Source organism: Arachis hypogaea, chromosome 8 (assembly GCF_003086295.3).
Source record: "Arachis hypogaea cultivar Tifrunner chromosome 8, arahy.Tifrunner.gnm2.J5K5, whole genome shotgun sequence".
In the NCBI taxonomy this organism is placed as follows: domain Eukaryota; kingdom Viridiplantae; phylum Streptophyta; class Magnoliopsida; order Fabales; family Fabaceae; genus Arachis; species Arachis hypogaea.
Window position 1 is genome coordinate 14,656,071 of NC_092043.1, and position 72,089 is coordinate 14,728,159.

The 72,089-nt window shown below is 33.6% G+C and overlaps 5 protein-coding genes across 7 annotated transcripts; 2 read left to right on the forward strand and 3 right to left on the reverse strand.

Moving 5' to 3' along the window:
* The first annotated feature begins 5,960 nt into the window (after positions 1-5,960).
* LOC112705039 (protein NETWORKED 2A) lies at positions 5,961-9,931 on the forward strand. Its single transcript, XM_025755897.3, has 3 exons — positions 5,961-6,395; positions 6,701-8,487; positions 8,638-9,931. Exons 1-3 carry the CDS (start codon positions 6,302-6,304, stop codon positions 9,739-9,741), a joined length of 2,985 nt encoding a protein of 994 aa, XP_025611682.1. The 5' UTR covers positions 5,961-6,301; the 3' UTR covers positions 9,742-9,931.
* Positions 9,932-15,992: 6,061 nt separating this feature from the next.
* Positions 15,993-19,634, reverse strand: LOC112705040 (uncharacterized). Of its 2 annotated transcripts, none has more exons than XM_029288350.2 (6): positions 19,393-19,634; positions 19,107-19,305; positions 18,922-19,008; positions 18,256-18,636; positions 17,683-17,839; positions 15,993-17,088 (listed from the first exon to the last, which is right to left on the reverse strand). In XM_029288350.2, exons 1-6 carry the CDS (start codon positions 19,464-19,466, stop codon positions 16,682-16,684), a joined length of 1,305 nt encoding a protein of 434 aa, XP_029144183.1. In that variant the 5' UTR covers positions 19,467-19,634; the 3' UTR covers positions 15,993-16,681. The 2 variants fall into 2 exon arrangements, with proteins under 2 accessions (XP_029144183.1, XP_029144182.1); XM_029288349.2 differs by having other exon boundaries at positions 17,677-17,839.
* Positions 19,635-25,354: 5,720 nt separating this feature from the next.
* On the forward strand, positions 25,355-26,128 carry LOC114924344 (uncharacterized). The gene has a single exon (XM_029288708.2). The coding sequence runs from the start codon at positions 25,355-25,357 to the stop codon at positions 26,126-26,128; it is 774 nt and encodes a 257-aa protein (XP_029144541.2).
* A 9,395-nt stretch (positions 26,129-35,523) lies between these two features.
* LOC112706249 (uncharacterized) lies at positions 35,524-40,973 on the reverse strand. Its single transcript, XM_025757448.3, has 6 exons — positions 40,527-40,973; positions 40,218-40,410; positions 39,807-39,893; positions 39,111-39,497; positions 37,573-37,735; positions 35,524-36,560 (listed from the first exon to the last, which is right to left on the reverse strand). The coding sequence occupies exons 1-6, from the start codon at positions 40,586-40,588 to the stop codon at positions 35,737-35,739; spliced, it is 1,716 nt and encodes a 571-aa protein (XP_025613233.1). The 5' UTR covers positions 40,589-40,973; the 3' UTR covers positions 35,524-35,736.
* A 9,417-nt stretch (positions 40,974-50,390) lies between these two features.
* On the reverse strand, positions 50,391-58,118 carry LOC112706250 (NADPH--cytochrome P450 reductase). Of its 2 annotated transcripts, XM_025757449.2 has the most exons (19): positions 57,947-58,118; positions 57,375-57,788; positions 56,127-56,186; positions 55,869-55,945; positions 55,702-55,759; positions 55,500-55,586; positions 55,381-55,417; positions 54,668-54,737; positions 54,357-54,554; positions 54,166-54,258; positions 53,852-54,077; positions 53,636-53,719; positions 53,390-53,541; positions 53,205-53,301; positions 52,912-53,061; positions 52,063-52,140; positions 51,862-51,984; positions 51,668-51,781; positions 50,391-50,903 (listed from the first exon to the last, which is right to left on the reverse strand). In XM_025757449.2, exons 2-19 carry the CDS (start codon positions 57,666-57,668, stop codon positions 50,823-50,825), a joined length of 2,079 nt encoding a protein of 692 aa, XP_025613234.1. In that variant the 5' UTR covers positions 57,669-57,788; positions 57,947-58,118; the 3' UTR covers positions 50,391-50,822. The 2 variants fall into 2 exon arrangements, with proteins under 2 accessions (XP_025613234.1, XP_072056841.1); XM_072200740.1 differs by lacking the exon at positions 57,947-58,118 and having other exon boundaries at positions 57,375-57,934.
* Between the last annotated feature and the right edge of the window lie 13,971 nt (positions 58,119-72,089).

Consider the following 72,089-nt stretch of genomic DNA (forward strand, 5'->3'; position numbering starts at 1 on the left):
CCTGAGAAACATCGTGGACAGCTATCTGTGTGCAAAATGGCCCTCCTAAAATGAAATACAGCAGTAGGAAGGGTCTCCCGAAGACATATCTAGGCAAAAAATTTGTGCTTTTCTGGAACATGTTGATGTCAATGTCAAAGCCAATTACCCCTATCCTCCCAAATAAACTTCTTCTTACTGAGCCACAAATAACCACTACGAGTATCATAAATCTTTGAAGCCGCACCAATCCAACACCAACCGACCTCTGAACCAGCTTGAACATCCGGGTTGTAAAAGTTAAAGTTGCTAAGCAGAGACTGATTCAGAAAAAAATATATATTCTCAAGGTTTCACTGTCCAGATGACCAAAGGTCCAAGATCCTGAGATCCGAATCAGAAATGTGAACATAATTCATATCATGACACAGTCGCCCCTCTCTTCTCTATTTAGAAAACCAAAAGTTCTGTTCCAAATCCACAATGCACCAAATAAAACCTTCCTTCAGGATATCCCAAGCTCGACATATACTCTTTCAAACATAAGATCCCTTTCCCCGAGACCGACTGAAACAATAATCCTTAGAAGAATGGTATTCTCCGTTAACAGTTGAACCCATAGCTTGTCAGGATGGTGAAAAAGTTGCGAAATTAGCTTTCCAAGAAGAGCAATATTAGCACAAAAAGGATCTCAAATTCTCAAACCCCCAAACTTTTTAGGGGTGACCAACACCTTCTAGTTAACTAGATTCAGGCCTCTACCGTTAACTAGAAATGATAGTTTTTAAATTTTATTAGTTAACTAATTATGGATAGACATATAGTATATATAATTACTATATTTATTATAATTAATTTTTAGTAAACTATTATTTCTCTATCTAGGAAAGTTGAAAATACTGACATATTTACCCATAGAAGATAAAAATTATTATTTGTACCCATGAAAGATTGGTTTTTGCAAGCAAAATTACCCAACTCTTCATCTATAGCTCTCTTCTTGTGTCACAACTCACCCAAATATAAAACTTTTTATCCTAATTTGTTTTCCAACCATTCACTCGGAAGAAGAAGAAAAATCGAAAGAGGAGAGGGAAGGAAGAGGCAAAGGCACAGAAAGCCACTGCCGCCACTATCGCATCGTAGGTTGACGAGGAATTGAGGCAGAGGTGCTGAACCCGAAGAGGGAGAGAGAGAGAGAGAGAGAGAGAGAGAGAGAGAGAGAGAGAGAGGGAGGGAGTTGAAGATTGCGAGGAGATGGCAATGACAGAGGTGCTCCCGCAGTGGTTTTCGTTATAGCTGAAGGAGGCCGCCATCGAGCAGCTCTCTGTTACTGCTGCTGCAACCACCTTCTCCATGCTCTGCCATGACTCGGTGGGCTGAAGATTGTGAGGAGATGGCAACGACAGAGATCTCTTATAGTGGTTTTCGTCGCGACTGAAGGAGGCCGCCGCCGAGCTACTCCCCTCCCTACGTCGCTGCTGCTGCAACTACCTTCTCCATACTCTTCCATGACTCTTCCTTTGTTATGAAAGAGAACAAGATGGGTCATCGGGTCTAGCAATAACAGCGTCTCTCAAGGAGACAACCTTCTCCAGCGATAGCAGTGGTGAAGCATGGACTTTGCTGCCTCTACTTCTCTCTGTATCTCGCTCGTCTCTTTGTCCCTAAATTTGATGAATGTTTTCATTTTTTTTGTTTTCAAAAAAATATGAGGTGTTGGTAGTGGCGATAGTGACTATGAAAAAGAAGGTAGTGGAGGTGAATGCAGGGTGAGCACTACTGTAGTGGTGGGATTATAGTGTAATTTGAAAATTTTATTTAATTATTTAGTGTTTGGATAATTTTGCTTGCAAAAGCCAATCTTTCATGGGTACAAATGTAAATTTTTATCTTCTATAGGTAGATATGCCAGCGTTTTCAACTTTCATGGGTAGAAATAGTAGTTTACTCATTAAATTTTTATGGATATCTTTGTTTGATGTGAAATTTGACTACATTTTGTAGGATTTACGGATGTTGACGTGTAACCACTTACTGCTGCCAGATCCGTACAATCATATTATGGAGGGACATATATGGGAGACTGGTTTTTATCACTTTTTCAAATTGGAGTAATTCAGCGTTAGGGAGCATTAGTTAACACACTAATCGAAAGATGGCACCTTGATGCCCATATATTTCACCTTCAAGTTGGTGAGTATGTCATCACATTGGAAGATGTGGCTATAATTCTTGGTCTTCCAATTAATGGTCTTCCAGTGACATGAGTGACCGTAAGTAGTTTCGATACCTTAGAGGCTGAATGCTTGGATCAGTTTGGGGTGGCACCTAGGAAGGTCGATTCCAGAGGAAGTTTCATAAAGTTGACATAGCTACGGAATTTGAAAGACCGTTTAATCTTGAATGATGAAATTGGGATTCAGAGGTACGTAAAGTGCTACATCGTGTTATTGTTCGGGACGATCCTGTTTAGAGACAAGTCTGGAGCAGTTGTGCATTGAAAATTTTTGTCTTTGCTGTGCGACTTTACCAGTATTGGTGAATTTAACTAGGGATCGGCATGCCTAGCGCACTTATACAGATCTCTTTGTAGGGCATCTCGTTTCGACTGCAAGGTGGTCGATGGTCCACTAACACTTTTACTGACTTGGTCCTGGATCCATCTACCGTTTCTTGCACCGATTCCTAGCAACCCCCAACTTTTTCTATTGCAAACAAGTAAAATGTTGTCTTTACAAGTGTAGTCACAGTGAGATTGTGTACACCCTTCAAGACTGAATCGATGCATTCCACTAGATTCATGGTCATATGACTCCATCGGTAACCACGATCTAATGCCAACGCATACTGTTCACATGGGATTCGGTTTAACTAGTTATTGTAAGCCTCACCCCTTTCTTGTAAATGCTGATAATGCATCTCTTATTCGTATACCGTCCTCGAATATCCTGCGATATAAAACAGGCAAGTACAAAGACTACATGTAAATGAGATTCAAAATCATGGTAACTCTAACAACAACAAACTTCAATATATTCATATGTAACTATGTTGACGATAAGTTTTTGCAAGTATGGTGCCTTGAACTTTCTCAAAAAGTGAACTCTATATGCCTGATGCAAAACATGTAAAAAGCTCTAGAAGGCGACCAAGCTCCGTTACTACGAGCAATAGTTGAACTGATGGAGTCATGTTGGTCAGAGATAAGTCCTACATCATCTCGAGTCACCACATATTATCGCAAGTTACTAAGAAAAAAGTGTCACACATCGGAAGCCTCTCCCTTCACGATCACAAATGCAATATGCACGATGTTGTGTTACCATCTTGTAAAACTGCAACCAATAGACAACCCTTATATTTTCTATACAAATGAGTCTCATCTACCTGGACAACTGATTTGCAATGTCTAAATGTTCTAATGTAAGGGGTAATAACTCCATAAGATTCGATGTAATACCCGGATATCAATAACCAAATCATCACCCTGATATGCAGGCATAGTTTTAAAATGGACAACAGTTGATGGCTCCTTATGACACATAGCTTCAAATCATATGGGCAAAGCTTCGCACGATGCTTTCCAACCTTCAAAAATTTTTTCACCGCTTTTTACTTTGCTAATCATGCTTTGCAATGACTGATAGTGTAATTAAACTTCAACTGTACTTTCGCAATAACTGATTTCACCTTTATAGAGGGGTCAGCCTCTACCAACGACTTTATTGCTTATGCAATTGTGTTGGAATCCAACTTCGAATGGTCCTGAAAAATGGTGGTTCTGGTATAAGTGTGAATACCATTATACCTTCTTATAACCCAACAGTACTTTCTGCGAATCATGCTAACTCTGATCAGCCAATGTACACTTGGCATAAAATGTCAACAGTTCAAACTCATACACTCGATAATCTACACCTCTGCAAATGGGATAATCTTTCATCGCCATAATGATAGCTTTCCTAGAACTGAATTTCATTTCCATAGCAAATTCACCATCCGCCACAACAGGAAGTTTCGCTACAACGACACTATGCGATAAATATTTAATAAATAAATATTAAATAAGTTAAATTAAAAGTGAAATCTATCTATAAATTATAAAACATAAGTAAATTATTATGAATTTATATTAAATTTATACACATCAAAAATAAATATTCACTAAATTAATATAAATATATACATATATATTCCTAATCAAGTAATTATCCCAATTTTAATCAAATAAATACAAAAATACATAAATAAATACTAATTAAATTTAACCAAATAAATAAATAAATAAGGTTATTATCTTAAATTTAACCAAATAAATACATAAACAAATACTAATTAATTATATATTCACACGTCACATAATTAATCAATCAATAATATAAAAAAAAAAACAAAATTCTAATCTCTCGTACAAATATCCAAATTATGTACCTGCATTCATATATTTAGAAAATTCTGGTGCATGCATCGCCTTCAAATTCAATGCGCACATGAAAATGGCTTCTCAAACGGATGTTGGTTTGCTAGTGCATTTGCCACTTCTGCCACATCTACCTCCATAGTGCTGTCAGCTTAATCTTCGTCTCCATCTAGACCAACGACCTCATAGTTGCTTTCAAACTCTTTCTCACTGTCACTATTGTAATATTTCTATTCAATATTTCGGTTGGCTTCAGATTGTTTGAACTCAATTTATAAGTCAATGAACGAATCCACCAAATACAAATATAGGATACCTGTATAAAATACATGACACTCTTCTTGACATTTGATGATCGATTTTCTCACAAATCACACCTTTTAATTTTTTAAGTGAGAGTGTGAATGGAATAATAATATCTAATGGATTTTCACATACAAATTTCACTCATTTGGATGTTTGTAACAAAATCTTACCATAATAATATACTTTTAGTACAACTCTATCATTCATTTTTTTTTCTCACATCAAAAAATTTTTGAAACACAGAAAAATACAACGAGAGGAGGAGAGTTCTTCAGAGCTGAAAAAGAAGAAGAAAGGGCTGAGGGAAGAAGAAGACGAGAGATCTGGCAACTAGGATACGAGTTGTAGATATATAGTTATACAAATCGGTTGGCCTGATTTTCATTTAGGCATTAAAATAATTTTTTTAAGGCAAATCAAACGATCCAATTTGTTCTATCATGAGATAAAAAAAATTAAAAAATACTGAAATTGAACGGTCTGATAATTTCATAGTGTCAAAATTTTTTCCTCACACAAGTCGAACCATCCGATTTGTGTACCAATTTTTGTTAACAAAAAAAATTGGATGGTCTAATTTTTTTTTACATAAATTTTAAAATGCAATCGCCACATCACAGTCTAACACATCTAGATTCCATAACGAGGCACAACACACATATAATCTTTATATCGAAAAAAATGAGTCTCAAATCGACCAACCGATTTCACGGTTAGAATTTTTTTAAAATTTGTAAAACTAGAATTCAATTAGTGGAGTAAAACTTTTAGTTGCTAAAACTCAAATTGAAAAGTCTGATTTTATATTTTATAATTTTTAATTTTTAAAAATATAAATCAAATGATTCGATTTGGATTTTTTTAAAAAAAATTAAATACAAATATGCGGATATAATTTCTGCGCATCACCATTAGTCAACAAAAAATCAGAAGCTCTAAATTCTTATTCTCATAGCAATAAATTCACACACTTTTATTTCACCATATTATGGGACAAAAAATATTAAAAATAATAAGTGAATAAAATATTCACATGTGAATAAAAATTAAAAATTATGTAACAAAAATACTAAAATATCTCTCATTTGATGATAATTAATTAATTCATACGTATATAACAATTAAATAATATAAGAAATATTTTGAGAGTATCAAACTTGCTCGGGACTATATTACTTCAAGCCACACAAAAATATTTTGATGAACCAAACATGGCAGGCATATATAAATACGAATACAAATACAAATACAATGAGACTAAGCCAAGCAGGAACACATCAACACCCCACCCCCACCCAAAAAAAATGCCATGTGGAGGAAGTGTTTCTAAAAGTTTTAGCTCTTCAAAGGATCTATTACATTATTACATTACAAACCTATCATTCATTGTAACCAAGTATTGTTTCCTCTGCAAAATTTCTCTCTCTTTTCCCAAAATTTCTTTTAATGATAGCTCCCCCCCCCCCCCCCTTCTTCCTTTTCTTGTTGGTTTTATGAATCTTCATCATCATCAAATCTAAGGTTGTTTTGTTTTTTATGATGAGATGACAATGCATTTCATAATTAATTGATACTAGAGAATAAAGGGAAAAAATGTTGCAAAGGGCAGCAACAAATGCATATACATGGTGGTGGGCCAGCCATGTCAGGACAAAACAATCCAAATGGCTGGAACAAAGCCTCCAAGGTAATTAGAATCTCAATCTTTTCTTCGCTTGATTTTTCCAAATTCTTAGATTTGTTTTGTTCGTCCAAAGATGGCAGACAACTAATAATCTAACATGATCCAATTCCTTCAATGTGTATTGTTTTTTCTTTGTTTGTAAACAAATTACATGATCTTTTGATAATGCAAGGAAAAAAGAAATTCTTATTCAATATGCATAAGAGAAAACAAATGTATGCATCACATTGACCTGAAAAACCATACAATTCTATAGACTATATAGCATTAACCCTTGCCAATGATATGCAAACAAAAAAATTGAACAGATGTGGAGGACAAGGCTGCAGAGGCTCTCCAAATCATTGATCATACCGGGGACTCGTTTGCGCAAAGGGCGGAAATGTACTACAAGAAGAAGCCAGAATTGATAAATTTTGTGGAAGAAACCTTAAAAGCATATAGATCATTGGCACAGAGATTTGATCATATTTCAAAGGAGCTCCAAACAGCGAATCGCCAACTTGCCACAGCGTTTCCAGAACAAGTCCAGTATAGAATGGATGATGATGATGAATTTGATGTGACTTTTCCTGCAAGCAATGCATCTTCACAGGAAACACACAATCAAACACAAAAATCAGACATTTCTAAGGCTGCAAGTGTGAGAAAGCAGAACTTGAGGAGCTATTCCATGTTGCTGTCTAGAAAGGGACCATCTAGGAAGATTGCTGGCTTTGAAAAATATGCCCCAACAATACCAATTTGTGGTTTCAGTAAGGCGGAGGCGCATGCTCAAGTTGACAAGCTTCAAAAGGAAATTTTAGCTCTTCAGACTGAGAAAGAGTTTGTGAGGAGTTTGTATGAAGGTTCCTATGATAAGTACTGGGAAATTGAAGACCGGATCGTAGGAATACAGAAAATAGTTGGTGACTTGCAAGATGAGTTTGGAATTTCTACTGTCATAGAAGATAATGATGCACGAACTTTGATGGCAACCACGGCTCTGGATTCATGCAAAGTGAAATTGACTAAATTGCAAGAAGAACAATTGCAATCTTCTGAAGAAGCTAATGCAGCATTCCAAAAGGTTAAGGAATCTCATGAAAGGATTGAAACACTTAAGGAAGAATTTCTTTCTAAACATTCAATTCAACTAGACCAAGGCACCGAAACAGATCTGAGTAGCATAGACATAGAGGAAGAGTTGGCTGCCTTGGAAGATGAGCCACACAAGGACGCAGAGCTTCTGAAAGAAAACATGGAAAATCTTGAAGAAGATTCAGATATGTCCCACACTATGACAGAAATCGTAGAGTTGATTGATAAGCTTGTTAATAAGGTTGTTTTCTTGGAAACTGCAGTCTCTTCTCAGAATGTTTCGGTAAAAAGGCTAATGTCAGAAGCAGAAAAACTTGAGACAAATATAAAAAGCTTGGAAGAGGACAAGGAAATGCTGTTAGATGATTCAGAAAAAACCAAGAAGCTGCTGAAGGAATTGGAGGAGGAAATGAAGAGAGTTAAGCTTCTTAACAGGAATGTCAGAATGCAAGAAAATAGTATCCAATCAAACTTCACTGAAGCTAGCAATAATCTTGAGAATCTTTCAGAAAAATTGAAGGATGTGAAGCCAGAGGAACACTATACACCTTACAAGAAGAGAAGTGGCGATAACTTAGCTATTATGAAAGATGTTGAGACAACAAAGGAAGAAAAGGAAGATTATGCCACAGATCTAAGCAATATGACAGGGGAAGTTAACAAAAAGGAAGATTATGCCACAGACCTAAGCGATTCAACATGTGAAGATAACAAGTCCAAGTCAGAAGAAAATACTGATCCTATTACTGAAAGCATTCCTGAAGTAATAGAGAAGGAAAAGGATGATTTGCCTCAGACAGTTGATAGTGTGGATATCAAGACGCCAGAATCGGTTGCTGGTGAGGAAGAAGATCAGCCTAACATGAGGCAGATGTTTGTCAGTGGACTGGATGACAGAGAAAAGATTCTGTTGGAGGAATACACATCAGTTCTAAAGGACTACAAGCTTGTCAAGGTCAAGCTCCATGAGATGGAGAAGAAAAATTCTGAGAGCATTAACGAGCTGGAACTTCAGGTAAGCAGTAATCAATCTAGAAGTTTCATGACAGTAACTCTTTTATGTTTAGATTTCAGTAACAAACTCTAAGCTTCAAAATGATGTAATATCAAAGTAATTAAACAAGAGATAACCTGAATGGTTGATTATGTGTATATGGTTCTGCAGTTAAATGAGTTCAAGAAGGTCATTTCCATGAAGGATGAAGAGATAAACATTTTACAGCAGAAGCTGAATAGTTCAGAAGCAAATCCTGCTGAAGAAGCGGTTCTAGAAAACGAGACTCAGGAAGCCAGCATGCAGGAACAAGATGAAATTCCATCTTCAGCTATGGAGGAAAGTGCTAGAAGCTCTTCTGCAGATCAACCTGAAATTCCATCTCAAGGAATGGAGGAGGAAAGTGCTAGAAGCTCTTTTGCAGATCAACCCCAAGATGCCGAAAACAAAGAAGATTTGTCAACTAGCATGTCTCCAACAACAGAATCCATATTACAACAGATTGTGACAGTAAACCATATTGAAGATCACCATAGTCCCCTTTCAGCCATGGAAAAGAAATTCCGTTCCTACATCGATGATTTAATGGAGGAGAACCTAGAGTTCTGGTTGAGATTCAGCACAGCAGTTCACCAGATTCAGAGGTTCCAAAATTGCATGCAAGATCTAAAACTTGAAGTAAGGAACATAAAGTTTAAGAAAAGGACTGAAGGGGACTTACCAAATTCCAATATCCAATCCGAAATAAAGCCAATATATAGACACCTAAGGGAGATAAGAACTGAATTGTCATTGTGGCTTGAACACAATGCAGTGCTGCAGGAGGAGTTGCAAACTAGGCATCCAACACTGATAAGCTTACAAGACGAAATCGCGAGAGCGGCCAACCCGGTTTCCACGACAGAAAGAGCACAACTTAGTGAGTACCAGGCTGCAAAGTTTCAAGGTGAGGTTCTCCACATGAAGCAAGAGAGCAACAGGATTTTGAGTGAGCTTCAAGGAGGACTCAGTTTTGTTAAGGGGCTGAAAGTTGAAGTGGAGAAGTCTCTAGAAGAAATGGGCCAAGAACTTGGGGTGAACAAGCCTGGCCAAGTTCCTGGACATGTTCACATGAAGCAGAATCAACCAAGTAGCCGTACTAGAATACCATTAAGGTCATTTTTGTTTGGAGTGAAGTTGAAGAAGCATGGCCAATCTTCCTCCTCCTCACGTGTAAATGCAGCAATGCAGAAACCAAATCTTGATCCATCAGCTACTCATGATGCCACATTGTAGAACAATTTTGATCTTTTTTTTTTCTAAGTGTTTGTTTGGCCAACTTTACTTTATGTACTCTGATTTTTTATTATGTTGAGGTTAGTTTTGCTTATGGATTTTAGAATTGTAGTGAAATGTACTTCCCATAAAATACATGTTAGCATGTGCATGTGTACCGTAGCATTCAATATGTATTTGTATTTTAACATGTGTTTTATATTGGTGGCTGATTTTGACGTACACTTAGCATGGTTGAATAAGTATAATATGTGCACGTGATCATGAACACTTAACTCAGTTAAATAGTAAGAAAGATGAAAATTTGGTAATCAGACTGAAAATCACATGAAAATATATGAGTAATAAAATGAATGTAAGATTGTAAGTACACAATACGAGAATTTAAATGCTCAAATAACTGTTCTCGTCAATAAAAAAATGCCCAATTAAGAGAAGTTTTTGAGACTCTGTTGATTGTTTGAGAAAATATTTTAAAGATAAAATTAAAAAGAAAATATGTACAATAGTGTTGGGCAATTTTAACTTGGACAGTATGGATATGGAAGGCTAGGCAATAGTGTTGGATTGGTATGTTTTAGATAGACAGCTTCAAAATTAGATCCGAAGTATTATGGGTGTATTTGGCAAACCCCTTTGAGAGGATAAAAGTGCGTTGAAGTTTTTTGAAAGCTGTTTTTTTATGTTTGGCAATTTTTTCCTCTAAACGCAAAAGTGATTTTGCAGCTTAAAAACGCGTTTTTTGAAAGCAAAAAATTGTTGCTTCTGCGTTCACTTCAACATGAGTTCACTTTGATGATCATTACTGATTTTTTCCAAAAGAATTTTCATATTTATTTCAAGTCATTCAAATATTTTAAATTTTTTTCAATTTTTAGTATTTTTTTATATTTTGGTTTTTTTATTAAATTTGATATTTTAATTCTATTATAATATGAATTATTGATCTTATTAAAAATAATAAAGTAAATAAAAACCTAATCATACATAACAATGGAATTATAAGTAATAAAATTTTACAGTCCAAAATAATACTAAATAAAAGAATATTGAGAGTACTAATAAAATTATAGAATATTTTTTTGTTTGACATTGTAAAATTTATTATTATAATTCTTATTCATTGTTTATTATTCTAATTTGTTATAATATGTATTATTATTCCTATTGAAAATGATAAATTAAATAAAAAATTAATTATAAATAATAATAAAAACATAATTAGTAAAAAATTAGAATCCGAAACAGTAAACAAAATAAGATTATCGAGAGTATTCATAAAAAGTACTAAAATATATTATTTTATATGTTATTTTTAATTTAATAAATAAATATTAATTTTTATTAAAAAATTATAACAAACTAAAATAAAATTTTATAAAAAATATTATATAAAAAATATACTAAAAGAAGTTTAAAAAAGGATTAAATATACTAAAAAATAATATTATAATTTAATATTATATTTTTTTAGTAATTAACTAATTATCTATCTAGAAGTGATTTTAACTAATATTATCCAAACGATTTCATTTTATCAAAATCAATTTTAGTATAAAATTGCCAAACATAAATCATGTTGGCACAAACTCACTTCTATCCAAAATCAATTTTACAAAATCACTTTCATTCAAACTCCAGTTTGGCCAACTCTAATCCAAACAAACACTATGTATGTGTAAAAATTTATTGTCCAAAAACTTGATTACTACAAATGCTTTATTTATTTATTTATTTATTTGTGGTTGGTGGCATGGTTGCATTCAAGTTGGAGACTTGTGTGAATACAATTTGTGTCTTCACATGCATATTAAACATTAGTTGCTTGTATAAAGACTCAGGTGTGCTTAAAATGTGTGCAACTTCACAATATAAGAGCATAGAGTTAGAGAGTCATGATGTGAATTATGACTCTTCACTCCAAAATGTAACTAATCAAGTTTTAGAACTACACTCTGTATTTTATGTTTTGTGTACCAGGTTTATTTGTTAAGTAGGTGTAGACTTGCGCAATGTGCAAAAAATTAATGCTATAAATTTTTTGTACAAATTTTTAGATAACTAAAATAATAATAGAAGAATTTTGAGTTTCATAGTTAGTTATAAAACAATTTATATAGCTCTTAAAATAAATATAATAAATTTATAGTATATTACACTGATAATAAGATAACAAAAACTCATTCAATCAATCTATATTTTATATATATTGAAGTATTTATTTAAGTAGTATTTTTAACTCTTAAAATAAAGAATTGTATCATAATAAATTCTGTAGTATAATAAGATCTAGTTCTATCAATTTATAGTATAAGTATTTGTTTAGGTATAATTTTTGATAAAGTATAAGAAAAAAGAGTCAATCTTTTTTCTATTTGATCTTTGATAAATCCAAATATTTTCACAACAATTCCTCTTAATAGTGTTGAATATTCATTAACTTCACAACTTATTATTTCATATTAAAAATTCAAAAATCTATAATGAAAATATAATATATAATTTATTTGATCTATAATGCAAAATATATAAGAATAAAGTAATTTTTTAATAAATTGAATTAATTAGTGATAAATAAATAATATGACAATTTTTTTCTTAGAAAATAATTTAATAATGGTATTAAATTCATTATTAATTAGGAAATAATGCTAGTAAATGTCATTAGATGAGAAAGGATAACAAAAAAAATTCAAAATTCTATAAAAATTACAAGTTGACAAAAGAGCTTATGTGCCAAATAGAATAAGGCTTAGGCTGGGTTTGGTAAAGCTTTTTTAGGAGGTGCTTGTGTTTTTAAAAAGCACAAGCACGTCATTTTGCGTTTGGTAAATTAAAAAGCTCAAGTGCTTGTGCTTGCGGCTTTTAAAAGTTAGGGGTGCTTTTGAAAGCACCTAGGAGGGAGCTTTTCAAAGCTGACTTATGCTTACCAAATTTTTTTCATTTTCCCGCACATATTTCCGGCTATTATATTGCCATTAAAATCTTCATATATTTCTAACTTCTCTTCCTAACCTTCATAAAATCTAACACAATCTTCATATATTTTTTATTTTTCAACCTAATCTTCACAAATTTCAACACAAATACATCTCTATCACATATTAGGTATGAACTTCTATCTATTTATATTATTTTTTTTGCGTTAATTTTGTATATTTTTTCAGTAGATCTATTATGTTTGTTTGTTTTTTTCTGTTCTTTGAAACGGAAAGAGGTTGATGAAAACCAATCATAAAATTTTTTTTGCATGAGCATTAGTCCAAATTATAATAACATGTATATACATATGTAAATATAGATATATAATCATAAGAGTAGTTTATTTGAGATATGTGTCCCATTTTTTATGATCTGTAGAGGTGAGCCAATATACATAGGTGGGTAATGGACGTACCCAGTACTAACATTGGATTACATACAAATTTTATTATTGACTAATGATAAATCTATTTATATTAGTACAGAGAATAAATCAAGTAAATATGTTAATTATTAGTCTCTAAAATTTGAGTTAGTATCAAAATAAAGTGTTAATTGATTCAATTAGAACTCCAAAATTTGATTCATGAATCATATTATCAGTTTATTGTTTCTTGTGATTTTTTTTCAAGTAATGTTAATTAATTATTCTATGATTCTTTTGTTTTTATAATATATCCGGTTCCTTTGTTATTATTAGCCTACTAGAATAGAATAATATTGTATGTTTATTAGTCTTATTAATTGATAATAATACTTTATAAAATTTATTATTGTGTACCACATAACAAGTATTTAGGTATACCTGACTTAAAATTTTATGATTTACTTTGTTTTCAATCTTTCAATTTTTGTATGAACTTATGGAATAATTTTTGTTATCATATGATAAGTTTGATGGATACAACAATGAATTTGATCACATCTGAAGAGAAAAATGATGGAAAAGAAATTGCACAATGGAACAAAAATTTAGTAGACATCTTTTGTGCTTTGTGTGTGAGAAGTATTGAAGCTGGTAGCAAACCGGGCACACATTTTGATACCAAAGGTTGGAAACAATTGATAGCTGAATTCACAAAAGCTACGGGAAAAGAATATAATAGAAAACAATTGAGAAACAAATGGGATCAGTTGAAAGTAGATTGGAAGAATTGGAAGCAATTGAAAGGGAACGAGACTGGACTTGGATGAGATTCTGCTAAAAAGACAATTGATGCAAGTGAAAAGTGGTGGGCTAAAAAATTAGCGGTTAGTTAAGCTTAGTTTAGTAAGCATAGTAGCATACATATTGATATATATAATTAGTACTAAGTATCAATATTTTATGTAGGTTATTCCAAAGGCTAAAAAATTTAGAAAAGAAGGGATTCATCCAGATTTTGAGGCAACATTGGATAGGATGTTTCAAAGAACAGCTGCAATAGGAGAAGATGCTTGGACTCCATCTTCCGGAATAGTTCCTTCTTCAATTGAGAAAGATACACAACTTGAAGATAGTGAAGATTCTGATACAGAGCCTGAGTCTAGTGTTATAAACATTAAAAAAAAAAGAGAAAATTTCACTAATGCTAATACTTACAAGAAAGCAAAAAAAGTTGGAGACCATTTGTTTCTCAATTGTTTTCTATTATATTCTTTTCCCGTAGCTTTTGTGAATTCAGCTATCAATTGTTTCCAACCTTTGGTATCAAAATGTGTGCCCGGTTTGCTACCAGCTTCAATACTTTTCACACACAAAGCACAAAAGATGTCTACTAAATTTTTGTTCCATTGTGCAATTTCTTTTCCATCATTTTTCTCTTCAGATGTGATCAAATTCATTGTTGTATCCATCAAACTTATCATATGATAACAAAAATTATTCCATAAGTTCATACAAAAATTGAAAGATTGAAAACAAAATAAATCATAAAATTTTAAGTCAGGTATACCTAAATACTTGTTATGTGGTACACAATAATAAATTTTATAAAGTATTATTATCAATTAATAAGACTAATAAACATACAATATTATTCTATTCTAGTAGGCTAATAATAACACAGGAACCGGATATATTATAAAAACAAAAGAATCATAGAATAATTAATTAACATTACTTGAAAAAAAAAATCACAAGAAACAATAAACTGATAATATGATTCATGAATCAAATTTTGGAGTTCTAATTGAATCAATTAACACTTTATTTTGATACTAACTCAAATTTTAGAGACTAATAATTAACATATTTACTTGATTTATTCTCTGTACTAATATAAATAGATTTATCATTAGTCAATAATAAAATTTGTATGTAATCCAATGTTAGTACTGAGTACGTCCATTACCCACCTATGTATATTGGCTCACCTTTACAGATCATAAAAAATGGGACACATATCTCAAATAAACTACTCTTATGATTATATATCTATATTTACATATGTATATACATGTTGTTATTATAATTTGGACTAATGCTCATGCAAAAAAAATTTTATGATTGGTTTTCATCAACCTCTTCCCGTTTCAAAGAACAGAAAAAAACAAACAAACATAATAGATCTACTGAAAAAATACAAAATTAACGCAAAAAAAATAATATAAATAGATAGAAGTTCATACCTAATATGTGATAGAGATGTATTTATGTTGAAATTTGTGAAGATTAGGTTGAAAAATAAAAAATATATGAAGATTGTGTTAGATTTTATGAAGGTTAGGAAGAGAAGTTAGAAATATATGAAGATTTTAATGGCAATATAATAGCGGGAAATATGTGCGGAAAAATGAAAAAAATTTGGTAAGCATAAGCCAGCTTTGAAAAGCTCCCTCCTAGGTGCTTTCAAAAGCACCCCTAACTTTTAAAAGCCGCAAGCACAAGCACGAGCTTTTTAATTTACCAAACGCAAAATGACGTGCTTGTGCTTTCACCTCCTGAAAAAGCTTTACCAAACCCAGCCTAAGTAAAAGAGATGTCATTCTCTAATTGCAAAAATGTATGAGTATCAACTTGCAAAAAAAATATAAGACAGATAGATTTCTTTATAGTTAGAGATTTGTATTAATCTTTTATATTTCTCTTTAAGGAATAGTTCTTGTGCACTCTTCTTGAATTTTAAGAATTGAGAATACATACCATTTGGTACCCACAGACATTGAGTGTATTTGAAATTTGGGCTAGAGGAAAAAGTTTTAATTTTGACACCGGAGAACAAAAATATAAACAAAAAAGGACATAACGAACTAAAATAGTATTTTACCCTATAAATAATAACCGAATGTTTTGGCAAAAAAAATTGGGTACGAGTTATGTTATTATCCCATTTGAAAATATATTAACAGGATGTTAAAACTAATTTACCAATGGAACTAAGGTTCTACGTATTCTTTAAGCTGCCTAAGAATTCAAATCACAGCTTTGTGGTTAAGATTTCAAGAGGGAAAGAAACAATAAAGAAAAATTTTCATATGTACAACCTAGTCACCTAAATTTAGTACCACTTGTTGATTGTTCAGCAAATCCAGACTATTGTTACCTTCATCTTTAGCCCCATACAACAGAATTTTCCTGTTTCTTATTCATGATTTGATCCCCAAATCTTCCATTGATTGAAGATCAGCTTTTCTCTTGATCTAAATCACAAGTTCCCCTTGTCATATACTCATATTGCTATCACAAGCCATTTGATGATTCTCAAGATCCTCATTTTAAATTTGTATCCTTAGCAGTTCCCTGATTTATTCCCACTTGATTTTTTATTCATTTTATCTTCTATTACTTCCTTACTTGTAATTTCCATTACTATGGTTTTATCTTCTTTGAGAGGGCTAAGATTAGAAACTCTAACTTCTTGCTTTGTTGGAGCTTTATAAACGACAGAGTTATCATGTTTTTCCTGTTCAGGCGACTTCTCCATTGTCAAAGAGGAAGCTTTAGCTGGCTTAATGCATGATGCAGCAGGACATGCAATTACAACAGTTGATTGGTGCAAACAGGTGCTGAACTCGGATCTGTTTGAAATTGTACCTTTGATTCCGGAGGCAATGACGCAGGAGTTGATGACTTTGTCAAACAACTACTTGTTGTAGCAACCACGTTTCTATGTGAAACCTTTACTTGTGATCCAGAATCTGACGTTGAAACTATTTGGGCACCAGAAACTATTGTGGCACCTTTTGCTGTACCGTTAGGAGTTGGATGAACTTCCAGCAATGGTTTTTCAGGAACTAATGTAGATTTCAGTGAGGAACTACAAGACCCCACAAAAGACCCTTGAGAAGGATGCTGAGGTGGTACAACATGACCATGAAGCGGTGAAGACTCTGTAGCAACATGCTGCAACAAATTTTTACCTGACATATTCAAGGTTGTCCTACCTGAAACAATTCAAACCAAAAGTTAGTCAATGAGTTAAAACTAACACATTTTCTAAAAAAATCATGCATCAACATTGTTTACATCTAATATTATTGTCACAAAGTATATATATATATATATATATATATATATATATATTTTAAAGCAAATAAATATGACAATCCACATAGGATATATCAGTAATTTTTATAGTACATGAGCAAGGCTGCCAAAGTAGTACTAAATTAGTACGAAATAGAGAACCTTATAGCTTGACACATCTGACAATCAAATTTTATCTTGCCATTTGAATTTGAAAGAAGCATAAGCACATAAAACATGATATAATGATATTACATCTGTCCCCAGAAAAAAATAGTATTTGATGGAAGTAAAGTTAGCAACTAGCAGGTGGTCTTCAGACAAGGCACAAAATACATCTCCCCAATCATCAGCTAGAGCCACAATAAAATAAGGTCGACAATCACTGAACCCAAGACTCTTGTTGATGATAAGGACCAAAGAAATATCGCAAATTCTGGAATATGATTAAAGTTTTACTGTATTTTTATAATTATAATTTAATACAAAATAGAAAAGACATTCACCGTAACTGGTCATTCCGGGAGCAGTTAACTTTTTTAATGGCATATCAAGGGCTAAAGATAATGAGTGACGAGTTGCTTGTTGTTCAGCAGTATCATAACGCGTGCTGGTCAAGATGGGTCCTGAATTGGTACTGTCATCTTTCTTTTGCAAAAAGTTCCACCTCTGCAAGTATTTGGGCAGCCCAGGATAAAATATAGAATAATAATGGCATGCATATAATGAATCTTGGTGATATGGTAGGTCCAAAACAAACCAAACAATTTAAAATATGATACAAGATGGCAGGATCTTAATACATAGTCCATCATTCAAAAATTGCCTTGAGTGAGTTGTTCTACTTTTAGAGCTATGACAAATTAACAACAAACAAAATACACATCCGAAAAAGTGATATTAAAGCCCCTACTAACTTCTGTTTCATTTTCTTTACTGCCTACTGAAAAAAAAAAAAAATTGACTATCCAGTGATGAACATATTGCTTTACACTGAATTAAACATTCACTTGCATACTGAGAAACTAAATAACAACAGTTGATATAAGATCACATAATTTGCAAGCTAAGGTTGAAATAGTTACTTGATATATCTGTTTAGCAGTTCTCTTAACAGGAAAGTTGCCTCCTTTTGCAATGGTAGCCCAATGCCCTTCACCAAATCTTTGAACAGCATCTCGTAGCAGATTGTCCTCTTCCTCTGACCATGCTATTTTCCTCTTTTTGGAAGCCATGTTGCTACCATCTAATCCCTTGCTTTCAATATTATCTGTCAATGATACAGCTGGCAGTGTCTGTCTCTTAATAGTAACTGGAAAAATAATCTCTGTTCCTTGCATCAAACTAGAGGATTGTGATCCCTTGTTAGAAGTTTTAGATTTATTGCAAACTGGAGCATGTATAGTCAGTGGAGCCTCAATTGTTGAACTACTAGGTGTTGATTCACTTAGTGAAGCAATCATTACCTAAGGAATGAACAATTCACAGAAACATGCCAGTGAAATGTTAAAGAATAGCACAATTGCTAGTCTTATATTTGTCCAGTATGAAACAGATTTGCAGAACATTGTAAAATATATTATGGACTTCTTTCAGAAGTAAAATATGGAAAATTAAGGTAAGGATAAGATTCAATAAAATGTAATTTAATCATGAGAACATGCAATCAAACAAGCACTATGTAACCAGCTAAGGCAAGAAATCTAGATATAATGTATAATTGGAGAAGGTATAGGGCCAGTGACCTTCACCTTCACACATGCCACAGTCTCTGATGCTACTTCCGGGCTTATTGGGGGTAATGCTTCAACCTCATATTCTAGGTCACTATCATCATCCTAGAGTTTCATCACAATCACAATCAGATTCAGATCTTCACAAAACAAGCAAAATTCAAATAATGTAGCTCCAGTCCACACATCAATGTGACACATACCAGAGGTTCCGCGCCATTTTCGAGATTTTCGAGAAGGGCATGACCGTAGGCTAAATGCCGCCACAGCATCTGATACTCCCTGGCATTAGAGATCCCAGTTGAGGTTCTCTTCACCAATTCATTCCAATCAATTTTTGCGTTCGGACACTGAGCATGAGCCACCTCCTGAAGTAAGGTTAACACCGTCGTTGCATCGTACCTTTGCAACACCACAAAAAGTTCTCAATAAAAAAATCTCAACGAAATTCGAGAAAAGAGTGAAATATAATAAGAAGATGAAGAACACCTTTGTGCGATTCTAGCAGCGTCTTGTTCCGTGAAAGGCACTAATTTGTTGGGTTTCTTTTCTGGAATTGTCATTCCTGGGAACGGGAAGAACCCTAAATGCTAGTATGAGAGAGCAGAGAGATTCTGTGTAATTCAGATTCTGGAGAAGAAGAAGGAAGTAAGACCGTTAGAGAATATAGCACACGCCACCCTCTTTTCTCTCTTGGCGTGCGTGCCTTTGGAATCAAGGAATATAACAGGAATTGCCATTGTATAACTCTAACTAATAATATGGTATTCCTTCTTCAAATTAGTCTTTAAAATTTTTTTAATTAAATTCATTTTTCAAAAATTTTAAATTAATTGTGTTAATTTTTATGTTATTTTTTTTGTTAATGACGTTAAAATATGTTAATATAACACATTAAATGATACTATAATACATATATAAAAATTTTAATTGATTATTAGTATAATAAATTTATGAAATAGATCAGATCAAAATATAATTGAGGAAAATACTTGAGACATTGAAATTCTATAATTTGAAATTGATTTGATCTAGTTTCATAAATTTATTGTGTTAACTTTCAATTAGAACTATGATATAATGTCATTTAACGTATTACATCAACTAATTTTGATGTCATTAGCAATGGAAGTGGCGAAAAAACTAAAATAACTAACTTAAAATCTTTGAAAGATAAATTTAATTTAAAAACGTTTTTAAAAACTAATTTAAAAAATGAATAATTTTTTGGAGACTAATTTAATTATTTATTCCTAATAATAACTATGTATGGAAATGAATTGTTAAAAACTTAAAAATATAAAATCCGATTGATTTTTTTTTCCTCGGAGATCTAATGGATTATTAATTACATCTTAAATATAAATTAAGTAAAATCTTAAAAAATTATATATTACAAAATCAACATTATTGAATTGCCATTATATATATTTTTTATTTTTATACAATTAAAATATTAAATACACAGTAATTTTTAATTTGTAATTTTTTTATAATAATTAGGATGGTGATTTCTTTTATATATGGTAACACTACTCGAATCTGTCGGTATCTATTCTGTCCCCTACTTACTCAAAACGGGTAATTACCCATTTCAGTGCAGGACAGGGTCTTAGACAGGGTAAAAGCGAGGTCAGATTCAGATAATACTCGGTATATGTATAATTTTAATATACAATATATGTAAAATAATTAGTAAAATAATTAATAATATTGTATCATATTTAAACTTTTATCTTAATTTATATTATGTATGTGCTTATGTTTATATAAAATTTGAAATTTAACTTTATTTGTTGGATTTTAATAATGATAGGAGCAAATAGGAGCGGATATCCACGGGAGCGAATTAGAGTTCAATTTTTTACTACCCACAAGTAGGAGTGAGGTGAGTTCTATGCGAGTTATTGTAGAGCGGGACGGAGTCGGGTAGGGCAAAAACCTGCCCATTGCCACCGCTAATTTTTGTAAGATCTGAAAGTTAAATTTAGGGTAATTCACACTAATAAATCATTTCAGCCTCAAAATTACACTAATATCCTGTTTTGATTTTCGTTGCATGCATGTCTTGAATAATTCTATGTAAATCGAAACAATTAAATTCGATTACACTTCCTCAATGTAAATCGAATCAATTGATGTCATTGAAGAAGTATAAATCGAGTTTAATTATTTTGCGTAAAATTATTTAGGATACGCATGTAACGAAAATTAAAATAGAACATTGGTGTAATTTTGAGACTGAAATGATTTATTAGTGTGAATTATCCTTAAATTTATGGGTTTAAATATAAGAATGTTATTAACTTATTACTATTTCGTAAACAATTAATCTCCATATCTAGGTCATTTAATCAACCAAGTCCAACCAAGCAACTTTAACCTAATTCACCTCCATGGGCCAATACTTTTAACAAACTTTTGACTTAACACGCGAATATATATATAGCTGTCTTTTTTATGTGGATTTCATTTTCTTTTTCGAATTTTCTCAACATTTTTTGTATTCTCTTCCTTCTCTATGTTCTCTTCGTTTTCTGCGTTCAAGATCAATGTTGTTTTATCTAATTTGAAGTTTTGAACAGGTATTTCCTTTTCGAAGATAATGAACGATTCAAGTTCAGACTGTCAATTGAACCAGAGTGAATTGGATTATTGTTTTAAATCGAATCAAGTGGTTCGAATTTAGTTAATGAGTTTGTTAGTAGTTTAAGATTCTGTAGTTGAATAATTTTGTTTTTGTTTGTAAAAATTGTTGTCCATAGTTGATGGTTTGAATTTGAATGTAATGTAGGAGTTCTGAATCTGAATTATTATTTTGATGATTTGTTTCGTTCCGAGTTTCGGTGCATTTGGAATTATAAATTGGTTTATTTTGGAAATGTTTTTTATGTATTTTCAAGTTCAGACTATAAATTAAACCAGGGCAAATCGGATTATTATTTTGAATCAAATCAAGTGACTGAAGTGTGGTTCGAATTTAGTTAATGTAGTTTGTTAGTAGTTTATGATTATATAGTTGCATAATTTTATTTTTGTTTGTGAAAATTGATGTTCATGGTTGATGGTTTGAATTTGAATGTAATGTAGGAGTTCTGAATCTGAATTATTCTTTTGATGAATATGTTTCTTCCCAATTTCGGTGCATTTGAAATTATAAATTAGTTTATTTTGGAAATATTTTCGGTGTATTTTCAGTTTCTGTGTGATGTTGATGAGCAGTTTGTGCCAAAAGTAGGGATAACTTTTAACACGTTTGAAGAGGTTGAAAAATTCTACAAAGATTATTCTAAACTTGTTGAATTTTTTACAAAAATTCGGAACACAAATAAAAAAATAAAATTAAGAACCAATTAATTACATGTAGCAGAGAGAAAAAATGAAAATCAGATATATATCCAACTCAGAAGACAAATCCCTCAACTAGACTAAATTGTTCTGCAAGAATTTATATACATATATTGAAGGACGTTGTGAATATATGATTTACTTTTTATAGTTGAACCTTTTAGATGGTGGATCAGCTATGCAGTCAAATTTCAGCCATTTTCATGGACATATTATGAATTATCAGTTTAAATATTCAAGAGAATAAGATAGATTTTTTAGTATTTATGTAAAGGCATTTCGGTATTTTATAACCGTTTCGATGTAATTTATGTAATTTTTATTATGGAAATGAGGTCTACTTTTTATATTTTCTTATTTTGTTCCATTTTACCATGTTACTATTTGTTTTAAAATTAGTTTTTTCAATTTTTTAAGAGATTTATTTGTTTTAAATATACAGTACACAGATAATTCAATAGTTAAGTAATGTAGAAATTCAACCTACACCATTTTTATATCTCCTGATGAAAATCTATAGAAAAAATTATAAGCATTCTCGGTGTTTATTTGAATAGTTTTTGGTGTATTCGGTGTAGCAATTTGGTGTATTACATAAATTATTCTTCTTTTTCTGTATTTTTTGTGAACTTTGATTCATTCAAATTAACAGGATTTTAATATAGTATAGACAGGTTCTTAAAAGTTTAAATTTGCAAATAAATTTTATGAAATGTTTGGATTGAATATTTACAAAGATACAAAGAATGTATTTATTTTAATTATATATTGCACAGACAATTCAGTAAACAACTAATATAAAAATTCTTAACAATTTACAATATTCAAACTATCTACTATTAATATCTCCTGATGAAAATTTAGGGCAAAAAACATATATAAGCCAAGGGTAGCCAGAATTTACGTGAATCCGCCAAGTTGAAAATTGCTTCAACAATTAACCAAAGTACTTCTCTATACAATTCGAACCAGCTTAGTTCGAATTGCACTTGTATATAATTCGAACTGAATCAACTCGAATTACTTGGCAACATTCGCACTAATTCGAATCAAGTTGGTTCGAACTTAAAACATACATAATTCGAACTAGATGAGTTCGAATTATATAGGTGGAAGCTAACCAAAGTAATTCAAACCAAGTAGGTTCGAATTACTAATTAATAATTTGAACCAGGCTGGTTCGAATTAGTTAAGACCAGACCTGTATATATATATGGTGTGAACGTGAGTTGCTCTCATTAGAGGGGTAAGATGGCTAGTGAGGAGAGTTTCGTAGTGTTGGTTCATAACAGAGGATCCATTAAGAGAAAAACTCGTTCCAGTGTGAAGTTCACTGATAAGGATCCTCTGTGTATGATTGTTAGGCCTACGACGAGGTATGAGGACCTTGTTAGCTCTGTACTGCTGAAACTTGGTCTCGAAGGTGTGAAATGGGTTAAGAAATTTTTCTATCACATTCCAATCATGGTGCTCCAGGAAACCGTTAAGTATGATTGTTTCACGATCGGGAGTGATGAGGACATGCAGGTCATGTTTCATTGTCGCCGGCAGTTTCCAAAGGTGAGGACACCAGAACTGTTGGCAAAGTTAGTTGACGTGGTATCCAGCTCGGGGGGTTCGAACCGGAATACCACCACTTTAGCCACGGTAGCCGGCTCTAGTTCCAGACCTACCGTTGCTTCTTCCTCCGTCCCTGCATACGAGCCACCCGTCCAACCTGTTGCCTCCCTTTCGTTCGCTGTTGATCTCAACGGCAGTGTAGGCAACGAGGCCGAAACAGGGGAATTTCCGCAAACCTCTTTACAGTGTGCTGCACCGGCTGGGGTTGGAGATGGATTTTTGGATGATCCAGAGGACGATGATGTCGAGACGGATATGATTGCTGATGACAGTGGCGATGATGTCGGAGCAAGTGAGTCTGCTGGGGCGGGCGGTGGTTCTAGCTCTGGCACACAGCAGTACCCTCCACATTTTTCTTCTTTGGACTTGGATGCCATGAGGCAGGAGGGATTTCCTGGGCAGCCGGCTGGATTTGGCGCTAGAGATGGTGAAGGGTCTGCAGGTCTGACAGAGTTTCAAGTTGGTCAACAATTTCAGGATAAAGATAAGGCCCTGTTAAGTGTGAAGACTTACAGCATCCGTCGAAGGGTACAGTACAAGGTCGTGGAGTTTAACTATCGCCGGTACGTGGGCAAGTGTTCTGAGTTCGGGAATGGGTGCACATGGTTGATTCGCCTGAGTCTCCGATAGTGCAAGGGCCTTTGGGAAGTCAAACGCTACAACGGACTACATACGTGTCTCGCCACCTCCATCTCCAGCGACCACAGGAGTTTGGATTACCATGTGATATCGGCATTCATTATGCCAATGGTTAGGGTTGATGCATCCGTCAGCATCAAGGTGCTCCTAAATGCCACCGCCGCACACTTTGGGTTTAGGCCTACGTACCGGAGGGTCTGGTTGGCCAAGCAGAAGGCTGTTGCCCTCATCTATGGTGACTGGGATGAGTCATACAACGAGCTCCCAAAGTAGGTGTTAGGAGTCCAATTGACGATGCCTGGTACTGTTGCAGTCCTTAGGACAAGTCCTGTTCGTATCGGTGCACAGCTAGACGAGTCTCAAGCTTATTTTCATAGACTATTCTGGACGTTTACACCATGTATCGAGACATTCCGTCATTGCAAGCCCCTAGTTAGTATTGACGGCACCCATCTCTATGGTAAGTATGGGGAACGTTGCTTGTCGCGATTGCACAGGACGGGAACTCCAACATACTCCCTGTGGCATTCACATTAGTCGAGGGTGAGAATGCTGAGTCGTGGGCATTCTTTCTCTCCCACATGCGTGAGCATGTGACACCGCAGCCGGGACTGCTGGTTATATTGGACAGGCATAACGGCATCAAGGCCGCGCTTGAGGCTCCTGACGGAGGATGGTTACCTCCGTCGCATACCAGGCATTCTGCATTCGACATGTAGCGCCAAATTTCGCCCTAACCTTCAAAGGCAAAGACGCAAGGAGGCTACTTGTGAATGCGGCGTACGCTAAGACCGAGGTCAAGTTCCATTACTGGTTTGATATTCTGAGGTCTGAAGACCCGGTGATGTGTGACTGGGCGAACCGGATTGAGTATTCATTGTGGACACAGCATTGTGATGAGGGGCATAGATTTGGACACATGACGACGAATATTTCTGAGTGTGTGAACTCAATCCTCAAGGGTGTCAGAAACCTTCCTGTGTGCTCGCTAGTGAAGGCAACATACGGAAGGTTGGCCGAATTATTTGTTCGCAAAGAAAGAGAGGCTGAGGCGCAGCAGGGAACCAGACACCAATTTAGTCAGCACTTGGTGAAGTGTATAGAGGCCAACTTGAAGACGGCTAGGTGCTTCACGGTGGCTTTGTATGACAGGGATAACTCCGAGTTTACCATCGCAAAGACAACTCCTACTAGTTCTTTCTCACTGGGTAGCTATAGAGTCTCGCTTGCATCTCAGACATGTGACTGCGGATACTTCCAGGCACTTCATTTCTCGTGTCCCCATGCACTGGCATGCTGTGCCTACTCACGCCTTACATGGGAGCCTTACGTCCACCAGGTGTATCGTCTTAGTTCGGTCTTCATTGTGTATCGGATGAGTTTCACACCTCCCATTCCGGAGGATTTCTGGCCACCATATGACGGGCCGACTGTCATTCCAGACCCTAATAAGAGGCGTGCGAGAAAGGGTCATCCGAGGTCCACTCGGATACGGACCAATATGGACGAGGCAGACCCGAACCGGCCAAAGAGATGTGGGCTTTGTCGGCAGCCCGGCCACACATGTCGGAGTTGCCCACAGCTCCGAGGAGCAGAGCACACACGGGGACATGATTAGGTGTATTGCTAGCTTTGGTACTTTTGTTATTTCAATTTCGCGTTTAGATTCCAGTATTATCGGTTTTCTTACTTGTAGTTGGTAAGTGATAAAATTTGTTAATGTTAGTGCGATGTACTGTGAACAAGGTTGCGAGAACCGGACCGGTCAATAAACCGGTGAGGTCACTGGTTCAATGGTTCACTGGTTCGACCGGGGTTGAACCGGGATTCAACCGGTTTAATTAAATATTAAATAAAATTATTAAACTTAATAAAATTCAATAATTTATAACTTAATAAAATTTAATATTTCACATAATAAATTATCCATTACTTAAGATTAGAGGTTACAAACAACTTCAAACATCAAAGTTTATAACTAAACAAAAAATAAAACGTACATAATGACAAACCCATAATGTTCTACATTCAAAAGATACAATTACTAGCAATTCAGCACTCTGAGGTAACTAAATAGTTTTCCTCAACATCTGCAGTATGGCTTCTGAGTCTCTTAGTTCCTGGCTTTCTTGTGATTCATCAAGCCCTTGAGAGAAATCAACATTAGTGTAAGTTCTAATTCCAGGACCATGTCCTCCACTATTAACCAAACCACTGATCTAATTTCAAGCACAAACTCTTTCAAACCCACCTAGCAGGCTAGCATCTACTACATAAGCAAATCACCAAGGTGGTGATCAACCAAATACCATGAATAAACAGAGTACACCACTTTGTGCATACAGAAATAAACCATGAACAGAATCAGAACATGAACAGAGTAAACAGAATTCATAGGAACATGAACAGAATCAGAATCAGAACATGATCAACCAAATACCATGAATAAACAGAGTACACCACTTTGTGCATACAGAAATAAACCATGAACAGAATCAGAACATGAACAGAGTAAAAAGAATACACAGGAACATGAACAGAATCAGAATCAGAACATGATCAACCAAATACCATGAATAAACAGAATACACCAACGAACATGAACAGAGAGCAACATGTTTTTTGTGATAGAGAAGAACAGGAACAAGAACAGAACCATGAACGGAGGTGGAAGGAAGAGTATTACCGGCGAGCTGAGCGAGGTGGAGAGCTGGGCGACGACGATGGAGGTAGGGAGCTGGGCGACGGTGATGGAGGAGAGCTCGGCGACGACAGTGGAGGTGGAGAGCTGGGCGACGACGGTGGAGGTGGGAAGCTGGGCGACGGCGATGGAGGAGAGGTGCGACGGTGGAGGTGGCGAGCTGGGGGACTACGATGGAGGACCGGAGCTCTGCGACGGCGATGGAGGAGAGGTGCGACGGCGATGAGTGGCTGTGGCCTGTCGGAGGGTGAGAGGGTGAAAGAAACTGAGTGGCTGAAGAGGGTGAGAGGGTGAGAGGGTGAGACGGTGATGAAGAGGCTGAAGAGGGTGAGAGGCTGTGGCTTGTGCGATTCAGGGAGGATTAGGGTTCGTGGGTGATGAAGATAGCCCTTTTCTTTTTTTTTTTTCTTCAAAACGACGCCGTTTTGAAGTTTAATTTTCAAACCAATAAACCGTGAAAAAACCGGACGGTTCTCCCGGTTCAACGGTTAACCGCCGGTTCGACCGGTTTTTTCACCGGTTTTTTGCAAGCCGGTTTCTTACCTTACCCGGACCGGTTAGGTGACCAGTTCCCGGTTTTTCCGGTTGAACCGGCCGGTCCGGTTCGGTTTTCAGAACCATGACTGTGAATGGGATCATAATTGATGAATATGTTTTGTTTCCAGAGTTTTAAACGAAATGTATGTTGAATGCACACCGGAATAACAAACTCTATGAGTTAAATTAAGACATGACGCAGAAACTATGCTAGTAACAGAAATTAGTGTTTGGAACGAATTGTGAGTAATTCGAACCAGGTTCGAATTACTATTTGATGCAAATTGAGAGTAATTCGAACCAAGTCGGTTCGAATTACTTGGGGGGTGGTTCACGTGTGTAATTCGAACCAAGCTAGTTCGAATTATGCGAGTTGTAGTTTGAACCAAGTTGGTTCGGTTTATATGTTAACGTAGTTCGAACCAAACTAGTTCGAATTACATAGTAATGTGCTTTGGCTGATTCGTAAAGCAATTTTCAGTTTGGCTGATTCAGGTAATTTACCTGCTCCCTTGGCTTATTTCAGTTTTTTGCCCGAAAATTTACAGTAAGGATTTAATAATACAGCAGATGGATTGGAGAGCCTAATGACTTCAGATTCTTGAATGACTTTATCTCTCGATTGATTTATTTCCTCAAAGAGAATGAGTGAAGTATAATCGACTCTGAAGTGTTCAACTACAGTTTAAAGAAAATTATTTATTATACTCTGTTAATTTAGTAATAGAGAGTTATCTATTTTTAACGATAATTACCTGTTTCTAATTCTTTCATGCATATTTTTTCTTTTTGATCTTTTTCCAGATCAATTATTTCCAGCCATTTCATCACATATATTGCACAATCCCAACTAAAGACAAAAATGAAATATCACATTAAACTAGGACAGTAACAGAAAATACAGTCTATTAGGTTAATAGGTAACAACAACATCAAGTGCACCTCAATTCACATGAAATATACTGAAATACAAACCAAATGCACCACCATTATTTCTTGATTGTATCACACAACGTCAGTTCAAAAAGACAAGCAACTTAATCAAACATACACAAAATGACACCAGAAGTACTACAACAAAATTCTATGGGCTAGTTACAATAAATCCATGAACAAAATCTCTAAAAAATGGACAAAAACACATGCAAATTACTCAAACATGTACAAAATAACATCAAAGGCACTACAACAACATTTTTTTGTCTAGTTATAACAAAAAGAGGACAACAACACCAAGTGCAACTCAATTTAAACAAAATACACCGAAAATACAAATCAAATACACCGCCATTATTTATTGATTGCATCACAAAATGTCAGCTCATAAAGAATGCAACTCAATCAAACATGCACAAAACAACATCAAAAGCACTACAACAAATTTCTATGGGATAGTTACAACAAATTCATTAACAAAATTCCTCCAAAATAGAAAAAAAAACATGCAAATCACTCAAATATGCACAAAATAACATCAGAAGCACTACAACAACATTCTGTTGCCTAGTTACAACAAAAAGAGGACAACAACACCAAGTACCCTTCAATTTAGACAAAATACACCGATACAAACCAAATACATAGCTAGTATTTCTTGATTGCATCACACAATGTCAGTTCAAAAAGACATGCAACTCAATCAAACATGCACAAAACGACACCAAAAGCACTAAAACAAATTTCGATGGGCTAGTTACAACAAATTCATAAACAAAATTTCTCAAAAATGAAAAAAAAAACATGCAAATCACTCAAACATGCACAAAATAACATCAGAAGCACTACAATAACATTCTGTTGCCTAGTTACAAGAAAAACAGGACAACAACACCAAGTGCACATCCATTCAGACAAAATACACCGAAAGTTGTTACTGATTACTACACACGAACTCAGTTCAAAACATGCAAACACTCAAACATGCATAAAAACACATTCAAATCCCTTAAACACGTGCAGATATAGGTTAAACTATACCAAAAATACTATGTAATATTTTTACACCGACCTAACAATGTTATCACCAAATGAACAGTATAATGAGAACAATAATATCTATTTTAATGAAAAAAACACAAAATGAATACACTAAATAAACAGAAATATGATGATCTAGTATTTTGGATAAAAAATGTGAAAGAGAAAAGTGAAAAAATTGGACGATTAGTAAACAGTACCTTCAATACTATTTCGTCTTCTGTTTCTGTGTGAAGATTTAGAACGTAGCTTTAAGATTTCCTTGAGTTGTCACGAAGATTTTGAGCATCGTTTGAAATTTGATCATTTCAATTTTGATCGAGGGAGAAGAAACGTTTTTCATATTAACGTTCGCGCTAGTGAATAGTTGCGAGAACGCGTGTGTTGACTAGATCAAATCAAAATCAGATTTCTAATTCCTTTCATGAATCTTTTATGTAAATAGAATTAATATAAATCTTTTCCTTTTTTTGGTTTAGCTTAATCTTAGGGATTTTATTATTAGAAATCTTTCCTTTATTTTAGACTAGTATTTTTTTCTTCTTTCCTATTTTATAGTTATTTCTATTTCTGTAATTCCTCTATAAAGAGGCTGACTCCCTGTATATTTGATAATACAATATATTCAAACACTTCAACTTGGTATCAGAGCAGGATGTCTGCACTGTGCCTCTGATTTATAGCTATGGCTGATAGTTCTTCAGTCATTAATCCTGAACAGAAGAAGAACACCACTTCTACTCTATCAGATTTAAAATCTGAGTAACGGATACTAGTTAGTGGTGACTCCCATTCAGTTCAGATCACCATATTTCGACTCAATGGGTCAAACTACTTTAGGTGGTCTCAATCAGTTCAGATGTATATCCGTGGAAGAGAGAAAATTGGATATCTCACCAGTGAGCGAAGCCAGCCTAACATCACTGACCCACAATATAATGTGTAGGATACTGAAAATTCCATAGTAATGACATAGCTGGTGAACTCAATGGAGGAGGATATCAGTAGTAACTACATGTACTATACCACTGCCAAAGAACTGTGGGATAGTGTCAAGGAGATGTACTCTGATCTTGGGAATAAATCCCAGATTTATGAACTTACTCTAAAAGCTAGAGAATTCAACAAGGGAGTGACAATGTCACCAAATATTTTCACACATTGAAGTGGGTGTGGCAGAATCTTGACCACTTCAATAACTACAAGTGGAATTCAGCCGCTGATGCCAAACACCACCAACAAATAGTGGAAGAAGGGAGGATATTCTAGTTTCTTGCAGGTCTCAATGTGAAGCTAGATGAAGTTTGTGGCAAAATTATTGGAAGAGCAATCCTACCCTCAATTGGAGAAGTATTTGCTGAAGTTAGAAGAGAAGAAACTCGTAGAGCTGTGATGATGGGAAAAGGCAAGACTGAATAGACTTTTTTGGATTCTAGTGCACTCTTAGTAGCACCTGCTGCACTTAAAAGTTCATCAAATCAGAAGCACCCTTCCAATTTTTGGTATGACTACTGCAATAAACCTCGTCACACCCGAGAAACCTGCTAGAAGATTCATGGAAAACCGGCAATCTTAAAGGCAGCAAACCTGGTCCCAAAATATGCTCCACCCCAACTGCTCATGAGGCTGAAAAATTATCATTGATTAAGGAACAGGTTGAGCAGCTCATAAGGCTTTTAAATTTCAGTTCTGTGTTTAGTACTCCTAGTGGTTCTTTGGCTCAAACAGGTAATTTTAGTATTCCTATGTCCCTTAACTGCATCTCAAACTTGAATGCACCATGGATTGTCGATTCAGGTGCATCTGACCATATGACCAACCTCTCCCCTTTATTTAAAACTTATTCTCCTTGCTTTGAAAATGAGAAAATTAGAGTTGCTGATGGTAGTTTTTCATCTATTGTTGAAAAAGGTACAATTAAACTGTCCAAAAATATTGACCTAAGAAATGTCCTACATGTACCAAAGCTTTCTTGTAATCTTCTCTCTATTAGTAAAATCTACAAGGATTCTAATTATGTTGTGACATTCTTGGACACTCATGGTATTTTTCAGGACCGGACCTCGGGGAAGATGATTGGCAATGCTAAGATGATGGATGGGCTTTATCATTTTGAGGATATTTTGGAGGATAAAATAGCTCAAGGATTTAGTAGTATAAGTTCTATACCTATAAAGGACCAAATAATGCTTTGGCACAATAGACTAGGACACCCTAGTTTTCCATATCTCAAACATTTGTTTCCAAGTTTGTTTAAGAATATTGATTCTTCCTTACCTAAATGTGAAAGTTGTATTCGTTCAAAGAGTCATAGAGCTCCATATTACTCTCAACTTTATCATGCATCTAAACTTTTTCACTTGATTCATAGTGATGTATGGGATCCATCAAAAATAACAATTCAATTTGAAAAAAAATAGTTTGTAACTTTTATCGATGACCACACACGACTATGTTGGATCTATCTCATGCATGAAAAATCTGAGGTTTCAAAAATTTTTCAGTATTTTTCAACAATGGTAGAAACACAATTTGACACAAATTTTAATATTAAGAAGTGATAATGGTACTGAATACTTTAATAAAAATCTTGGAGAATTTCTTCAAAAAAAAAAGGTATTCAACATCAATCTATATGCCCTAATACACCCCAACAAAATAGCATTGCTGAAAGAAAGAATAAACATCTTCTTGAAGTAGCACGTGCCATAATGTTTGAGGGTAATGTTCCAAAGTATTTATGGGGAGATGTTGTCCTAACAGCAGCCTATCTCATAAATCGAATGCCCACACGTGTGTTAAATTATTGCACACCGTTGGATACTTTATAAAAAAAATTTCCAGCATGTAGGTTGCATTTTGACTTACCTTTAAAAGTATTTGGTTGCACTATATTTTTACATACACCTTCGTATCGAAGTAAACTTGATCCAAGGGCAGAAAAATGCATTTTTATTGGCTATTCCCCAAGTTAAAAGGGTTATAAATGTTTCAGTCCACACACCAAGAAATTTCACGTAAGCATGGATGTTACTTTTTTGGAACATGAAACCTTTTTTCAGAAAAATTCTCTTCAGGGGGAGTTTAAGTAAAGAAAATTTTTTGCATGAAACTTTACCCACTCCTATCTTACATATTGAGGATACAACTTTCACTAATCAAGTAAATTCTGAAATAATTGCAAAACAAAATGTGAAAACCAATTCTGAAATTGTGCCAGAATTAGTTGGAATCCAAACAGGAAAAGAAATACCACAATCAGAAAAGGAGCTTCGGTGTTATGTTCAGAAATTCCAAGAAGACAAGAGACCAGCCCAATCTGAAAAACCCGGAAGACGGTCCAACTGTAGTACTTCAGGAACTTTCAGGTAAATATGAATTTGTCACTTCTAATAATAACTTGCCAATAGCCCTTAGGAAAGAAACCAAAACCTGCACCAAAAAGGTACTCAAAACCAGCACCAACCATCCTATTTTCAATTATGTCTCTTACCAAAATCTCTCTCAAAAACATTGAGCTTTTACTTCTAAAATTACAAATCTGTTTGAACTTAAGAACATAGAGGAAGCACTAGATGATTCCAACTGGAAATTAGCAGTGATGGAAGAGTGGCATGCGCTCAAGAAGAATGAAACTTGGGAGATTGTAGATCTGCCACAGAATACAAAATTAGTTGGCTGTAGGTGGGTTTTTACCATCAAGTGCAATGCTGATGGAAGCATAGAGAGGTATAAGGCTATGTTAGTAGCTAGGGGATATACACAAACCTATGGAGTAAACTATCGAGAGACTTTTGCTCCAGTTGCCAAACTCAGCTCTGTGCGAATTCTCTTATCTCTTGCTGCAAATTACAATTGGCCTTTACATCAATTGGATATAAAGAATGCTTTCTTGAATGGGGAGCTAGAGGAAGAGGTGTTCATGAAACTTCCACCTGGATTTGAGACTGAACTAGGGAGGAATAAAGTGTGCAAACTAAAGAAATCTCTCTATGGATTGAAACAATCCCCAAGAGCTTGGTTTGAACGACTTGGAATGGTGGTGAAGGGACTTGGTTATACTCAAAGCCAAGTTGACCATACACTTTTCTATAAACATTCAGCAGTTAATAAAACTGCCATCTTAATTGTATATGTGGATGACATTATTCTGACAGGTAATGATTTTTTGGAGCTAAAAGACTTGAAGAAGAAGCTTGCTGCAATATTTGAAATCAAATAACTTGGCTCATTAAAATACTTTCTTGAAATTGAATTTGCAAGGTCTAAGGAAGGCATTTTTATGAACCAACGAAAGTACCTCCTAGATCTTTTAAAAGAGACGGGATTACTTGGTTATAAAGCTGCTAAAACACCTACAGAGCCTAATTTAAAATTGAAGCCAGCTGACCAGACAATATAATGGACAAAGGGAAATATCAGTGGTTGGTAGGGAGGCTAATCTATTTATCCCAGACACGCCCGTATATAGCCTTTGTTGTGACCATGGTAAGCCAGTTTATGCATTCACCTGGTCAAGAACACATGGATGCTGTCTTTATAATCCTAAGGTACTTGAAGGGGTCGCCTGGGAAAGGGTTACTCTACAAAAAGCATGGACATCTTCAAATAGAAGCTTATACAGATGCGGATTGGGTTGGGAATGTCATGGATAGAAGGTCAACATCTGGGTATTGTACTTTTATTGGCGGAAACCTAGTTAGTTGGAGGAGTAAAAAATAGAGTGTTGTGACACGAAGTAGTGCAGAAGGTGAGTTTAGAGCAATGGCTTATGGAATATGTGAAGCACTATGGGTAGAGAAAATCCTACAAGAACTAAAAGTTTCCATTTCTCCACCAATGAGGTTGTATTGTGACAACAAATCTGCAATTTCTATTTCTCATAATCCAGTGTTGCATAATAGAACTAAACATGTTGAAATTGACAAGCATTTTATCAGGAAAAAGATTGAGAGATGACAGATTTGCATCTCATATGTTCCAACCACGGAACAATTAGCAGATGTTCTAACTAAAGGATTACCCAAGAAGACTTTTGATAGAATAATAAGCAAGCTGTCAATGAATGATATCTCCAAGCCAGCTTGAGGAGAAGTTTTGACTAGATCAAATCAAAATCAAATTCTTAATTCCTTTCATGAATCTTTTATGTAAATAGAATTAATTATAAATCTTTTCCTTTTTTGGTTTAGCTTAATTTTAAGGATATAATTAGAAATTTTTCTTTATTTTAGGCTAATATTTTTTCCTTCTGTCTTATTTTATAGTTATTTCTATTTCTTTAATTCCTCTATAAAGAGGCTTATTCCCTGTATTGCGTGTTTACGCACTCCCTAATCTGAAGTTGATTTTTTGTTGAATTTGGACCAATTTAATTAGATTTGATTACCACAAAAACTTGTATGTAGAGCATAACTGTTTCATAAATCTGTTTGCTTAGCATTGCAGGAAAACTTTATGAATTTCGAGGTTCCAAAAATGAATCAAGAACGCATTTCGTTTATGGCATACTTCTACCATGATAATAATCTTGCTCGACATAATCTTACGAATACAAAATTTATGCGTATCAAATTTTCCTCCTTTGTGTGTGATGGATGTTGGTGGTGGTCTGGTGGAACATGCATTGTAGCTTGGCAATGGAAATAAAACAAAATAATCAGATAGAAATTTTCTGGTTAAAGTAACTAAAATTTATGTTCTAATGTTTTCAGTTTCTGATATTCTAACGTTTGTCCATTTTTTTTAACAATCATTTATTCTCTCTTAACTTTTTTCTATCACTTTCTCTTATTAAATAACAAAGGAAAAATTAAAATATATTTACCATCAAACAAGACTTCTAGATATTACAAGATTTTGCTGTAGATGATTAGGTGATCTTCCACAAATTCCTAAGGTTGACGACCTTAAAAAGTTAGAGCTCAGCATACTATAGAACAGCAACAATAAAAAAAAGAAAACCTATTCTTTGCACAAGCTAAATCAGTCAACAACTTAACCAACTGTCACTAGTTCTGCAAATTTTCTTGCTTCTCATCCATCTTTTGATCCTGAGATCTTCCATTAATTGAAATTTTGCTCTTTTCTTTATCTAACTCATGGCTCCCCTTGTTTCCATCATCTTCAGACTTGACTTGATTTTTTGGCACTCCTTTATCTTCTGCTAATTCCTCCTTTCTTGTACTTCCCACAAGAGAAGTTACCCTCTCTCTAACGGGAATATTCATGCTCTTGTCTTGAGTTGATTTCTCATCATTTTGAACCATCTCTTTTGGTGCCGGGCTAGGCTTTGAATTTCGCAATTCATCTGTAGTATTAACTTCTTGCTTTATTGGAACTTTGTTAACCACAAGGGTAGGGGTAACGGGTTTGTCCTTCTCAGGCAATACAGGCACCGTAGAAGAGGCGGCTTTAACGGTACTAGAGGATGATAACGGAGATAACGGAGATGTGATGGGAGCAGTTGACTGGGAGGGTGCAGGTGCAGACTGAGATGGAATGCGTACAGACTGAGGGGGAACATGTGCAACACTTGAACTAGTGCGAGCTTGTACCTCCAAGTCTGAAGACATACCAGCAGAAGTGGATGGTTTTGCCAATGAAATACTTGTTCCAGGCACGGCATTTCTTACTTGTGCAACCTTTATTTGTGATGCAATATTTGACTGAGAAACAACTCTGGCACCAACAGCAACTGCAGTAGCTTTTAATGCAGGATTTGGAGTTGGATTACCTCTGAGCATTGATTGCTGATGTGGTGGTAAACTACTTTGTATTGTTGTTGCTGTAGTGGTATGTTGCACTTGGATTTTACTTGTTAAGGATGTCTTAGCTGCAATCATAAAAAAACAGAAGTTATTCAAATAACACATTACTCAAAAGAATTACGCTGATATTATTCACCCCATGAGAAATGCAATTCTATAAGTTAATAACATGGAAAAAGAAAATTAAATTATAAATAAATAAATATAGGCAACTTAAAAGATACAATTTGTAACCTGTACTCTGTAGTGGACACACAATTTATTAGTAATGATATCAGCAAAGCTGCTAAAGTAGTTTGAAATTAGTATTTAATACCGATTATTAGGGCAAAACACATGACATGGTTTAATTCCAGCTTAAGAGAACACGACACAATTTGTTCCAGCTTAAGGGAGCCCTAAGTAAGAAGAGAATTTTAAAATAGCAGGACACCTCTGTCCAAGAATTTTGCTAATTTTGCAGCAGTTGCTTACAACCAAAGAACATAGGAGCACAACAACTTGAGCTATTTAGCTATTCTGCTCATGCCAAAAACAAAAGTTAAACCTATATGATAGCAATGCCAATTTTCTCATTCAAAGTAGACCGCATTTGCAATTTCACATTAGATAGATTCCATAGATATACTAGATGACAAGAGTTTAAACAATCTAAAAACAATAAAACATACATAATTTAGAGGAAAAGAAACGATAAATCAATACATTCATTTAGTTAACAGTTTTTAGGAGAAAAAATCAGCATTGGTAAATCATATGGGCATCATGCCACAAGCAGTCGAAAGAAGCACAAGCCCAAACCACACTGCAAAACAAGGTACTACACCTTTCCACTATCATGATTGCTTTTGGAGGAAAGCTCGATGACAAACATCCATTTCTCAGAAACGGCACTAAATAAATCCACAATCATTGACATCATTGAGAATCATGAAACTGATGCTCATTAGGACTTAAAGACAAGGGGTGCAAAGACAAAAAGGATAAAAATTAAGAAACAAATAATAGAAAGTTGTTCAGCATGATTACCAATTACCATTTTCCTATATTTGAAAGTTAAGCCTTAAAGAGAATCACCTTGATCAGCAGTTCCAGGAGCAGTTAACTTCTTGAATGGCATATCAAGGGCTAAAGATAATGAATGACGAGTTGCCAGTTGTTCGGCAGTAGTATAAGTTGTGCTGGTCACGATGGTTCCCGAATTGGCAGTTCCATCTTTCTTTCTTAAAATGCTCCACCTCTGCAACATTCAGGGAACGAATGACAATACGTAGCACAAGTGGACAACAATTAGTCAATACAGGTAAAATGCGTTGCGATCACATTAAATATTCACAAAGACAATCAGCACAGGAAAATCTATTCAATATAATATTTTTTTCCTGGATCTAAAACAAAGATTCATTACACTTATTATACTTGTCCAACTATAAATAGTTGTATATGTAACTCCGTTGCCGGGATTTGAACCCGGGAAAACTGGGTTATACCCAGACATCCTGACCTGACTAGATGACAACGGATTAAACATTCAGTGCCATCAGTCATTGTATTCCAATCAAACACATCATCCACAACAAGACAAGCACTATGTGTGTGCAACAATTCACGTTCTCTTTCGTATAAGCAATCCTCCATTTATACATAAAACATTATTAGTTTCAACATGCACAACACTACTTGCTGCAGAAATAATCTAAAGAACCCACTCCCAATAATAGAGCTGGGCAATATATATTTGCTGCTAAATCAGGAAATCATACTTTAGTAAAATGTAAAACATTTTTTGAATCAAAACCAAGTGGTCAATTTGTCAATAGCCAAGGAATAAGATCAGCTTGCAAAATTTAACTTAAATAATTCCTAAAGCAAGTTTCTAGCTTATTAAGCAATGCTGTGACATATGAAAAAAAGACTTTTTGATAATGTTCATAATTAGAGTATTGAATGCTTAGAAGTAGCAACCTACAAGAGAGTAGCTCTTAATTAACTAACAAGGAACATGCACAGGACTTAAACTTCGGGGATCACAGAATAATTTTAACTTCAAGTTTTGAATTTCGAGAAACTGGCTGGCTATGCCATCCAAATATAATAAAGAGCATACAAACAGTTATTCCTGGTGATATGTGAGGTCAAAGACAAATTATTGAGTGAACGACGAAGAATTCCGGGATCAAAAAGGGATTAAAATCTAAATTCCACCATTTGCGAAATTTGCTAAGCAGGCTGTTCCATGACAAGAAAGCAACAATACCATTACCCAAAGTAGAAAACAAAACAATAACAAAAGAGGGGGAAAATGGTTCTGAAAAGTTGGAGAACATGGTTTTGGATGAGATAATCCCTGGTGACTTCTTTTTTCTTTCTTTTACCGCTATCTTTACCACCCTGATGGACAAATTGACAATTTGCAACGCTATTGACTACAGAGGCTAATGCTGAACAAGTTGTCATTCATGGATCAATGATATAGTCCCATGCATAATCATAAGAAAATAATCTCTCCCCCACTAATAAATTTCCTTTTCTTATCAAAAAAATAAAAACTAAAAAAAACGATAGGAGTTGATAAAGGTCCCATAAATCATAAATATCGAGGGTTGAAAAACCACCTGAGCCAATTGAGTAGGACTTCTCTTAATAGGAAAGTTATCTCCTTTGGCCATGTTAGCCCAATTTCCTTCACCAAATCTCTGAACAGCTGCTCGTAACTGGATGTCCTCTTCCTCTGACCATGCTTTTCTCTTCCTTTTGGAAGCCATGTTGCCACCACCTAATCCCTTGTTCTCAACACCATCTGTTGATGGTGCAGTTGGCAGTGTTTGTCTCTGAACAGTAACCGGAAAAATAACATTTGTCCCTTGCATCAATTTAGATGATTGTGAACTTCCACTAGGAGTTCCAGATCCACGGCAAACCGGAACAGTTATAGTCAATGGAGCCTCAATCGTTGAGCTACTAGGGGTTGATTCACTCAGCGTACGAGATGCAATCATTACCTAATGGTAAACAATTCATGGAAACACACAGGTTATATTTCAAGAAATAGTAAATGGAACTTCTATAAGACTCGAGGTAAAATATAAGACAAAATTTGGATGGATATTAGTTGTTTGTTTCATTTAAAGATAAATCAAATTGTATTTCTGTACCAATGAGTATCCATGAGTTCCAAACATGTAACAATACCAAGTTCCTAATACAGGTACATCATTCATCTAGGTGTACCATGTGCTGGAGCAAAATCATAGGACACTTTGATGGATAGAATGTAACAACTGGGGGTGGTAAAGGGCCAGCATATTCACCTTCATACATGCTGCAGCCTCTGACACAGCTTCAGCACTTACTGGAGGCGATACTTCCAGCTCGCACTCTAGGTCACTATCATCATCCTGTAAGTAACAGAGGTAGTCAACTAACCCATTACTAATAACAACATATCAATGAGAAACTGACAGTACAATCAAAGATATGTCAGTGATGGCAACAAGATATATGGCCCTGAAGGCCTGAACTAGCATGATGTGCACAAGCATTGACAAGTTTTATTTCCTGCAAGTGGTAACTATAGATTCATATCCCTGACAAATTCAACTATAACCACTGCCATAGTTACAGCTTGATCACTGTTAGTGAATGTACTTTATTATTTCATCTTATGACCCCAAGAAATTTTTTTCTTTTTATAATTAAATAATATAACTAAAATCACAAACCAGAGGTTGAGCACCATCTTCAAGATTTTCAGCAAGGGCATGACGGTAGGCTAAGTGGCGCCACACCATCTGATACTCTCTGGCGGTGGAAATGCCAGTTGATGTATTCTTCACCAACTCATTCCAATCGATCTTCGCGTGAGGATAGTGCGCAAGTTCCTGAAGCAAAGTTAACACCGTCGTTGCATCATACCTGCTAGATAAAAACAGATTAAGAAAATCCCCAATCATGCTCAAACTTTACCGCAAAAATCACTAAAATAACAACATAAAATAAAATAATCAAAATAAAGAAATAAATAATAATACCTTTCTAGGAGCTTTGCTGAGTCTTGTTCCGTAAAAGGTACCTTCCTGGACTTCTCCGGCATTGAAATGTGCGGGAAGAAGATGAACCCTAAAACCCTATTACTGTGAAACAGAAACAGAAAAAAGAAGAAGAAAAAAGTGGTGTGGTGAGGGAAGAACCGCAGAGAGAGGTTGCAGAAGGAAGCGAAGGGAGGGAGAGTGTGTCAGAGTGAGACCGTTGAGAAGGTGGAGCTCACGCGCCCCTATTGTTCGGGTTTATATATAAATTGCGAACAGCGGAATTCAGAGTGTGCCAGCTGGCACTTTTTGGTAGCAAGCTATGAAGCATGCGATTGCGATTGCACTGCTTGGGGAACGGGGATAAATTAAACAGAAACCATGATTATTGTTGATTACCATTATACCCCTTTTCAGCCTGAGCATTATAAAAAAGAGTAACTATTTTTCGTGTTGTCGTCCTAAGCGATCATTTAAAAGAATGAACAGAAATATTTTATACTGTTTATGGAAATTACTTGAGGTGAAGTTGATAATTGGATGTAGTTAATTTGACTAAATTTTTATTAAATGATTTTTATTTATTAACTTTACATGTATCTAAATTTTCATTTAAATTTAAACTCTCTAAATTTAAATTATGCTATAAAATTATTTTGTATTATTAACTAATCATTTAAGAGCTTAAATGAATTTTTAAAATGTTTATGAAATAATTGACCGCAATAATAATAGTTAGTGTATTAGACGATGGTATAATTGTTTTTTTTTTCAACAATATTAGTGATGTATTAAAAATTTTCTATATATGTTCACTTATTCATAGATTTCATCACTCATAGTTGACTGAAAAAAATAAATAAATAAATAATTGATATGAATGGAGTTAAGTAATCACAATTATAAAAAGAAAAAAAAACAGATTCAAACCGGAAAACAACCAAGAGAGAGAAATAAGAATTAAACACACCATTTCGAACTTAAATTAAAACTAATTTATTGCTTTATTTATGTAATATAAACGTATATTTATTCAAAATGGAAGAAAATATAATATATAATTTTACTTTTACATATATTTTATCAATCATATTATATGTATATTAAAAATTAAAAATTAATTACTAAATCCATCATCTAGATAAACTATATATTAAAATATAAAATATATATTAAAAATAAATTAAATAATACATATATTTATATATAAATATATTATGACTATTTTGGTAATTGAATTTTTTTTGTACAAATAATATTTTTTTTTACATTTTATTCGTACAAATAATTAATCAGTAATGTTACATAACTAGTAAATATTATCATTTTGAGCAAGTATTTAGTTTGCATTTGCACATAAAATATATAGTTTATACTTGTAATTTATATTTATGTTTATCAGAGTTTGCACACGAGTTAACACAATTTACACTTATATTCTCTATAGTTTTAACACATATTTTTTTGTGACTATAATTTTACACATATAAATTAATAAAATATATTTATTAAAAATAATTTAATATTTATACTAATCAAATAATAATTAAAATCACTAAAGATTACTAACCCCAAAAATTTCTTATAGTTAATTTTAACGTCATAACTAATTTTCATATTCAAACTCTTCCTTGAGGGTAATTAGTTATCACCAATCCATGAATCATGAAGCAAGTACACAAAAACAAATTCATATTGAGTAAGTTGTGTTTTTGTGATCTTAATATAAATTAATAAGAGCAATTTGTAGAAGAAAACAAAATTAATTAGATTTTTTTTATACTATCTTCTAATCTCGACAGACTAAGGATTAATCTGTCGTAAATCGGAACTTCATTTAAGAATTTGTTGCATATATAAAATAGAATTTGAATTACCGATATTTAATTAAGTGAACTAGTAAACTAACTATATGAGTACAAGACTAACTCAGTTTGGTTAAATAAATTAGATTTTGATTATGCTATCTGTCTCTTTTATTTTATTTTATTTTTTCTATGTTATTATGTCTTGAAAAATTCAGTAGGTTAAATTATCGAATCACATGATGAAAAACATGGATCCCAAAAATTCAGCCCAACATCGAATTCTGAAGAAAACTTGTCGTTAGCTTGTGTCCCAATCCGGCCAAGAAAAAAAAAATGCCTGTCTTCTCTGTCTGCTTTAATGTGTTTTGGTTTTGGTGCATGTTTCCTTTTGACACAGAATGCAATAGTATTTCTAGCAGTTATGCATACACTTAAAAAGAGAAGACTTTGTAGATCAGTAAATCCTCTACCACAAATTAAGGCTTTAAAAAACGTTATTGTTTAGGATTTAAGATTGATGGAGTATTAAGACTTCAAACAAAGTTTTGTTACTTTTATGGAAGGCTTATCATAATGTATACTTATATCGGTCTTGTTTAATTTGAAAAATAAAAAATTAATAAACAACTTAATCTGTTTTATTAAAATAGATGAAAATCAGATGCAGTTGACTTTACGTAAAGTTGATAATTGAGAGTTGTTAAATAAAAATTTAGTTAAATGAGTTAAATTATTTAACTCTTCTCAGTTATCAACTTCACGTAAAGTTAACTGCGCCTAAGTTTTCACAATTAAAATATCACTGGACAAGGTGGGTATCAATGAAGCACCGACTTGCTTGACGGCGCCGATGCATCGGCGACGAACCCAAATACGACACGAATATGCAGAAGAAACGTTGGATGCGCAAGTAGGTGAGGTTGTCGATTTATTTTGCGGAACTTCCGCTGCAGCACAAGTCCAAGGCGAGTCTGGTCAGGGAGTTCATTTTTACCAAGTTATGGGCTAAATTCAGAGTCCATCTTTTTTTCAAATTTTTAATTTTTAATCCTTCCAAGACAGGTCTTAAAGTTTTTTACTTTTTAGTAACAAAAATTTTAGAACCTAGTGTTTCTTTCGATTCTATGATCACAAACAAATATGTAATTGTTAACAATCATGACTCAAAAATTTCTCTTTGGGCTTATGTCAAGATTTTGAAAAACAAATCCTAATACTGACGTTGCAATGTTGCATAAAAAAATTGACATTGTAATTTTTGTGATAGGGTGTGTATGAGTTTGTATTTAGGGGTTAAATTAAATCACACTTATTGAAAATAAAAAGAGGCGAAATTCATGCATGTAAGAATGTGAATGATGAATATAAAGTATCTAATAGAATTGAAAAAAATATAGAGGGACAGTGATGTAAACAATGTGAATAATAAATTTAAAAAAAAAGATAAATTAAAGATTAAAGATTAAATTCTTAATTAATTATTTAATTTCATATTTTAAAATTTTAAAAATTAGAATTAACAATTAAACACATTCATACTAAAAAAATGTAATATTTTTCTTATAATTCAGATGTGCAAGCAGGTCCAGAAGTGGGTTAGTATTGGTTTGGGTCTGCTGTCAAAGTCTATAACTCACGCAATGGTTACTTGTGGTTGTGTAAGCAGATGTTTGGTTGGGAGGAGCGGGAGAATTGGCTTTGGCTTTGGTGCCAGCTTGTTCCGAAAAAGCACAAGTTTTTTACTTGGTTGTATCTTAAGGAGGCTCTTCTTACTGCAAGTTTTCGCTTCAGAAGAGGGATGTCGTCATCGAATAGGTGCTCAAGATGTCATTCTAGCCATGAATCGGTTTTACATTGTATTCGAGATTGTCCAAAAGCTCAGCTTGTATGGCATAGGTTGGATATTTCTTATCATCCTCTGGATTTGAAAAATTGGTTCTTATATCATAGCTGTTCAGGTTCTTTTCGGGACTTTGGTTGATATGGCGAGTAAGGAATAATAACATTTTTAATACTCATGAAACTTGGCCTCCGAAAAAAGTGATTTGTTTGGCATCAACTTCAGAAACGGAGCTTAAGAATATTTTTAAATTACAACTATGCCCCCTTCCTCTTTTCCTAAATGGTCCCCCATCCATTGGTACTTTTAAAATTAAGTATGATGCTAGTTATCCTGATTTGGGTGATAGTGTTGGTTTTGCTTGCGTTATTAAAGATTGTAATAGGAGTTGACAAATAGGGTGTTTGGAAATGATTGGGAGTAATAGTATTTTTCAAGGGGAATTGTTTGCTATTTGGAGAGGATATCTCTTAACTTGAGATGTGGGTCAACGAGATGTTATTTGTGAGACGGATTGTTTGGAAGCGTTTAATTTTGTTACTAATCACCGAGATGGTATTAGTTTATTGATCTGTTGATACTCAAAATAAGAGATATCATGCATTGGAATTAGTGTGTTGACTTTCATTTGATTATGAGAGATGCAAACACGGTGGCAGACAACATGGCAAAGATGGCGATGAGGTTACAACTTTATCATGTGAAGCTTCTTTCTCTTTGGGAGGAGTTTAAGAATAGTTTTAAACGGGACTGTCCCTCTATTTAAGCAGTTCCTTTGTTTTTTTTAATTTATTTAAATCACCAAAAAAATACATTCACACTAGGTACAATTACTTCCAATTTTACCATAATCTCTGGTCTACGCCCAAAACTCACTATCGTCGATCTCCAGTCCACGTCTTTGGGTATAGATATTGAACTATAAAGTGTTATTGGTAATTTGGAGGTTAATGGAGCTGCAAGTGTTGGAGAAGGGTTTTAATTATGGCTATAAGAGGAAGACGTGGATTTTTATCTTGGGTGTCGTCGGCTTCGCTGGTAACGGCGCTTGTAGGTTTTATCACGCACCCATCATAGTGCGTCAGAGGATGAGAGTTTCCAAGTACTTTCTGTTGTGGAAGTCGTTTCCAAGCTTCTTGGCCACCGTCATGTGCGTTGTTACTAACGGAGTTCTCATATGGTAATATTGTGGAAGGGCAAATTTTCGACAAAGTATTTTTGAAAATTTTATTTACATGCAGATGTTCATTTTACATATAAGAGGGATGGTTGTTCTTGTTGCAAATCTATTATTATATTTTATTTTACATACAAAAGGAATGGATGTTTATTTTACATACAAAATAGATGATTGTTCTTGTTGCAAATCCAGTGGGAGGCTTATGGGACAACAATGGCGCTGATAGAGTTTCTAAAAGAGGTAGCAGTAGCGGATAGTTAAAAATTTGAAAAGGTAAGGTAAAAGAATTTTTTGTTATTTGGTTGGGGTGGATTTTTTTTATTTTCGGTGGGCTAAAAAATTGACCTATTGTTCACGTTGTTCAAATTTTTCGTTGTCTATCTAATCAAACTGTAAAAAAATATAATGAACAAATTATAAGAGCATCTGTACAGTTTCATATCGCGATGTTTTCTAAGATTAGCCAAGTTACTTTTGGCCATAGTGCAAACAATACCCTTCAGCTCAACAGAAAAGAAAAAAAGAAAGTGCCCCTTTAATAAAGAAGAGAGACTCAATTTACTAAGCTTATTGCTTGGATGCTTTATTTTTCTGACTTTTCTTTTTCTCTTGTGAGAAATTCTTCCTATACGAATTCTTACATTTTGACTGCAAGTCATGTAATATTTGGCTATCTACCTCCTAAATTCAATGCTTTAAAAACATTGATACAAAAAGAGAAAAAAAATATTAAAAGAATAAAGTATATAAAACTCAAAAAGTGTTATTTTGTTACTGATAGGTGGACGGATTTGTAAAGACATTTGGTTAATTTTATGACAATAGGTAAAGGAGGCCATATTTTCTTAAAAGTTGATGGAAGTCATGGACAAAACAAAGATTATATATGCTCGCTTATACAATGAAGCAATTAAGAAGGTTGGAGTCATACCAATCATAGCTGAAAATGCTCTAGTATGCAAGGCTATTGAATCATTTATTGAACAAAATTATGATCACATTTCCTAGACTCTATGTGGTGCATACACTAAACTAGGGATTGAAATATATATATATATATATATATATATATATATATATATATATATAATTCTGTCTGTGAAGATCCTGTCGAGCGACTCTTTAGAACAGTGTGTTACTTCGTTGAAAGAGTTATATGTTGGCTTGGTTAGAACATCGTGAGCGGGAACACCTGTAAAGGTACTCCAACCTTAAGTAAGTAAGGGTAAGAGATGAGTATAATATTGTTCAAAATAAACAACGTACCTTTCACGTAGTTAAGATTTTGTATTTATAGAGTTGTTGTGCTATAGGCGATTACTCAGTAGACCTAGTATTGCCGAGCTGTTGAGGATATGTTAGCCTGATTTTGTGGTAACTGCTCCTGAACGTATTCATATAGTTCTGTTATAGCCGAGATGCTCTCTAACTGAAGATAAGTCACCTCTATTATTTCACTTGGATTCTGATTTATAGGTATAATTGGACCAATCTATAGCTAACAGATCAATAGGTATAGTTGGGTCGAGCTATAACTAACGGATCAGTAGGTAAATTTAGGGCGAGCTATAGCTACCAGATCACAACTCCCATGCTTGACCTGTGATATTTTTCAATAAAACATGTTGAGCTTTCAACTTTTGGACCTATAAATCGAAATCGTAGTAATAGTAGTAGCCCCCAAGCTCAACTTATTGGATTGAAAAAAAAAAGTGTTTCTGCACAGTAATTTGAGCCGAGGTATAACTCCTTCTAGTGTTGAGGTATAACTCCTTCTTCCGTTTATATGGAGTTTTCTGTCCTATGAGTACAGACATCGAGCTATACTTCAGTCCTCGAAAAATACCGAAAGGGGTTGAGACTTGATTCTGTTTATATAAGATTTGTATCTAACTTGATTGTGGCATGTTCTCCTGATTCTGAGACATGAGGCATGGATACTGTTCGAGAATCTCACAGAAAATTATTTGGTGGCTTCTTTGAAAAGGTCCTCTTAGGATTATCAGCAAGTAACTATTTTTTTTTTTGGAATTTGCTGCACGTGGCCGAGTTATGGCACACGCGGCCGACTTATATGCACAGATCAAAAAGAAACAAGAGAAACATTAGTAGTGAGAAAGTTATATTGAAAGATTGTTTAAGATCAAACAGTAAAATAGATAAACAAATAAATAAATAAATAAAGATTGATAGAAAGATTAAAAAGTGAGAGAGTTATGTCCATCTATAAATCGGTTATGCAATGAGTGGTAGCCCCCAAACTTGGTCGGATTATTATGTCGACACTTATTCAAAAAAAAATTGAATGGTAAGAGTTATTCGATCAATACAATTGTGTGGGGATACTTTTCCGCTTGAGAATAATTTTTCACGGCATGCATATAGCATTTGATTGATGCGAATTGAAAAATTCAGAAATATGCATTCATTAACGGAATCGATTGTATTGACTCGAGGATATAATGATCCATTGTCTTCGGAAATTTTTCCGACCCACAATAATTTATTGATGAACTTCTTACTCAAAGCAATTAATTTTTTTTCGAATTCATTAATAGCCGATTTTGTTCTCGGATGGATTAATTGATTGATTTTGATATATGAAATGATAAGATATATAAATAATGTGAAGCAATTCGAGTATATAAAGTAGTATATACCTCATAAGAAGTTATGATGTATTGAAATTTGACATAAAAGATTTATATAAACAAACTAGATTATGCATATACATAGTTTTACCGACGTAGAAACGACTTAGTAATTTAATTTGTTTAGGTCATTTGCCTTTCATTGCTTTTTTTGTAGCTGAGCTAATGGGTCGGCTATCATCTGGACCTCAACTTATCGTGCAACGTTCATAAGTTATAACTCGGCCTGAGTTGGTGGAGGATGAGGTAAAATTTGTTCAGCAGCCATGATTGAGGTTCTACAAAAAAGAGGAATAACAAATGAAAAAAGAAAATGTGGGACAATGTTAAAGTCGGAATCATGGATATAGATTTTGTATGCTGCAAACTTGTTGGTGAAGAAGTCGGCCACCTCCTGAAAAGTAGAAACAAAACTGAAAACTTCAGAGTGACTAACACCGCGGGCTTGACTTTCGAGGTGCGATCGTCGTCATCTATGCGATTACCAGAAATTTGTCTGCTCTTCTTCATCACGTCAGTCATTTTGTTTCTAGTTTAATAGCTCGGCCACAGGTTGAATTTCTGCTCGCAACGACTCATTGATAACTAAAAGCTCGGCCTCGGTTAAAGGAGGAGGAAGTGGATTGTTTTGTTCTTCCTCGCATTGATTATAACCTTCAAAAGAGGGAAAAGCAAGCAAAAGAGATAATGGTGGGTTAAGTCAACTTGATCTCACAGTAGGCGCCAAATGTTCTGTCCGTAAAGATCCAACCGAGTTATAGTGACTCCTTAGAACAGTGTGTTGCTTCGTCGGAAGAGCTATACATCGACTTTGCTAGAACATTGCGAGCGAGAATACCTGCAAAGGTACTCCACGCTCAAATAAATAAGGGTAAGAGATGAATATAATATTGTTTAGAATAAACAACGTACCTTTCATGTAGTTAAGATTTTGTATTTATATGGTTGTTGTGCTATAGGCGGTTAATCAATGGATCTAGTATTGCACAGCTGTTGAGAATATGTTAGCTTGATTTTGTGGTAACTCCTCCTGAACGTATTTATATAGTTCTATTATAACCGAGATGCTCTCTAACTAAAGATAAGTCACCTCTATTATAACTCGACCCAAATTTATTTATTGATCCGTTAATTATAGTTCGGTTTAAATTTACCTATTGAAGTATTGATCCGTTAGCTATAGTTCGACCCATTTATATATATCACAGAGATACGTGATGACATCATTTTCATAACAAATTTCATCATGAGTCACTCATTGAGATTGACTAGCTTTATTGCATTTGTTCCTGCAAAGCATTCTTTTCCATCATTAAAACAAGATTCGCATCAATAATTGTAATATTAAAAAGATTCAAACTCACTAAGCAAGCATTGCAGGAAATGGTGATCAGTCAAGAATAAAACACTTATAAAAACGTTAATCAGAAAAAAGGATACTACTGAAAAGATTTCATGTTAGATATGTGGTGGAATAAAATAATCAATTTTGCGTATGTAATATATGAGGTCTTTTGAATTTTGTGATACAGATTCTCTAACTCTTCACTTAGTATATGATATGTGGGAGTGAGATATTCTAATAGAGAAGGTGAAAGAAATTCTCTATAAGTACAAAAGAAAAAGAGGAGATGAATATTCCCACTTTATGAAGTGATTTATTCTATACTCATTGCCAGATAGATAAAAAAACACCACCTACCTTTATTGTATTTCCCATTCTTTGAATTCAAATTTTATTAGGTAATTAAATTATTATATTGTTATACAAAAGGTATTTATTTTATTTTATATAGTATTATAGTCCACATCAACTTAAAAGAGTTCCAAATAAAATTTCTCATCACCAAAATGAAGATATTTCTGTGTAAGTAAACAAGTGTTTAAGAACATATTTTCCCAAAGATAGAAAGTTACTCTTTTGTTCTCTAAATTTTTTATTTTGTACCTTTAAATTCTCTCTTTTGTATAAAAACTGTAAAAAAAAAAGAAGAAAAAAAACCTCTCCCACTCAAAATAGTAGTAAAATACTAATCCTGTTCTAGAACAATAGCAGAAGCTTCTTGAACAGTTGATTAAACCCCACACACTAATTCAAAACTCCTCGCTAAAACTCTGATCTGTCCGAGGGGCCGCCAAACTGCCCTTAACAAGGAATAACATTTCAAGTGGATATATATTCCAATATTTTGAATGAGTTTAAGAGAAAAAGGGAATGAAAAAAAAAAAAACAGAAATTAATTACTAAGACTACAGTACACCTGTCAGGTTTCACCCGCAGACATCGCCAAATAAAAAAGTAGCTGGTAATAAAATCAAAATGTTGAAAGAAAACTGCAGTTAACAGAGCTCAGATAACAAATATAGCGAGAGATATTGCACGTACTATTTAAATGCACAATAGTATTTTGATTTTTGTACCTAAAAACAAATGGAGAGTTTCATCAATAAACATTATTCGTTACGAATTCCTACACTTAATAAAATAAGACGATCATCCGCTATATAACATGTATGTGTTGTTCATCAATATCTGAGACTACCTATTCCACAGTCCCCTAAGTGTAAATTATATAATACTTGCTTGGGGATTTAATATTCTACTAATCTATCATAACATAAAAATACATAAATAACAAAGAAAAGAACAAGACAGCGGTCAAGAAAATCATTTCCTCTCAAGGATACATGTAAGCCTTCACCGTCAGTGCCCCAAAATTCCGCGAAGGCCGCAAAAAGTATGGTTCATCCTAATTCTAGAATTTAACATATCAAACAATACGGATGCCAGAGTCAAGACAGATGAACCACCAAAAACAATCACCAGACATCTCGAAGATAACGTCCATCCATCTGGAGTTTTTTCACTATAGCTTCTGCCTTTGATGGATCCACATTTTCCTGAAATTAAATAAAGAAATATGGTTTATATTTTATACAACAGTGTCATCCAATCAGTCCGTCAGTTGGTTAATCAAATATCCCATAATTTGATTACGCCAGAAGGAAAACACAGCATTCTAAATTTGCAAAAAGAATTGAAATATATATATAATTCAAAGGTCAAAATTAGCTTCGGGTAAGACACTGAAACAATTATTTGCAGATGAGGTCGTAGAATCATAATTTGCTTCAAAGAAATTCAAGAAAAATCTTTTTTCCCCCCATCTCCCAACATAGTAGCTTTTTAAAACAAAAATAGGAACACTTGTTCATTTTTATTTTTCCTGACCACTCCTGATTTAAGCTCTACACCGCTAGATCAAGTGAACAAATTATTGTCATATTTGAATCACACACAAAATACGTGTTTGGATGGGCACACGCATAAAAAGAATAAAAGAAATGCTGCCATATCTGAAATATGTACAGCCCCCAACAGCTGACAGAAAAGAAAAGAATATTGAACATAACATTTCTCAGCACAAAAGCTAAAAAGAGCCTTGTTCCTACTAGAAAATAGAAATATAAGGGGAAAAGAAGAGTATAAAAGTTTTCACCAACAGAAAAAGAAGCCTAACAATCAGTCAATTATGTACAATTCCATAAATCAATATTATTTGGAAGCATGTGCAAATAAATGATCTGTGTGCATGTAAAGATCAGGAGAAGTTAACAATATCAAGCATTTTGCAAAGGGATGGATGATGAAAGACAATAAGCACCTGCTGCTGGACAATGGTATGAAGAGTGCGATGAACATCCCTGGCCATACCCTTGGCATCACCACAGACATAAAGGTAGCCTCCCTGAGAAATCAGACTCCACAGCTGTTCTGCCTGCACATCAGAAAATTAAAGCAATAAGTAATTTATCTGGCGACATTTATTCCCTACTAGGCTGTGCTATCCACACTCACTTTATCCATCATCTTGTGTTGAACATACTCCTTTTGAGGCCCCTCTCGAGAGAATGCAACTATTAACTCTGACATGGCACCTTGTTCAACAAAGTTCTTTAGCTCATCCTCATAAATAAAATCCTACACAACATAATTGAAAAGATCACGCCTTGATCCAAGAATCCACTGAGATTGAAAGTGCAAGTGCAACTAGTTTACCATTTGACGGTTCCTACATCCAAAGAACAGCAATGCAGGACCAAGATGAACACCGTCTTCTTTGAGAGCATATCTTTCCTGGGTGAATCAAAGACAAGAAAGAGTTCAGAACAAGCAGATACTTATAATCTTTTATTTCACCAAATTAATTGATGAAAGTGATTTATGTTACTGGCAAGTTTTTTGGGTGATAAGAAAATATTGAGGAAAGAAAATTGACGATTTGGAATTTGGGAATAAAAATTACCCATTTAGGTAAGACAGGTTTTCCAATAAGCTAGCAGCTTGTATTCCAGTACTGTATAGCTTTTGCGTGAAAAACATTACTTCTATTAAAGAAACACTATCGAAAGACATGGGAATTGTGCTTCACTTTGGTCACCATGGAGAGGCACCAAATCCATGTCTTTCAATGACACCTGATTCCTATGTATGTCGTCGCTTGGAAGGACTTTGTCTGGGGATAAAATCACTTGAAAGTCCTTAGATAAAACATTGCCCATATGTATCTAATTCCAATGTTCCTATCCTATCCTATGTTGCGGATATGGTTAATGAGCAACACTACTGCTAGTGGCATGGGTACAGGGGATGAAGAGGCTTGAGAACTGATGGAATCAAAGAGTGGTTTGTTTTACTTAAATGATCTAATAGCAAGAAAAATGGTTTAGCTGTAAAAGTTGGTTTGTTTCATTTAAATGATTCAATAGAAAGAAAAACAGTTTAGTTGTGAAAGTTTATTTTTATATGGATGTATCTATGTGAGGCTCATTGCAATACCACAAGATGTCTCCTTTTTTTTGCCATTACTCAAATTTTAAAACTAGAAAACTGTACATATACAGATACCTGCAAAAATCCCCTGAAAGGTGCCAATCCAGTACCAGGTCCAACCATAATAATAGGAGTCGAATGATCAGCTGGAAGCTTGAAATTTGATGGCCTAATAAAAATAGGAGCCCAGCTACAGTCACGACTTTTCTCCAAGGGAATAGCATTCTGGTCATGTGAGATGTAAAGTTAATTATGACATAGCATGATCGGGTATTGCATCCAATAGGGGAGGGACATCCAAAATACAAAAAGGGGATGAAGGATGTTGAGAGAGGGAGCATATGATTGCATGATAGTCAAATTGCTACCTTCATCCAGGTAGAACATACTCCTTTGTGAATTCTTCCAGTGGGAGTTGGACCATGCACCAAGGCACAAGTTACATGTACCCTTTGAGGGGCAAACCTGGCAATAGAAAATAATGCAACATCAGTTCGAGTTCTTGGTCCTCTATCTTGTGCATTTTTATTCTGGTGATGGCAAGATAACCCACCTAGGAGAGGACGAAATGGAATAATAGCGAGGCTGCAAGCGAGGTGCTATAGCAGCAAAAAACACACCAAGTGGAGGTTTTGCAGATGGAAATTCAGCCATCACCTCAAGGAGACTTCTCTGGCTTCCAACCACCCATTTGGAGTACTCATCCTAAAAGCCAAAAGTTGTAACATCATCAAGAGAAATGGGGAAGAAGTTATACTAGAAAACAACAGAGAAAATCAGGGTTAGCAAATGTGTTCACCTTCCCTTCAGGAGATGTGAGGAACTTCAATCTCTCTGCTTCACTAGGTTCAGAAGCATGAGCGGCTAATGCAACTAAAGCGGACTGAAAGAGAAGCATAAGTAAATATTTCTTCTTTTCTTGAGAAAAAGTGGGATATTAAAAGAAAATACAAATATAGGAGCACAATAGATAACTTGAGAACAAAAGGCACATGAAAATAAGAACATGTAAAACCTTTCTCGGGGGGTTTAAGAGATCTGCATAACGTGCTAATGCAGCATGTAGTGTGCAAGGACCAGGGAAAGGAGGTTGCAGAGAACCTCCCAACGCAGTACCATCCTCACTATCAACATGAAGAGAAAACAGCAAATCTAAACTTTGACCCAACAGTTTCCCAGCTTCTACAACAGTGTCATCACAATTCTCAGCATAAACACCCACGTGATCTCCGGTTTCATAACTGAGAAAGATCAGACAGAAGATGACAACAGATTAATCATGAGTATATAACCAAATAATGAGGACAAGAAAAACCTAGTCCAGCTTACTTTATGCTGGTCCCTGATATATCAAACTCCAAATGTATGCAGGAGCGGTCAGATGCAGGTTTATGAAGCTCCCTTTGAACAGCAACATTAACCCTTCGAGAAAATAGCCAATGGATTTGTTTTGGTATGGTTTACAAAATGAAAAAAATTAGAAAAATGGTCATAAAATTAGAATGCACAACTCCAAGAACCTGCATGGATGATGAATGTCAAATACAGCAGTCCCATTTGCCATATTCAGGTTATTATTATCATAAGCTGAAGTGATGGCAGGATCATGAATCACTACTCGGTATTCAGGAATAGCAGCTGTATAAGGAGTAGAAACAGTGTTAACATCGTCCTCATCCCGTAGCAATTGATCCAACTCGGGCCATAGAGATTCTTTCCTATAAAGCAAAAGTAAATCATGGCATTTGACAAGCTTTAATGAATGGCATAGTGCATATCAATCTTAATTTCAGCAACTATATAATCGAGCCATAGATCGGAGTATGTTTACCAGGCAGAAAAATCATCCTCTATAGATTGATCATCATCACCTAGCCCAAGTGGAACAAGACGCTTTGCACCTGTAACAAAATAATGTGAGAAGATATCTAATCTGAACTACCTTGCATCATTAACTTGAGTCTAGCGTCAAAAATTAGATGCATGCCGTTACTTGCTCAACCTCTAACTTCAGATCATTAAATCTCCATACATGTAAAGTTTAACATGAAAGTCAACATCCCAGGTTTTAAATAAAGTGGGATTATCAACGGCACGATGTGAGTAAAGGGTATGTGTCAACCGTCATGTTTGAACAAGAATTCACTTATCTAATTACTCAACTAACAAATTACAATAAGGCAATAACCTTGTTCATCCCTAGCCAACCAAGGCATCCCTCACTACTACTATAGGAATTTTTAGCATTTTGACAATACAATCAGAAATTTCAATCTCTGTCTATAATTTACTACATGAAAACAATTCTTTTAAGACAACTTGATCTTTTTCCATGGGCTTGTTCAAAAACTCTCTAAGCAAATGAAAAAATGAAGTTTCACAAGTACGTTAACTTTTCGGATGAAGCGCAAAAATGAACAAAAACAATGAGAATTGAGAGACCTATCTCTAAAATTTTAATCAACGATGATAATGATGGCACTGTGAAAATATCAATGGAGCAGATATTCCAATTTCAATACCGTTGAAATGTGGGTTACATACCTTGCTCATTAAGATCCTCATCAAGAACCTTTCCTATCTGTTTTGAAAGAAAAAAATCAGATTATGCTCTTTTTTACTGTTCTTTTTCAAATATAAAAATAAAAACATCTGAGTTGTACCTTGTTAAAATGTTCATATTGCCTGTTACCTAGGCCAAAAACTCCATATGTAAGATGCTGAAGGCAGGTTCCTCTCTCCTCTTTCCCCTAAAATTTAGGCACCCCAAAACTTAGAAGTTAGAATCATTGAATGGATCATGAGAAAGTATAAGAGAGAAATCATAAATCAAGGATTTCCTTAAAAATTTAAATGGCTACCAACCTCGGTAAACCATTTGTAGAATCTTGCAGCATTGTCAGTTGGCTCTCCATCTCCATAACTGCCATATCAAGTCCAATACATCAAATCAAACCAAACACAGCAGCTGAACAGCATACACTTTTAAAAAAGCACTAGATGCATTTCATTGATTTTACATGCGAACTTACGTTGCTACCATGAAAAATGCAAGAGTCTCTTTCTTTAGCTTCTCTTCATATTGATCATCATCAATTGCATAGTCATCCTGGTGCAAATTAAATACACTAGACAACTAAGTCAAAGCTATCTTACAGATTGAAGTTTCATTAGAATAATACCAGATGCTTCCAAAGCTTGCAGAAAGAAAATTCACAACATCTAAAAGATTACTATTAAGTCCCAAATATACAATCAAAACGGAGAAATTCCAGGCCTGTTCAACTTACCAGGTCAACAACTTTTACAGCTGCTTTTTCATATCTTGCCTTGACCTCTTCTGCTAGAGCCTATGATAACCAAAGAAAAAGGCACATTAGTTATATCAAATTGGCTGTGAATTTTAAGACAAGATTTTTAGCTAAATTATATAAATTGGCTGTGAATTTCAAAGCACTAGAGTAATTAACTGTTTTGAATTAATTTCACATAATCATCAACTACTCAAGCATAACTTTTGCAGTAAAAATAAAACATTAGAACTTTCAACATTCTTCCCTGGATAAAGTACTGATTGTTATGAGCCCAAAGACCGAGAACATTTTAACATTCCAACCATTTACCCCATCCACTACCACAATTATCAAGTCAGATGACTGATCCCCCCCCTCCCCCCCCCCCCCCCCCCCCCGGGCGGGGAAAGACACGGGAGATCCAACCTTACGGAGAAGGAACAGTCTGACTGCCATTGCCAAACCTCAGTGTGCAAGTCAAGCCTTATGACATCTTTGATTACAATGACTCATTTTTACATGACACCAATAGTCTGCATTCTTTGGTGTTTCCAAGATCCAAATAGGGGGTAGCATAAAAAGAAGAAGACATCAGTTTGCCATAAGTAATTAAGGGGCTAGACATTAAAGCGCTGTTATTACCTAATTCAGTTTGCCATAAATATTATTGTTGTAATCCAACAAAAGTAACAGCAAATGCTGAGCATAAAGACATTGCTGATCCATTTCTAGTGCAAAATCTATTTGTCATTTTCTTGTATTGGACCGTCTCTATTCTTCCCCTTTGTTTACGCCCCAAAAAATTTGAAGATCAGAAGAAGAAGAAGAAGGAGAAGAATGCCAACAGATAAAAGTAACAGCTAAGCAACTCCTAAATTTCAGCGTAAACAGCACGCTGCACACATGCAGCTTCATCGTTCATCAATCTTAATTTCAGTCACCAAAAAGCATAGTACTATTTGGTACTACAAAAAGCACATATTCTCAAAAAAGGAGTTCATGTCCTCATCTCAATCGCAGTTTAGCATCACTGTCTAATCACAGCATTACTTTAGCACACAAAGGTGGTGTTCCATTAGCATTAACAAGGATCCAAAATCAACGAAAATGGAGCAAAGCTACAACCCGCGCTACAATAAAAACAGCATATTCTCAACCCAACGAACTGAAAATTCCAATCAAGTCACCAAAAAACACAGAATTCAGAAATTAAAAAAATTAAAAGAAAGAAAAAGAGGAATATACCTTCGCAAAGCCCTCAGCTGTACCAGTTTGAGTACCAAAGAAGATAGTGACCTTAGTCTTCCCTGAACCAACGTCGACGTCGTCATCCTCGTCCTTCACCAACGGCTTCGGCACGATCACCGGCCTCACCTCCCGGCTCCGATCCGACGATTTCTTCCAGAAGAAGATCAGCAGCCCAATTATCAGTGCCGCCGAGGTCGTCGCGATCAGGACCACCGAATCCGAGATGGAATCGCCGAGCGACACGCCTAGCACCGACTCAATTGTACGCACCAAATCGGAGCTTGAAGACATCGGGAACGAGTGTGAGTGAGTTGGATCGGAGAAGGACCGAGTCAACTACTGAGTCAAAATTGAGAAACACGCTCCGATTCGGTCTTCTGCACTTCCCTCTCGCCGAACCCTAGGTGGTGGCTGCGGTGAAGAGAGAGAAAGAGGGAAGTGAGAAGAAGAAGCAGAAGAAGATTCACGAGAAAAGTCAGACCAGAAAATTAGGGACACTTCCCCATTTGATTTGGATTTATATGAATATCATTTTCAGGGTATTAAGATTTTCATTTACGAGTATCTACCTTGCAAGTTGCAGCTTGTGAGCGAGAAAGACGAGGCAGCCGATCGCCGTTGACAACTTTACCCCGAGATCTTTGTCCAAAAAGATAGCTTTTGTGTTTCCCATTGGTTATTATTATATCTTTTTCATCCCTACTTTTTTTTTAATAATTAATTAAAGGAGTTAGCTAACATAGACACATGAAAGTATGAAACGCTTATCATTACTCCATTAGTCAAAAATTTTAAATGTTTTTATTTATTTTATGAATGTAAAACAAATGTATTAGATATTTAAATTTTTTTATATTTTAAAAAAAAATAATTTATAAATTTAATATATACACTTAAAGTACAAAATAGATAAGTCACCAAAAAAAGTACAAAATAGATAAAACTTTTAACATGTACACTTCATTACATTTTTTTATATATTTTAGATATAATATTTATCTTTGATTCGTAATTGTATCTCAATAAAATATACAAATTATTTTTTAAGATATGTTTGAACATATTAAATATTATCATATTTTATTTTTATTCTTAACATATATTTTTAAAATAAATTTAAAAATAATATATTATTATATTTATTAAATAAAAAAATTATTTTAAATATTTTATATAATTAAAAATACATAAAAACAATTAAAATATTATTACAAATTAGTTAAAAATATTTTATAATTTACATATATATTGTATTTCTGTATTCTATAAAAATATTAAAATTTAGGGGTAAGTATGGTTTTGGTCCTTAAAGTTTTTCGACAGAATCGAATCCGTCTCTCATCTAATTTTCGATTTAAAATGATCCTTAACATTTTTTTGTATTAAAATTGCCCTTTTTAATAAAATTTTTTATATTATTCCTAAACTACCCCTATTCCTATTTTAATAATAAAAATTATAAAATTAAAAAAAAACGCGTGTAACGCATGTTGGAGGGGGGAAAGAAAACGCGTTGGGGGGGAGGGAAGAAAAGGGTATACGAAGGGGGAGGGGAAGAGGGGGAGGGGGAGGGGGACGGCGCCGGCGAAGCTTGGAGCTGCCGTCACCGTCGCCGAAAGAAAGGAGAGAAAGAAAGGGGGCAAAAACAGGGAGGAGGGGGGAGAGAATGGGTCGTCGCTGCCGCCATTCCTCGTCGCTCCTCGCCCTCGTCGTCACTGCGTCACCCTCACGCCTCGCCCTCCTCGTCAAGCCGTTTCTGCTCCTCCTCCTCGCCCTCGTCGTCGCCGCCGTGACCCCCTCCTCCTCGTCGGCTTCCGTTCTGCTGCTCCTCACCGCCTCGCCGCCTCTACTTCTTCCTTCGATCTCTGTTTCTGCTTTGTCTTCTGCTTCTTCTGCTTTTTGATTTGTTGAATCATTGTTGGTTTTGTTCTTGTTGAATCTGGTTTCATTTATGAATTGTTGGTTTTGTTGATTTCTGAATTTAGTGTTGATGTTGGTTGGTGTTGGTGGTGGTGTTTGTGGTGGTGGTGGTGGTAGTGGTGGTGCTGGTGGTGCTGGTTGTGGCGGTGGTGTTGGTGTTGGTGGTGGTGGTGGTGGAGGAGGTAATTGTATTGGTAATGGTGAGGGTATTTTTGTCCAAAAAATTAAAAGGACAATTTTAATACGAAAAAAACGTTAAGGACCATTTTAAATAAAAAATTAGATGAGGGACAGATTAGATTCTGGCGAAAAACTTTAAGGACCAAAACCATATTTATCCCTAAAATTTATGTATCTGTGTATCCCAAATTCGTATTAGTATCTATATTTCATAGAATAAAATCATTGTGAAGTATAATTTAAATAAATAAATTATGGAACTAAGAAATGGCTTTGGAAGAAAATAAATAGAATTTTAGTCTTTTTAAATATGACAAAGTATACATAAATGATAAACGTATAATGCATTTGATTCTATTTTTGTGAAAATCTATTTATATAATTATTTCGAAGATTCATATAAACAAAATTGAGCCAAAAAATTGTTATTTTTATATGAAAATATGAAAATATTTTTTTTAAGTAAATATAAAAATATTGTATCGAAATTTAATTTTAAAATTATTTTTAAATACAAAAATACTAGATGTTTAAGTCTTTTTACCAATTAAGTAAAATTAAGTTGTTCTCATGCGTCACTCTCTTTCTTTTATTACATTCATTCTTTTTCTTCTTTAACGAATAATAGCTCACTCTCGACCCTTTGTTCTTTCTTTTCTTTCGATTTTTCGCTACATTGTGCTGAATTTTTTGTGCATTCTCTTTAGAATTTGATGTTAATTAGATGTTGTTTTAGAATTTTTCAATATACAACGCAGTATTTGTGAAATTAGATCTGATTTTTCGTTAAATACACAAATCTTCATTAACAATGAAAAATTATAGTTTAAATGAACAAAATCAGTGTGAATTGGATGTTTTTTATATTGAACGTAATTGAAAAGATACAAATGACTTTTGTAGTGATTTTGACAAATTAACATGAACTATCAGAATATCAATTTCGATTACTTGTGTTATTGTTCTATGCCCGGTATTTATGAGCTATTTGTATATATTTTTGTTTTTTTTTAGATTCTGGTTATTTATGATGATATTAGCTTTTGTTACTTGAGTTGCTCTATAACAAATTAGTGTTGTTCTAAGATTCTGATTTTTGTTCTATATATATAAATTTTTGTGATATGCTAATTAAATATGTGCTATGCTTAAATATTTTTGTACTGCGATAAATTAAAACTTATTTTTTTATGTGCTTTTCGCTATGGCTATTTCAAAATCAATTTTTGTATGATGCTGATTATCAGTATATACCAAAAGTTGGGATGATTTTTCACACTCTTGAAGAAGTTGAAAATTCATATGAATATTATGCCAAACATATAGTTTTTTTCTACTAAAATAAGAAACTCAAATAGAAGAAAAAATGAAATAAAACCTAATTCATTACATGTAATAGAGAGGAAAATAGCAAATATGGTATTCTGCATGCGGTGAAGATAAATTCGACATTTGTTGCAAGGTATCTTGCAAAATCTATATGAATATGGTGAAGGATACTAGTATTTGAGTTATTTCAAAGGTTGTTCTGACCCATCCACATTCATGTTGTCCCGATTAAGCTGAAATGCTTAAACAACACAGGGAGCTTAGCCTACATGTTCATCGGATAATCGAGAATAATGATAAAACTTGTATTAGATCAAGTAAAACATAACAAGTACTTGTTGCAATGGTTGGTGATGATCGTGGATTAAATTTTGTCGAAAATGTTGTTAGAAATTATATTAGTAGGGAGATTCGTAATGTTTTCGAAGTAGATGATGCAAAAGAGTTGAAAAAATACATTTTGAGAGAGCAAAATCAGAATTTTTTTGAGCTTGAACTTGGTGTTAATAAGACAACTACAAATATATTTTAGACTTATGCAAAAGCAGGACTGCATTTAGTATTTTGGTGACGTAGTTTTATTTGATATTAAACATAATTTATGTGTTAAATATATGAATTTTTGTGTTATGTATATAAATTATTGTGCTGAACTAAGATATACTCTTATTTCTAAATTTTTGGGTATGATTAGCCTTTTGCTTTTTTTGTTGGTGTGAATCACTATCTTCATTTTGTACTTTTTGGATGTGTTTTTATGAAGAATACGGACACGAGATAATTTCAAGTATTTATTTGAATGTTAGTTTCGTTGTATCAGTAAAAAAATTCCAAAAGGTATCATTACTGATCAATATGCATCGATGTTAAGTGCTATTGAGATTTGCATGCTAACTATAATTTATAGATAGTATAATTGGCACGTTTTAAAAAAAGGTTCCACAGAAATTAAATAATTATAAGAGACATGTTGAAATTCAGCAAGAGATGAATTATATTGTTTGAGGTTCTCTTTCAAAAGAATAATTTAAAAACAGTTTGAGTAATTTTCTTATTAAGTATGATGTAGATGGAAATAAGTGGTTAATAGGTAATATTTTTGTACTACATGATTATATTTTTGTGCTTAAACACGTTATTTTTGTACTATTCTTAGATATTTCTTTACTTTGGTTGATTTAATTTGCTTACTTTTTACATTCTTTTTTTATAGAACCGTTTGAAGATCGTGATCTATAAATTTCAATACATCTTGATTGTTATTTTTAGGTTGGAATGAGAAGTATATAAATAAACGAGAACATATATGCTTTTTTTTAACTAGTTTTTTACATAGAAGAGCTAATTGATTCAATTTGTGAAGCAATATGATAATTGTCTTAGCTGTAAAGAATGAAAAAAAAAGAAAAGAAAAATTGATGCTAAAGATTTTAATGGTGTTATACATTGTGCAACAAATCATCGGTAGAAGTTCAATTTTAACATATTTACACTCATGTAAAATTTAAAGAAGTGCAAACACAATTTAGAAAAAAAATTGTATTACAAAATTGAAGCATCATCTTCTAAGCATTAAGACATACAAGGTCTTAGAACAGGTTGTAAACTCCGTGGTTAATAGTTTTAAAGTTACATAGAATCAAGAGGTATATTATGTCGTCATTCTTTGTGTGTACTAAGTTTTAAGCAAGTAAAATAAAGTGAAATCAAGATATATACTAAAACGTTGGAGTAAAAATTAAAAAAAAAAGCATAAAAAATATCAAGAGCAGTCATGATAAGTCATTATTAAAGGCTAGACGTAAGAAATTTGATGAGCTAGTCTTTTATTCACATAATTTTTGTGAATTTGCATCAGAATGTTTAGAGTTGACTGCTATTTTACACCGTGCATTTGACAATATAATGTCTGAGATACAGGAATATAAATTCAAAGATAATGAAAGAAATATGTTATCATAATTCACATGAAGATGGTTATCTCGATGATGTTAATGAATTTCAAAATCCACCACATGGGAAAATAAGAGGACGTCTTAAAAAATGGTTGGGATCAAATACCGAAAAAAATATTACAAATGCAAGAAAAAGAAAAAAAAAAGCTCTACTTGAAGTAATTTTGATATGCCATTTTATATTATGATTTGTTTAATGTGTTTTTAATTCTCTTAATTTAATTTATTTTTTAAAATTTGAATTTAGTAGATCATGAATTAATAATAAAGCAATATTCAAGTCTTTATCATGGATAAAGTATGAATTCTCAATTTAGAGATTTAATGAAATCAAACATAAATTCGTAGATAAACAAAAAACAAAAAAATTTAGAATTTTGTCATAGATGAAATATTTGGATTGCTTTTTCATTATTTTAATTAAATAGTATGATGGATTTGGTACATGTTAAAATAAAGCAGAAAATGAGCATTAGTTTAATATATATCATAATTGTTGTACTGAAAAGAAAAATTATTGTTCTATGTTTTAAATTTCGATGTTAGCCATTATAATTTTTGTGTTATACAATAAAAGTAACAATCAAACAAGAGATTTAAGACAATCTTTATTTTTTGTGTTGACACAAATTTTGTGTGCTATGCTTCAAAATTTTTATACTAGCCATAATAGTTTTTGTGCTACGTAACAAAGACAACAATAAAACGATAAATTTAAAGCAATCCTTATTTCTTGTGCTGAACAAAAATATTTTGTGTGCTATGCTACACAATTTTTATGCTAGGGTATAAATTTTTTATTAAAAGGAGTAAATTTATACAATGAATTTTTAAATAAACTCCTAAAAATTTTATAGTAAACAAAAATAAATATTTGTATTCTTGATAATGAAATAAAAAATTAATATTTTAAATATAAATTTATAGATAAACATCTTATTTATTGACTAAATCAGCTGATGTTAGTTGATAAAACAGACTTTGCAACGAAGCAAAAGATTTAGGTATACTTATGTTTTCTTATTTTTCACTTGCTTCATCTGGATCTTTATTTAGCTCACTAAAGAAAACTATAGAAATATACTACTTTCTAAATCCTTGAAGATCATTCTGTAATTGAGGAATAACATGTTAAAATTCTATCAAATTAGACTTAGAAAATTAACTAGATTTAAGATACTAATTTCATTTTATTTTGGCATCATTATTCTTTTATTTGTCAAGTTTGTTGAATTAAATAATTCTAGCCACTTCATCATATAAATTGCACAATCATATAAGATAAATCAATAAAAAAAAAACATAAGAAGAATGTAAGAAATAACTCATATTAAAACATAAATTAAGTAATAAAAAGTCATACTTATTTTTCTGCCATGGAATGTTGATATATTTTATTGGTTACTCAATTATTTGTTATCTTCTTTTAATAATTTAGGATATGCTAACATTTCATTTATGATTATATTTTGAAAGTCATAAATTGAAAAATATATTAATATAGAATAAGAACAAGCACAACATATAAAGATACAGATAAATAATAAAAGAAAAAGTATGAAGAGCCAATATTTTTATTGTATAATACATACAATAGGAGTTTAATTAAAATTAAAATTAAATTATGGGTAACTAATTAATTGTTTCATATTTAAAATTTGAATGAAATTAGGATTCTCTTCAGTGACCTCAACACAAATGGCAGCCCTAATTCTAATTTCCTCTTAACGCCGTTCTTCTTCTTCTTTCCTTTTAGCATTGGCGTTCCCTCTTCCTCCCTCATGCTACCATCATCCACCGCACCAAGCTCCCCTCGCGTCGCCCTCCTCAATCGCGCCCCAGCGGACGCGTCCTCCCTTATGTCTCCCTCCACTATGATACAGCAACCCCGACCATTGTTAGTGCGGCCGTTGAAGCTCGCCACCGTTTGCTGTCCGACGGCCTCCCTCCTGCTCACCACCGGGCTTGTTGCGAGTCTGCTCTCCGCGACTGACGCCCACCAACACGATAATTTCCTCTCTGCAGTGCTGTTTCAATTTGTATGTTTCTAGTGTCATTAATTTTTCAAATTTGAATAAAAGTTTGTTGGATATTGTGTGGGTTTTTTTTTATCATTATTCTAATAAGTCATGGGAACTCAAGGACCAACTGATCACAACTCTCTTACTAATGGCTCTATAAGTCTCTGTATCTATCTATCTTTTTGTATATTATTTTTATCATTATTGTATTTGCAACAAATAAGTTCTTGTTTCAGCCTAAATATGAATATGAATTTGACCATGAATAGAGAACTAAATTATTACTATTTAAACCGTTAAAATAATTCCTTTATTCACCATATTTTTTTCCTCAATTTTGTTGTGGCTTGTTGTCCTGTTGCTCATTTTTTGTTTTATCCCAAACACAATGATGTTGAAGTCTCTTTCTTTCTTCTTCCTTTATCTTTCTTTTCTGGAAAATCGCAAAAAATTATGAGAATTTTGTGGAATAATAAATGTCCTTCTTTATTGTTTTAGTCTAAAATATTTTATTTTTTCTATGTTTTGGAGTTTCTTTCTCATGAGGTTGGATGTTTAATTTACTCATTAAAAATTTTTTTCCATAGATGAAATTTATAGAAATTATTACTTTATAACTTTCAGAAGACCAATGCTTTTGGGATGATATTGAAGAAGAGCCAAGGTCTTTGGGTCCTCTTGGTCTCCAACAGGTATCGAATCAGGATTGTTTGCTTATTTTGTGGATGAATATTCATTGATGAAGTGATTAAGTAATCATTAAAATATCTATTACAAACTGGACAGGAATTGATGTTTTATATAAAAATATGGTCGGTTGAGATTTTTATGACAATTCTTGTATAGTTGGATCACCTAATGGTAAAGTTCTTGCCTTTTGTTCTAAAGCAGTGCTATCGTCAGAAAAATATTTTTCACTACCTTATTCTTTCATTGAACTAAACTACACTAGCCAATAGCAACTATGGAATATAATGAAATTAACCAAATTCAATGGTTGAAAATTAGCTACAATAGAATGAGAACGATTCATTATTGTTGGATATTTATTTTACTAGATATGCGGATGCTTATTTTCATTTTTAGGTGGATGTTTAGTTGATTGGATTGAATTTTAAGTAGATACAATTTATTCAATGTTAAATTCCTGATGGATGACAAGGTTTTTTTGTGACAAATTATTGAAGAATTTCAATTTTAGGTATGAACACATTCCTCTAACTCTGCTCATCAAATTTAAGGCTCTTAACAGAATGAATGTTATGAGTTGTTGCATATTGTGTGGATGAAATTGATGCACAACAGGTCTTTGGATATGCCCTCTACAAAGATGGGAAAAATACCAAGCTCTTTTATCCCTTGGAAAAGTTTAGTTCTGATATTTCCGGTAAAAGCTTTCATAATGGCCGTTTCATCCAAAGAATGCTAGCGAAGGCTTCTTCTCTTCCCAAGTACAATTTTTTCACCAAGTTCACAATTTGATTCTTGAATAAATAGCTATACATGAAGACATGAAGTAACCGTCGCATCTCTATTAGAAAAAAAATGGAATTATCAAAAGAGTTCACTTCAAAACTAAGAGTGGAGAAGAGCTTATAGCAAAGGCTCCTCTCACTGTAGTTTGTGACAGTTATTTTTCCAACTTAAGGCGTTCCCTTTGCAATCCTAAGGTATAAATTCTATCATATTAGATTTATATATTTTTATTATATTGTAGAATAGAATAACAGTTCATAGTTCAAAGTTATTCAAGAGATTTTTTGACTCCCTTGCTTTCACTCTTGGAATAAAGTAGTTTTAATATAGGTCGGATGTTCATTTTACTAGGTAGGTCGATAGTTATTTTCATTCTAATTTGGATATTTATTTGATTTGGATTGAATTTAATATAATTTTGCTTGATTAGAAGAATTTGTTAAAAAAATATTGTGAACATGGTGTCTATTATAAACTAAAATGTTACTAACACGCTTAATCTTGTTTAAGTTAGTCATTTTCTTGGTGGTTATTTATGTCGTAGTACCATACGTCACTTAATTCCTTTGGTTGGTTTTTTGTTTGTGTTCGATTGCAGGTCGTGGATGTGACGGACGTGACTGAGCTAAAAACTGATAAGACAAAACTTAGTCATATTGTAGAATTGGATTTAGTGTACCATTCACTGAGTTCAAATATGCTTGGAGTTGTTGCAGTTAGATATAAGTGATTAAGTTATAACAGGGTTATGTGAGATTTAGATTTATTTGTAAAACAAATACTAGATTGTATTTTTCTTTAGCCATTTAAACTAAGTCGGATGTTCATTTTACTATAATTGCATATGGTTCTTTCCATTCTAAAGTAGATGGTTATTTTCGGTATATTATTTTTCCTTTACTTGATTTCCTACATTTTGTTTGCACATGCCCCGCAAGTTTTTTTTAATATGTAGGTTGAATTAGATTTAGTTTAATTTGATTGAACTCAAACTGTGTTTTAGTTATGCCATTTAAACATGATGCACAAGTGGTATTTTTCGTCGATTGCTTTGTTGTTTCTTATCAATTAATACGAATGTTCATTTTACTGTGTATGTGAATTGTTCCTTTCATTTTAGAGTGGATGTTTATTTTGAGTATACCATTTGTCCTTTACTTAATTTTCTGGTTTTTGCATCCGAATTCTCTGTGTGTTTCTTTTGTTTTATGGTTTGTGAGAATTATAGATTAAAATACAATTCTTGTAAACATTGATATTAAATGTAAAACAAATAAAGTCTTAATTTGAAATAAAAAGAATTTTTTTATTACATAACATTTACACGAGATATATAATTTATAGTTTAGAGAAATACTAGAAAGCCAACAGTTAGTCATCAATATTTAAAAGTGTGTTAACATAAGAAGAATCTTCAAGAAAAGCTGCATCATGATGACAGTATTAAACTCTTCAAGGCTAACTTAAGGAAGCTTGTCAGAAGCTCTCTACTTGTAATCTTTCTCCAACATTTTTGGATGCTAGAGATTGTATCTGTGATCCTTCTTACTCTTCCTTGCTCTTCAATTTTGTAACCTGTGCGATAGTCGATGTGCACTGAAAAATAGGAACACAGCTCAATCTTTAGGCATATCAATTACTAGTGTGTAACAAGAATTCATTAACACCAAACTTTAGAAGATAATCAACAATCTATGAAAAAAATCTTAACTTAAAAAAAGCATAACTAAGTGATTAACTAAATAATTACTTTCACTATAACCAATAAAACAGAGTGAAACTCAATTTCAATACAAAATAAAATAAACATATACATACATAGTAAAATGAACATCCACTTTAGTTGATAATAAACATCTAACAAATTAACCAAACTTTTATCCATCCACCATGTTTAAATAGCCTAACTCAAACCCAACTTCAATTCAAGAAAACATAAACTAAGTCTAATCCAATTTTTCTCCATTACTCTGAAACCACTTAACAAAAGAAACTAGTGGAGCATGTACATGCAGAATTCAACAAATCAAGCAAAAGATCAATATTATAAATAAAATAAACATTGACTTTTCGAATAAACGAACCATCTACATACATAGTAAAATGAACATCCACTTTAGTTGATAATAAACATCTAATAAATTAAGAACTTTTATTCAATTATTACATTCTTGATTAAAATCCATATATAAGAGGCCAGAACCTGCTTCAACCAATGTCAAGCAGACCAGAACCCCATCTTGTTCCTTGAATTAGCAATTCATTCAGGTTAGTTGTACTGTTTTGAAGGAACTGTGACTTAGCTGGATCACAAAAAACTGAATTTCAACCATTGCAATTCAGCATGAATCCAGTGTGAACATCTTCACATACAGTACCATACAAGAATCCAATCTGCAATAAGGAATAAGCACACTGAAAGGCACTGTGTTAATGGAAAAAAACATAGATATTCTTAATCTTTATTACCTCTTGACCCCATTTAGTGTTAGTTTCATAGTTACATGAAGCCAAAAGTACAGTCTCTTCATTAGGTAAAGCTTTTCCGCCATTCACCAAATCAGGTGTGAAATTATGTTGTTTTAAGAATTTGATTAACTTGTTGGATGTGTCAAATTGTTGTTGGGGTTCAAGTTCAGTGCCTAACATTATTGAAAACATAGAATTATAATATGGGTATGCAGTTATGATACTCATATCTAAAGCAAAAACAACTGAATAATTTCAATAGAAGCCAAACATCTAGGAACATGCTAAATTCATTGCAACCATCTATAATAACAATTTATTCTACAAGTTCCAACACAATGACATTGCAACAACAGAGTTCTTCACTATGAACAATCAAATACCTCAGCTAGATTCAATGCATGTATAGCTAGTAGCAAGAGAAACAGATATCATCACAGCAACAAATCAACCCACTAACCTCCAGTAACTCATCAACCACGGAATGGGTTTGGCCGCTGTAACAACAACGAGGTCTACCCGTTCGATTTTCACGGCTTCAAGGGGATGATACAGGACGAATGATGCAGGAAGCAGGAAGCACCCACAATGGTCTCGGTATTTGCGTTGGGCAAGCCGCGACTCAGGCTCTGTGACGTTCAACTAGGGCGGCGACGAGTCTCTCCGGTGAAGCCCATGCGAGACCCGCAACAAAAAGCGGGGGGCGAGCGAACTGGCTGTGACCGGCGACATAGGAGGCACGCGCTGGAGGATGAGCAGCAGGGGTTTGGTCGGCGCTGATGGAGGTGCAGGGTCACTCGACGCCACTGCTATGGGATGGTCAAGAGAGGTCTCAAGGGTTGGATAAGAGGGTTGTCGTCGGTGCTAAAAAAGAAAGGAATTGGGAAAAAATTGAATTAGGAATTAAATAGTTATAATTAAAATAAAACTGAATGAGATTTTTAAAATTAGGGTGAAAGATGAGTTGGTTTTCATTTTTTATTGATATTGGGCCCAATAAACAGCCTATTGTAGCCATTATAAACATACTTCATTGTCTCCCTAGCAAAATTCATAATTTAAAAAATAGAAAATTTATAATAAATTTGTGTATGTTATCTCTTTCAGAGCTTGAAAACTTTTTGGGCAAAGAGTCAAGCACGTAAAATTTATTATGCTCAATATGCAAAACATATAACCTAGGTGGCGGCTATTGTGGTAAAAGAGAGTACGTCAGAAAGGAGAGATTGTGGGATCAAAAGACTAATTCCTCCATATCACTACGAGAATTGATTCATTCATTCTTTTTTTTACGAACCGATTCATTCATCTCATTGTAGAAATTTATTGGTCAATTTGCAACACATGAATACTTGACGGTCATACGTTTTTATTTACAGGGATGAGACATTAAAATAGAGACACAAAATTATGTTCGACAGATGATATATGAACAAAGACGTTGTATCTAGAAATACTGAATTAGTGTATTTTGTGTCTATCTTGACAGAAATGACACAGAGACACTAAAAAGTGACGCAATTTATTTTTTATTTTTTTTATTATTCTTGTTAATTTTTTATAATTATATTTTTTATTGTTATATTATTCTTCTCAATTTTTTTGAATGAAAAAAATGAATAAATTGTATTTTCATATTATTCTAATTTATTATCAAACAAAATATAAAATATAAAAATTTGTATCTTATTTTTAGTATTTTATTTTATCATATTCTCAACAATAAATAATCTAATAAAATAACTCAGACAAAGACTGATTTGACTGGTTGAGTTAAGCTTTACAAATTACTTTATGTATATTTAAAACTTATAAACTAAAACGTTTATTTAAAAATTTTTAAAAAGTAATTTGAGTAATTACCTTAGTTTAAAATTGTAATTTTCAGTGTTACAATAATTAAAAAAGAAAACTGAATCTAAGACAAAAGTATTATAGCGAAATTGGTGGATAAGTTTTTTCTTTTTTATTGAGATCAAAATAAAAGTATTCAAATTTTATAGGAATTAAAAATAATTTAGCAAATATGTATTCTAAGAATACAACTTATAAAATTTTTAAAGTTTTTTATAAAAAAAAATATAAAGTTGATGAGTTTTTAGTGTATTCATTAAATAAAAATTCAAAAATTTATGTTAATAATAATTTTAACATATATAATATATTATCACTAAATTAAATATTTTATTTTTTTATTTTTTATTTAAACAAGTGCTAACAGGTGGCATAATGTGCGAAGAAGTCGTGGACTCGTGGTTGAGTTACGATCATATATCAAAAGTCAAACGAGGAAAAAAGTCAATAATTAAATTCAGTGGTTGAAAAATTATTTCTTGTGAAAGGTGCTTCTTATTAAAAAAAACCGTCACATTAACTATGAATTAAATTGACGTTCAAATTAGATATAAACTATACAAATAGTTATCAATGAATTATAATTCAAATAGTATAATTTTTTTATATTCACTTAAAAAAGTTATAGGTTCAAATTTTTTAATTTTTGGTAAAAAAAAAATACTATACAAATTGTTTTTAAGTTTCTTTTCAGTTTTAGTTATTTTAGTTGAAATTTGTAATTTTTTAAATAAAATAAAACAGGTTTTGCTAACATATATTGTGAAAATTTATAAAAAATTATTTAAGTATAATATTTATATTTTTGATCCATTAAAAATTTTGAATCATTATATTTTTAATATGTACATTTACTGTCTATTTTAGCTAAACTTGTAAAAGTTGCAGAAAATAAATGTCCAGATATAAATTTTAGTGTTAAGTATTTTTTTCGTCCCTAAGATTTTGGGTCAAAATCAAAATCGTCCTCAACTTTTTTTGTTATTAAAATCATCCTCAACATTACAAAACGTTATAAAATCATCATTTTGTCTATAAACAATATTTTTTAACAATTTTGCCCTTAAAAAAAATGCTTCTCCTCATCACTAACCCCCAACCCCCCTTCTTCATCATCACTAAGCCTCTCTCTCTCTCTCTCTCTCTCTCTCTCTCTCTCTCTCTCTCTCTCTCTCTCTCTCTCTCTCTCTCTCTCTCTCTCTCTCTCTCTCTCTCTCTCTCTCTCTCTCTCTCTCTCTCTCTCTCTCTCTCTCTCTCTCTCTCTCTCGTCACTAACCTTCCTTCATCATCATCGCCAAAACTCTTTCTCTTTATCTTTGTCCCAAACTCTTATTCTTCCTCACCACAAACCCCACTCATCTTCTCATCATCATCACCATCACCATTATCATAAAAACAAAAATTGAATCACACACAAATTAAAGAATCACAAAATAAAGAGACTTCATCCAGTAGAAGCTTCTTCAAGAGCTTGAACCATAAGCGATTATTGCTGCTGTCGGAGGAGG

What these genes read in the sequence shown, in the direction of transcription:
- LOC112705039 (XM_025755897.3), top strand. Translation starts at nt 6,302, where the DNA reads ATGTTGCAAAGGGCAGCAACAAATGCATATACATGGTGGTGGGCCAGC. An exon ending in GCTGGAACAAAGCCTCCAAG is followed by an intron (nt 6,396 to 6,700) that starts GTAATTAGAATC and finishes AAAATTGAACAG; the next exon opens with ATGTGGAGGACAAGGCTGCA. An exon ending in TTAACGAGCTGGAACTTCAG is followed by an intron (nt 8,488 to 8,637) that starts GTAAGCAGTAAT and finishes ATGGTTCTGCAG; the next exon opens with TTAAATGAGTTCAAGAAGGT.
- LOC112705040 (XM_029288349.2), bottom strand. Translation starts at nt 19,466, where the DNA reads ATGACAATTCCAGAAAAGAAACCCAACAAATTAGTGCCTTTCACGGAA. An exon ending in AAAATGGCGCGGAACCTCTG is followed by an intron (nt 19,009 to 19,106) that starts GTATGTGTCACA and finishes ATGAAACTCTAG; the next exon opens with GATGATGATAGTGACCTAGA. An exon ending in AGACTGTGGCATGTGTGAAG is followed by an intron (nt 18,637 to 18,921) that starts GTGAAGGTCACT and finishes TTCATTCCTTAG; the next exon opens with GTAATGATTGCTTCACTAAG.
- LOC114924344 (XM_029288708.2), top strand. Translation starts at nt 25,355, where the DNA reads ATGTGTGACTGGGCGAACCGGATTGAGTATTCATTGTGGACACAGCAT.
- LOC112706249 (XM_025757448.3), bottom strand. Translation starts at nt 40,588, where the DNA reads ATGCCGGAGAAGTCCAGGAAGGTACCTTTTACGGAACAAGACTCAGCA. An exon ending in TCAGCAAAGCTCCTAGAAAG is followed by an intron (nt 40,411 to 40,526) that starts GTATTATTATTT and finishes TTTATCTAGCAG; the next exon opens with GTATGATGCAACGACGGTGT. An exon ending in TCCTGGAACTGCTGATCAAG is followed by an intron (nt 36,561 to 37,572) that starts GTGATTCTCTTT and finishes TTATGATTGCAG; the next exon opens with CTAAGACATCCTTAACAAGT.
- LOC112706250 (XM_025757449.2), bottom strand. Translation starts at nt 57,668, where the DNA reads ATGTCTTCAAGCTCCGATTTGGTGCGTACAATTGAGTCGGTGCTAGGC. An exon ending in CAGCTGAGGGCTTTGCGAAG is followed by an intron (nt 56,187 to 57,374) that starts GTATATTCCTCT and finishes TGGTTATCATAG; the next exon opens with GCTCTAGCAGAAGAGGTCAA. An exon ending in GACATTCATCATCCATGCAG is followed by an intron (nt 54,259 to 54,356) that starts GTTCTTGGAGTT and finishes ATTTTCTCGAAG; the next exon opens with GGTTAATGTTGCTGTTCAAA.